The sequence below is a fragment of the Entelurus aequoreus genome, linkage group LG04 (genome assembly GCF_033978785.1).
Source record: "Entelurus aequoreus isolate RoL-2023_Sb linkage group LG04, RoL_Eaeq_v1.1, whole genome shotgun sequence".
NCBI lineage: Eukaryota > Metazoa > Chordata > Actinopteri > Syngnathiformes > Syngnathidae > Entelurus > Entelurus aequoreus.
In genome coordinates this window covers 65,839,256-65,901,918 of record NC_084734.1, presented here as the reverse complement: position 1 = coordinate 65,901,918, position 62,663 = coordinate 65,839,256, and the positions used below count along the sequence as shown (strand labels likewise).

General features: G+C 40.3%; 1 protein-coding gene across 3 annotated transcripts; it reads right to left on the bottom strand.

The window, feature by feature from the left end:
* Positions 1-7,772: 7,772 nt before the first annotated feature.
* On the bottom strand, positions 7,773-50,465 carry LOC133648942 (lysophosphatidic acid receptor 4-like). 3 transcript variants are annotated; one of them, XM_062045518.1, is made up of 6 exons: positions 50,297-50,465; positions 37,547-37,743; positions 28,552-28,664; positions 11,094-11,225; positions 10,480-10,821; positions 7,773-8,638 (listed from the first exon to the last, which is right to left on the bottom strand). In XM_062045518.1, the coding sequence occupies exons 4-6, from the start codon at positions 11,193-11,195 to the stop codon at positions 8,150-8,152; spliced, it is 933 nt and encodes a 310-aa protein (XP_061901502.1). In that variant the 5' UTR covers positions 11,196-11,225; positions 28,552-28,664; positions 37,547-37,743; positions 50,297-50,465; the 3' UTR covers positions 7,773-8,149. The 3 variants fall into 3 exon arrangements, with proteins under 3 accessions (XP_061901502.1, XP_061901501.1, XP_061901500.1); XM_062045517.1 differs by adding an exon at positions 37,200-37,468 and having other exon boundaries at positions 7,774-8,638; positions 10,480-11,225; XM_062045516.1 differs by having other exon boundaries at positions 7,774-8,638; positions 10,480-11,225.
* Between the last annotated feature and the right edge of the window lie 12,198 nt (positions 50,466-62,663).

Below are 62,663 nucleotides of genomic sequence, written 5' to 3'. Positions count from 1 at the left end.
GGAATAACATGCCTACAAAAGGGAGAGAGCGACATATGTTGGTCAAAATATGACACAGCATTACGTATAAACTATCTAATACTGTAACTGTAGCAAACATTCGACATGACAAATATAATAAAAAACACACTTTTTTGATTGGCGATGTCAGAGAGTTGATCATTTCAATTTATATTAATTATTGTGGTTGTATAGCTTGCAGGGGTGCATGTTTTAAATACATTTCATTACAGTGTAAATGTGTCTGCAAAGGTGTTTTTGCAATATGCACATTGTCCTCTAGAGGTAAGTGTTGCACAACATTCTTCATGACAATGTTCAGCCAAATTCTGACCTTGAACCCTTCAATGAAAATGCATGTTTTTTCCTGAACTCCAACTCCTCTTCTTTACTTCCTGCACATTTGTATCATCCTGGCTGCTACCTTTTGGCCCCCAAAATCTACTGTTCTACTGTGTGATACTCTCCTCAGAGAATGATAACATTGCATTGTCATTGCTTCACACCACTAAAACAAACCACCACACACTACGTTGCTATCTTTTTTCAAGCCTCTTTTTCAACACCTCTTTACAGTGAGATAAATCAAGATCATGCAAGCTCTTGGGCATGCGTGTGCGGTTTTGTTTCTTTTTAGCAAAGCTCCAGAGATGAAGGTTCGGGGGGCCGCTTCCATTCCCAAGTAAGGCCACGATTCAGTTCTATGCATGAGTGCATGTTCAAAGTACCTCAGGTCAGCTTGTTTACACATAATATACTGTAAAGCAGGGGTCCCCAAACTCTCTCTCTCTCTCTCTCTCTCTCTCTCTCTCTCTCTCTCTCTCTCTCTCTCTCTCTCTTCTCTCTCTCTCTCTCTCTCTCTCTCATCTCTCTCTCTCTCTCTCTCTCTCTCTCTATATATATATATATAATATATATATATATATATATATATATATATAGACTAGACTTAGACTTCCTTTTTATTGTCATTCAAATTTGAACTTTACAGTACAGATAAGAACGAAATTTTGTTGCATTAGCTCATGGTAGTGCAGGATAAAAAAGCAATAAGGTGCAGATATAAATAAATAGATTACTGTACAGATAAATATATTGCACTTTTGCATATGCATCCAGGTTTATGGATGTATATTATATTGTCTTTATATTCCAGCAAGTTAATCCATTTTTGGGAGGAATTGAGGGGATAATTATGATGCGTTCAAGAGTCTTGCGGCCTGAGGGAAGAAGCTATTACAGAACCTGGAGGTTCTGCTACGGAGCTGCGGATACAGCTCATATTTATTACCCATTCTGTGTTATATGTGTATTATGTTGCACGATTGTACCAAGAAAAATTCCTAGTTTGTGAACCCGTTCTCAAACAATGGCACTAAAACTATACAGATTCTGATATATATACTGTATATATACATATATATATATATATATATATATATTATATATATATATATATATATATATATATAATATATATATATATATATATATATACATAAACGGGAAACCTGCGAAACAGGCTTGTAAGGATGAAATAGCCTCTGTGTTTTTTCCTGACTTAACGTGTATATATATATATATATAATATATATATATAATATATATATATATATATATATATATAATATATATATATAATATATATATAATATATATATATGTATATATATATTATATAATATATATATTCCGAGCGCGATGATGTCAATGGGAAAATTAATTTTTAGACAACATCATTTGCCTGAGCAGCTAGGAGACATCGAGAGTAACAAGCGGTAGAAAATGGATTAGAAAGGACAGATTTTATATATATAATAATAATAATACCTGGGATTTATATAGCGCTTTTCTAAGTACCCAAAGTCGCTTTACATGTTAAAAACCCATCATTCATTCACACCTGGTGGTGGTAAGCTACTTTCGTAGCCACAGCTGCCCTGGGGTAGACTGACGGAAGCGTGGCTGCCAATTTGCGCCTACGGCCCCTCCGACCACCACCTATCATTCATTCAATTCATTCAACATTCATTCACCGGTGTGAGCGGCACCGGGGGCAAGGGTGAAGTGTCCTGCCCAAGGACACAACGGCATGGTAAGAGGCGGGGAGCGAACCTGCAACCCTCAGGTTTCTGACACGGGCGCTCTACCCACTACGCCATGCCGCCCCTATATATATATATATATATATATATATATTTTTTTTTTAACTTGGGAGTTACCGCGGGCCGGATTTTAGATGCTGGTGGACCGGATTTTGGACGCTGGCTTAGTTTGGGGGACCCCTGCTGTAAAGCATAAGCAGTACAGCAGTCTCTCATTAATCACAGCTAAATGGTGGTAATTTAATACCCGCGAAGGTGATTATTATATTAGTAAATAAAATATTTTCATATTCATATCATACTTTTTTTTTTTACGAACTTCTAAAAAGGTTTTAAAAAAAATAATTACAGCCATCTATACATGAAATAAAATCTATATAGTCACCTTCACCTTTCACTCATTATAGTAGCTTTGAGTGTGTTCCACTGTAAATTACGGTAACCACTGGTAGCCCAGAGGATGTGGAAATACTTTGTCACACACATCTTGGGTAATTCCTCTAAATTATAACTGGGCTTCTACGTGCTGAAACCACAGCCGTGTGTTGTTAGTTAGTCAACCTGACAGTCGGAGCTGCAACAATTAGCCGAGTTGTTAGCATTCCGAGTTGTTAGCTTTGCGTGTACCCGGTGGCGGGCCGTGCGTTTCCTACCTCGGCCTTCAGTGATGTATTACTTGGTCCGACTTCAATAGGTACCGCTCAAAAACCATACTTTATGTCCTCACATGACCATGGCCTGAGAAATACTACACAGAAACACACCTGCGCACGACTGAGTATTGAATCGCCTCAATTAGTCAATAGTGTACAAAACGGGCGCTTTTAAAAAATCCATAAACCACATCAGAAATTAAAACACATCTTACTTACTACTGTCAAAATAGAAATAGTTGTAAAAAAACATTAAATGTGAAAAAATATATTTGTACTCACAATTTGTAGAACCCCTTCGACACCGTAAAGCCAGTGGTACCGCTCATAGTTGGTTGATTTGAGTAGAAGTGGCGGGCAAAACATTTCACCACCTGGGACAGCTTAGCTAGTTTCAAGGGGTCGTGTCTAGATTCTCTTTAAATATCCTTCTTGAAAATGGCCTTGCAAATATATATTTGTCACCTAATCAACGTTTTGCTCTCCTTCTTTGTGGGTTTAAAAAGTGAGTACCGCTGATTTCTCCGCTGGCCGGGTATGGCACCGGTGCCACTTGCTGCTTTCGTAAATCACAAGTTGTGATTGGATGCTCACTTGGGAGTGACAAGTGAGTATCCTATCACAGTCACGTTTAATGTAAGGCGAACACTGTCAGTAACTCGTGATCTAATTGGCTATCGCAACTGTCTATCAACTGAATGTCCTCTGTTCGTTTACACTGTACAGCCGCCACTAAAGTTGGTTCAGGAGTCCTCCGGCAGAATTCATACAGCGCTGGAGACAAGCTAGCTGAATTCTGATTGGATAAAATCACCAACGTAAAAACAAGCAACACTGGAGTCTAATATGACATGAAGAGAATATGATGAATACTTGTATATATTTATGGAATAAATACAATAAAATAAACTGTTATTAATTTATGATCATGATTTTTGTTAAGCCAGCAGAGAAGGTCTTGCTAGCCCTGACGGCCACATTGTCATTGTCACACCCTGTCATGTCAGGTCAGACCTCGTTTTGTGTTTCATTATTTTCTGTATTTGTTTCTTGTCCAACGTTCTTATTTTGTTCCAGTTCCTGTCCGGCTCTACCACTCTTACAGCCTAAGTCCTGTCTTCCTCACCTGTCCCAGATTAGCAATCTGGGCATACCTGACTTCTTCATATGCCTGCCCTACAGGACTGGATCATTGTTGCTTGTATATCATTGCTTTGGTTTATTATGCTAAGTACTTTTCCCCCTATGCTTTCTCGTTCTTTGTTGTTAATTAAAGACTCTTCTTACCTGCACGTCGTCTCCTGTCTCCGCATCTTGGTGTCACATCTACCGCAGCGGTCCGTCATCATGACAGTCTTTCCACATCGCTAACGGCAAAGGCTCACCAATGTCATTTGGCTCTGATGATGTCGAAGATGAAGTGCATCAACAGAATTGATCTCCAATTTGCATTGTGCAGACAGCTGCTGATAGCAGTCGTGTAAGCATTAAGTGGCGTGGTACATCTACTGCAGGGGTATCGACCGTGCGGCCCGCGGGCCCGCGAACCGGTTTTATCCCATCTTAAAACTCATTTGTATACTCTAGCCTTTAAATAGACACCCCTTTTAGACCAGTTGATCTGCCGTTTCTTTTCTGCTCTGCCCCCCTCTCCCTCGTGGAGGGAGGGGGCACAGGTTCGGTGGCCACGGATGAAGCACTGGCTGTCCAAATTCGGGACCCGGGGTGGACCGCTTGTCTGTGCATCGGTTGGGGACGTCTCTGCGCTGCTGACCTGTCTCCGCTCGGGATGGTCTCCTGCTGGCCCCACTATGGACTGGACTCTCACTATTATGTTAGATCCACTATGGACTGGACTTTCACAATATTATGCTAGATCCACTCGACGTCCATACCATCGGTCGCCCTAGGGGGGCGGGGGGGTCCCCACATCTGCAGTCCTCTCCAAGGTTTCTCATTGTCCCATTGGGTTGAGTTTTTCCTTGCCCTGATGTGGGATTTGAACCGAGGATGTCGTTGTGGCTTGCGCAGCCCTTTGAGACACTCGTGATTTAGGGCTATATAAATAAACATTGATTGATTGAATGATTATCCAGCCCGCGTGATGAGTTTGCCAAGTATTAAAATGAGCTGCATTTTTTTTAAATGAAATAAACTGCTGTTCTAAATGTGTCCACTGGATGTCACAATAGCAATTCTGTTAGAACTAGCAAGAGGTACAAAGTAAAGCGTGGCTGTGACTCCTCTCCCTCGACCCAAATGAAACTTAAAACCTGCCGTTTTATGTCTTCTGCTTCGAACACATCGTTATTTGGCACCGTTACTCCCCCATAATGTCTCTGTCAAAAACGAGAAAACTTGACCCTTTTGAATACTTTTTACCTCCGTTTCTGGACATGATAAAGTAGGTATTTAATACAGAGAAGAGTTCACATGTTGTGTTTTTTGTTCAGTCCCAGAAAGACTGTGACTTAAAGTTTAATCCTGGCTTTGTAGATACACTGAGACGAAGTCCAAGCTCATTGCGTTTTTGAAACTGCACCAATTTCCTCAGACTTTTTAACAAACTAGAAGTGTTTTGTCCAGAGGATTATTTGTGATTTGTACGTTTTCAGAATGTGCTTGTTCTGTTTTTGGCCCAAGTAAAACAAAGAAAATTACTTGGAGCTGTTTTTATTTTTAAGTTATCATGCCATGATTTTACCTTTCAGGCCCACTTGGGAATAGATTTTCCTCCATGTGGCCCCTGAGCTAAAATGAGGTTGACACCCCTGATCAACTGGTACATCTCATGTCTTGTCTTTTGACATTGCTCACGTCAAAGGCTCACCGATGTGGAGATGTGTTATTGATGAGGCAGTGGTGCATCAAAAAATTGGTCAAACTGATCGTTGCGGTGAAGATTGCGCCAAGATTAGCCGCCATGTTGATTGATTGAAACTTTTATTAGTAGATTGCACAGTACAGTACATATTCTGTACAATTGACCACTAAATGGTAACACCCGAATACGTTTTTCAACTTGTTTAATTTGGGGTCCACGTAAATCAATTCATGTTGTTAGTATTGTCACTCATAATCCGAAAAACGGAAATTTCGCTTGATGATTATCTTTATCGATTGCCACAACATAATATAAAATAAGACAAATAATGACAAATAAAATTTTAAAATAATTAAACACTTAATTTAGGCCAACATATTGACAAGGATGTGATGACTAAAACTGGACTTGTGACCTGTGACTTTTGTACAAGACTGTGTATACGTTATTCCAATAAAACACATGCTAACTGTCCTCCAGGCATGTGAAATGTGAAATATGTGTTTTTAAACATTTGTTTTCTCGTCAAAATATCACTTTCACCTTTTTTAAAAAAAATATTAAAAAAAAAACATTCACAACATTTTTTGAACGCTCGCCTAACCCGCAGGTATTCACTGTTCTTCGGGGACGGCATGGCGCGGTTGGGAGAGTGGCCGTGCCTGCAACCTGAGGGTTCCTGGTTCAATCCCCATCTACCAACCTAGTCACATCCATTGTGTCCTTGAGCAAGACACTTCACTCTTGCTCCTGATGTGTCGTGGTTAGGGCCTTGCATAGCAGCTCCCGCCATCAGTGTGTGAATGTGTGTGTGAATGGGTGAATGTGGAAATAGTGTCAAAGCGCTTTGAGTTCCTTGAAGGTAGAAAAGTGCTATACAAGTATAACCCATTTACCATTTACATTCTTGTTGCTAAAGCGTTGCAGGACGGGGAGACGATCAGGATCACCGAAACAAGCTAGCTAGGTCGCGGATCATCTAGTTAGTTCACTTGTTGCCTCTGTTTGCTCTTGGAGCCACAACGTTGATGGCTGTCCACTTTGCTGCTAATCCTATTTGGATGATTACAATCCGAAAACAGTTAGTTCCAAACCGTTCGTAGTTCTAGAGCATTAATTAGTAGCCAGTGAGATGGAATATTTTTGACGTGACAAAATGTAAACAGAGGTCACAACACCATAAGTATATTACCCGAGGAGGCGTGGCTTCAGGATAGAGTTGCCAAATGGGAAACATTTTCTGAATTCTTTCCATGCATGTTATATAAATTTACATTGCACTTTCAGTGATATTAGTAAATTATCTAATAAAAAGAACTAAAATCTGTGGTACATTACATAGTACATGTAACTGTCAAAAAGCCAAACGTGGTTAGCAGATGAGAATAAACCTAAAGGTAAATTGCAGGAAAGGTAGTCTTGATTTTCAAAATATTCTATCGGGACTTGTGTTGCAGTACTTGGTGCTGATAGAAATGTTCCTAGTTTTTTTCTCAATTTTACACCTTTTTTTTTTCCTTGAAAGGATTCTCACATCCCGAGTTCACCGATCAATAAAAGCTTTGCTTCAACCTTCAAAACAACCACTTCTCCCTTTTGTTTGTTTTACAAACTGGAAGTGAAGGCGAGTGGAAGCAGTACATTCATCATGATAAGACTTAATACATTGCAATCCATGTCGTCTCAGCAGTAGGAAACGCAATCACGGCAAACTGCTGAATCATGCGTTCACTGTTTTTCAACCTTATTATTTGTACTTTTGGGTGATTATTTAGTCAACACTGTTCAGCCGTACTTTGGAGTGTGTACACATTGTTGTGAGACTTTGAGCAGCTCTGCGGTCTACGGCCAGATTAGGACCGAGAGACCTCATTCAGGAGCGAACAATGGACCACTGCTTCGATCGTAATAAGCATTTGGCCTATGACACGCAAACAGGCCAAGGTCCTCAATGGGATCACACCGACAAGAGCACACTGTCTGCCTGCTGAAAACAAGGAGACAACTTCTGAGTTCAAACGTACAACTGGGTAGCCCCGGTGGGTTTGACCAAACTAACAAACTGAGAGAAACAGGATACTGAAATAATACCGTAATGAAAGCAAATCAAAACAATGATTTAATGGCTCTAAACCTCAGCACAAGACATATTGTGTCTTCCCACCCCAGATTTAATGTAGTGTGTTAATAATGGGTGCCACCACAATAAACAATGACAATGTACTGTATTTCATTGCAATTTAAACAATAACATGTAGGTCAGTAAGTTATAAACATTTAATATACAGTAGTTAAACATCCAGTGCATGAGTGTTGTGCCTGAGTTATTCGAAGAAGTTCCTTATGTCTGTTTGTGTCCGGTTGCAGATTGTTAATAATAAACAGATACATTCCTTTGATTCCAAGAGGTGGATTAATTGGTAAAGCCCAGACCATACTTGAGGATTTACACCAGGATTTAGCTAATCTGCTCAGTTATGCATTTGTCATTTCCAGGACAAACAATTTTTCAAATCCAAGGTCTCTTAAACCCATTTGTCCTTGTTCAACTCTTCTTCTTCCTCTCATCAAAATTGACTTTCTGATACTTTAATGTCTTTTCCATTCCTGGCCAAAGTGTGTGTGTCTCTTGGGAGTGTGTTTGCCGGGTCCTGGGTCTCAGTGTCGCTGCGGGGAATACTCTCAGGTCGGGAACCGGACCCTTTGCTTCCCAGGGACAAACTTTTTTGGAAACTCTCCGAGGTAAAGTAGTAGACCACAGGGTCTAAGCAGCAGTTAAGGCTAGCCAGACACAAAGTGATGGGATACAGAGTTCGGGCGAAGCGCTCTACAGAGCAGTTAACCAAGGCCTGAGTTCTCACCAGGGCATAGAGGAAGAGGTTGGAGTTATACGGGACAAAACAGATGATGAAGATGCCAAGATGGACCAGAATCATCCTCAGGACACGACGCTTGCTGTCACAGCCATGGCCAACTGTCACTGGACGACGTAGCGTTCTCAGGACCAGTGAGGAACAAACCAAGTTGGCCAGAAGAGGAAGCAGGAATCCCACAATCTGGAAAGACAGTAAAACATGTAATCATGTTTAATATTCGAGGTAGCATTACTACAACTTTTAAAGACAAAAGTAGATTTTGTTAGAAAATCCACTATTTCCAAGAAATTTCAACTCAAAAATCGATTCAATTTGATTCCGATTCTTGGGGGTGACGATTCGATTCAGAAACCATTCTCGATTCGACATGATTCTTAATTCAAACTGATTCTCACTATACGTTACTTGGAATACAAATTATAATACAACCATTTCAAAACTGGTTACAGGTTACAACAGCTCCTCATGGTTGCTGATATATTATGTATACCTGCAGCTAGTCAGCGCTAAGGTGGCCTAAATAATGCCATCCATCCATTTTTTACCACCTGTCCCTCTTGGGGTGCTGGAGCCTGTCTTTTAAAACATGTAGTCCTAAAAAAAATTATTGAAAATGATTAATCTAATTAGAATCAGATTAAATAATCGTGTTTAGGGTGGGAATCGATATTTTTCAGCACCCCTACTAAGCATACAGAATAGGTGTATTTTTAGATGCTTGAATAGTCAGGATAGTCCATGGTAGGTAGCTTGGTAGGTGGTGGTTTCCATGGTTAGTTGCTCGAGGTTAGGGGTGTGCCAATACAACTTTTGCACATCCAATGAGATACCGATATTGGAAGCTTAAGTATAGATACCGATATTGAGCCGATACGATATCAGCACAAAATATATATACATTTACTATTATGTAGTGTTGAGATTTCATCAAGTGCAATTACCGAGCGAGCAATGGTAGGTATGATAAATCAATACATAATACTGTTATCTTCGGGTCGCATTGCTGCAACGGTTGTGTCCTCACATATTGAGGAAAGCGGTATAAGCAGCGTGCAGGTAAGAGTCTAATTTATTTCTTGTAGGAAGGGGCAAAAAAATACAAAAGCTCAAAAACAAGGATAGCATGGAGCCAACAAACCAAAACGTTGCCAACGGACGAACAGTGTGAAAGTCTGAGACGATGAAAAAACTTCCAAGTGTGGCGAAAACAGGAAAAAGTAATTGTTGCGTAAAGCGAACATTGACCGAGCAACTAAAAGCTGGAAAACACCAGTATATAAAGGGCAAGTGAGGACGCTAATCAACAAATCGAAGGCAGGTGCAAACAATTAGTGTCCATGGCAACCAAAAGTAAATGAAAGGAAAGAAGGTAGAGAACCTAAACAGACTTAAACATGGGAAAAAAGCTACTAAACATAAATCAAGACATGACCCGGGCGAAGGGTCATGACAAATACTTTACTCTAAGTTGAAGTGGAGTGGTAATTGGTTTTTTTTGGCGACACCTGCTAATTTAAATACTTCTCTAAGCACTGTTGAATGATGCGGACAAGTTTATTACTGGATACTTTTAACACACTTCAGTCTTGGAAACTTTGTATAATACTAAAATAATTGTATTATTATTACTTGGTTGTATTGACAAATGTCAGGTTTTAGACAGCAGTAGTGTTCAATTAAGCACACCTATTATGTCCAGCTTGTGTGCTATTTTGTGCTTAGCCGCTCAGCAGCTGCTCGCTCCTAGTAGCACATAGCCTACCATGTTTACCTTTTGTAAATGACTTCACTAAAATACATGAAAAGACCAATCTTGTGCTTATTGGAGGACATTTAGATGTTAACTGGCTGTCGAGCTTTGTACACGTCTGCTTTTACCTGTGATTTTAGATACACGCCTATATCCGATATTTATTTTGCTGATATCTGATATCAATATTGCTTCAAGACACCTCTACCAGTAAAGTACTAGTACAAATGATAAAAATTAAATGTTGCGCTAGTGCCTTTAGAGCCTTCACCTCAATGAAGATGGTGATTTTTGAAAGGTAGGTCCTCCAGGTGCTCTTAGAGAAGCCCTCAAAACAGGTTGTAGCTCTGTTTGTGCTGTTGATGGTAGAGAAGAAGGTGACGGATATCCCTCCTCCTACAATGGTCAGCCACACAGCCGCGCACACCATTGCGGCGTTCCTGCGCGTGCGGATGGAGCGGGAGCGGAAAGGGTAGACTATTGCTAAAAAGCGGTCCACGCTGATGCAGGTGAGAAAGAGCATGCTACCATAGATGTTAGTGATGAAGGCTGTTCCTGATATCTTACACAGTCCATCTCCAAAGGGCCAGTGCCGGTTCACATTGTAGAAGACCTTGAACGGCAGCGTAAAAACAAAGACTAAATCAGATAGTGCTAAATTAGTCATGAACATTGTCGTTTCGTTGCGCATCTTCATGCGGAAGCAGAAGACAAACAGTGCAGCGCAGTTGGTGATGAGACCTAAGACGAAGACCACACTGTAGACCACCGAATACAAGTTGTACTTGAAGGAGTCGTCAAAGCCACAGTCCTCCATCCCGGTCTCATTAAGCACCAAACTCGCCATGATGACGGTGAGGAGGTCTTGGAGGAACAAGCTCACACCAGAATGTCGTGGTCCGGAGGAGAGAAGCTGGATATGTCTGGATCGGAAGTGTCAGCAGGGGATCCCCCAGGCAAGCCTTCTCCAAACCATGGCGGACACATAAATGGAAGCAGTCAGGATGCTCGGCGCTCCTATGGAGGGAAGAGGAAGACGCCCACGTCATTTCCTCACAATAAATGTTCGGACCGCATAAAGCAACAAGAACTTATCTGACAGAGTACACCTTTAAAACACATCATGTGTAGCTACAGTAATTAATGTTAGTGTAAACCACATCAGTATTACATTGTAAACTTTTCACCTTGCACGTTGTGGCTCCCTTTGCAGAGTTTGGAGGTTTTCTTTTACATTTTAAGTTAAAACATTAAAACATTTCAATGTCCAATTCTTTCATCTTTAGGTCTTTCACCTATACAGTCTTGGTCAAAAGTTTACATACACTTGCAAAGAACATAAAGTCATGGCTGTCTTGAGTTTCCAATAATTTCTACAACTCTTATTTTTTTGTGATAGAGTGATTGGAGCACACACTTGTTGGTCACAAAAAACATTCATGAAGTTTGGTTCTTTTATGAATTTATTATGGGTCTACTGAAAATGTGAGCAAATCTGCTGGGTCAAAAGTATACATACAGCAATGTTAATATTTGGTTACATGTCCCTTGGCAAGTTTCACTGCAATAAGGCGCTTTTGGTTGCCATCCACAAGCTTGTGGTTGAATTTTTGACCACTCCTCTTGACTGCTTATTTAATTTACACATTGCTTCAGTGACACACCCCCATAAACTCTTGTAAATTATTCCCGGAGCAAAACATTTGTGTCATTTGCAAATAGAACCAATTTCAATATGATTAGAAGTGTGAGGGGAGAACCGCAGCTATAAGAGGATAGACGTTAAACACACCTCAGCTAAATCCACTCAGCTTAGTGTAGGTCCTCTCACAACCATAAAAGTACATACAGACATGCTTTAGTTCTGAAACAATAACCGCTTGGATGCCTTGCAGTTTGGGAAGGTTCCTTATTCTCTTCCTGCATGACACATTACCACGTTTTAAGAATAAATGGATGAGTTTGGTATGGAATAAATTGAGCAGAATTATGATCTTACGCCAATCAAACACTTTTGAATGAACTAAAACAAGGATGGTGAGCTAGTAAGCCTCCTCTCCAGTGACGTGCGGTGAGGTTCATGGCTGGTGAGGCACTGACTTCATCACAGTCAGATTTACAAACATATGAACCCTAAAGAGTATCTTATTCACCATTTGATTGGCAGCAGTTAACGGGTTATGTTTAAAAGCTCATACCAGCATTCTTCCCTGCTTGGCACTCAGCATCAAGGGTTGGAATTGGGGGTTAAATCACCAAAAATGATTCCCGGGCGCGGCGCCGCTGCTGCCCACTGCTCCTCTCACCTCCCAGGGGGTGAGCAAGGGGATGGGTCAAATGCAGAGGACCAATTTCACCACACCTAGTGTGTGTGACAATCATTGGTACTTTAACTTAACTTTAACTTTACACATAAAAACTGTAGCACACAAAAAAGCACATTTAATTAAAAAAAACGTTATGGTCTTACCTTTACTTATAAATGTAGTCCATGCGCAGCTCCTTTTCAACAAAAGCATCGATAACTTGTTTATAGAAGTCTTCCTTATCTTTCTTCAGTTTTAAAAGTCTCTCTGTCTCGATGGAGATCTTCCTATAAGTATTACCTCCTGCTGTGATTGAAAGTCCAGTTTAGAAAACTGTTTTATTTTAGATATGTAATCCTCCATGTTAATAGTCCAAGCAAGAGAAAAAAATAAACGATCGCTGCCAAATGTTGCTGCTTGTTGTCACTTCTTCTGCAGCCGAGTAGTCGCAAGAATGATCTCTGGGATCACTACCGCCCTCTACCACCAGGAGGCGTGATTACTGCGAGCCTCACCCAGTGAGTCTTTTGCAGCCGTTTTATAATTGCTCAGCACAAGAAATACGTTACACACATACAGTTGTTGACAAAATACACTGTACATTATATACCTCAGCTAACTAAACTATGGAAATGTATAATATAATTCATATAACAATACGGTCTCACTGCACAGCAGGCCAGCAGTTAGCAGAGTCATTGCACAATCCATGGTGAGGCTCAACTCAGTGACGTGCCTCAACTGGCTGGTCACTCACCGCAAGTCTCTTCTCAGTATTTGAACAGCAAATGTGAAAATTCAGCGATTTTGAATACAAATAATCTAAAACTGTAGAAGTTAAATGGAAAATAACTTTATAGTATAATCACTAGATACATATAACAATTAATTTTTTTTTCTTTCTTTTTACATTTTTTTTCTTTCCATGATGGCCCGTGAGGCCCTGTCTCACCTGCCTCCCCTGACTGCAAGTCACTGCTCCTCTCAGATCCAAAATCAGTAAATTGTGATTCACCAATGTCCTTATGAATAAATAGACACAAATTCTGATTAAAAATGGGGTCTGTACAAATGTTGTACAGATCTACTCAAGGTTTGCATGTATTAAACCACTACAAACTTGATAGCGCAGGCAAAGCTGATCTACCAAGCTTGTGCGCAGAGGATTGTGTCTCTTAAGTCGCCAAAATAAGGAGTGCAATCCATTTAGCGTGTCTGTCTTCCTGAATATGCAGAATATATGCTGATTCTCAGAATGCTCACAAATATAAGTATTTGCCACACGCAGTGTGATTTATCAAAACTAAAACTGTACTGTGTCCGCTGTTCTGTCTTTATTCAGTAGGTCAAAAAAGAATGTGCAAACTGGAAATTGCACAGAAATAGCTGTGGGAAAGGTGGCGATCGTGCTGCAACTCTGTATGCTTGTCAACATATATGGACTGTCAAAAATAAAAGTGATAGACATATCAGTATCAATTACAATTTATAATTTTAAAACTGACTTAAAGGGGAACAGTTCTTGTTTTGGAATTTTGTCTATCGTTCACAATCATAACAGATAAGAAAAAGTTTTTTTTTCACCTGTAAAACTCAGCTCATTCTGGGTAGCTAGCAATGCAGCTAATGAGAGCAATCTATTCTCTCTCTAAATCACTTAAAAAATGCATTCAAAAACCGTCACCGGTACTTAATTTACGTTCCGTAACCTGTATAATAACCAAGCTGTAGCGACATTGTTATCGTAACAACTGAGGAAATATTTTTTAATCGCAGAAACACATCAGCGTGCTTTGGTATTAGCTGTGAAAGCTAATTACGGAAAGAGATAAGCGAGCTTCTATGTCAGCATGAAACGCGTTTGAGTTTGTAATGCACAACACAAGACACCAATCTGTAATATCTGAAAAACATGAACAATCATATTACAGTATCTTTTAAGTATTAGCCCAAACTTCATGGTTTGTTTGTACACAACTAGCAAAACAGTGTATGTACTGTAGTTGTAATAACACGCTTGACGTGTTGTGTGTATCATGATCAATATAAAGTGTGACTCACTCCATGGACAGTTCTCCGTTTGGTCCAGCTGGCCAGAGATATTTGTTCTGGTTTATTTGGGGTAAGCACGCCATTTATGTTGAAAAAGCTTGTGTTCAAATTCCACATTTGCAGCTTTCAGTGGCTTTCGCCTCACTCTATCGGCTTGTGATCACTTCTAGAAGCAGCTGTTCATCCTCCGTTCATTAAGGTTGAAAAGATAAGGTTGTGAATCCTCATTTGTCCAAAAAATAGTCGTCTTGGATCAGTGACGTGCAGTCACTGGAGGCAGGTGAGGCGGGGCCTCACGTGCCATCATGGAAAGAAAAAAAATGTAAAAAGAAAAAATAATAATTAATTGTTATATGTATCCAGTGATTATACTATAAAGTTATTTTTCATTTAACTTCACCAGTTTTAGATTATTTTTATTCAAAATCGCTGAATTTTCACATTTGCCGTTCAAATACTGAGAAGAGACTTGCTGTGATCAGCAGCCAGTTGAGGCACGTCTCTCAGTTGTGCCTCAACATGGATTGCGGACTCGGCTAACTGCTGGCCTGCTGTGCAGTGAGACCGTATTGCTATATGAACTATATTATACATTTCCATAGTTTAGTTAGCTGAGGTATATAATGTACAGTGTATTTTGTCAACAACTGTATGTGTGTATGTACATTATTTCTTGTGCTGAGCGATCATAAAACTGCTGCGAAGACTCGCAGTAATCCCGCCTCCTGGTGGTAGAGAATGCCCCCCCGCCGTAGAATGCACCCCCCACACTTAAACTTTTCACGTGCAAGATTGAATCTATTTAATGTTCGTGTTGGAGGAGTTGTGAATGACTGCAGGGCCACAACATTAGGTACACCTGCAGACTGCAGCACGGATTTCATATTTCATTCATTCACAACTCCTCCAACACGAACATTATTGTTTTTGCACTTTTTGGCTTCCTATTAAATAACTTTTTTAAATAGATTCAATCTTGCATGTGGAAAGTTTAAGTGTGGGCTTTAGTTGATATAACACTCCCGTCAGGGGGTGCATTCTACGGCAGGGGTGCATTAATCCAGCACAACAGCGGCGCATGGACTTCATTTATGAGTAAAGGTAAGACCATAATAACGTTTTTTTAAATTAAATGTGCTTTTTTGTGTGCTACAGTTTGAATGTGTAAAGTTAAAGTTAAATTAAAGTACCAATGATTGTCACACACACACACTAAGTGTGGTGAAATTTGTCCTCTGCATTTGACCCATCCCTTGATCACCCTCTGGGAGGTGAGAGGAGCAGTGGGCAGCAGCGGCGCCGCGCCCGGGAATAATTTTTGGTGATTTAACCCCCAATTCCAACCCTTGATGCTGAGTGCCAAGCAGGGAAGAATGCTGGTATGAGCTTTTAAACATAACCCGTTAACTGCTGCCAATCAAATAGTGAATAAGATACTCTTTAGGGCAGTGGTCCCCAACCACCGGTCCGCGGACCGACTGGTACCGGGCCGCACAAGAATTTAAAAAAATATTTTTTTTTTTTTTTTTTTTTTTTTAAATGAAATCAACATAAAAAACACAATATATACATTTATATCAATATAGATCAATACAGTCTGCAGGGATACAGTCCGTAAGCACACATGATTGTATTTATTTATGTAAAAAAAAAAATAAATAAATAAAAAATTTTTTTTTAAATACACTCCCCCCCCCACCGGTCCGTGGGACAAATTTTCAAGCGTTGACCGGTCCGCAGCTACAAAAAGGTTCGGGACCACTGCTTTAGGGTACAAATGTTTGTAAATCTGACTGTGATGAAGTCAGTGCCTCACCAGCCATGAACCTCACCGCACGTCACTGTCTTGGATGTTTGTTACCAAGTCTGCCTTGATTAGGACACACGCTCGTGTTTGGTATCCGGAAGTAGGACACACATTGTTGCTGGAAGTCAGACGCGCTGCTATGGAAACGGATATCAACGAGCGAAATAAGTCAGTCCTGGAATTAACATGATCAAAACAAGGTAAATATTCTGCATATTACATATTGTTATGAACATGTCTGTTACTACATTATATATAGACTTGCAGTGTGTATATACAATGTTGATGGAGGGTTAAAGTTGTTTTAGACGGCTTTGAAGGCTACAACGATGACTCGCATTTCCATCTTTACGAGACCGATTCTTTATATATATATACTGTGTATATATATACATATATTAAAGTGTACCTAATATTGTGGACGGTGAGTATGGCTACAGTAAATCACTAACTGCTTTGTTGGATGTAGCTGGAACCCCTCTGAGTCGAACACTGAGCACGAGTAAAAGCTGGTGGATGGTGTGTACAATTTTAAGTGAGTCTTAATGTAATTCACAAATTCACACTACAAAAGGAAGGCTGTGAGCTTGCGCAGTTCATCAGCGGTGTTCAGTGCCAGCTGCAAAGTGACATCTTTACTGCGTTTTCACACGCCTCTCGGAAAGCTTCCACCGACGTTCACAATGCCCGCACTGTGCCCATCTGTGGCCAGCACACACTGCCATTGGCCCGCTACACACAAGCAAACAGTTACATGTGCCCGTCCACACATAAAACACACACTGAGGTTATTCAGTTTTTATGTCCTCACAACAAGAAAGCGGCTGCTGTGCATGAAAGAAGGACAGACTGACGTCTCAGCAGGCTGTGGATTATATTAGCAAAAAGATTACAGCCCCCGACATGTGTTTGGTTTCATGTACAGGTCACGGACAGCTGTGCTTTGACGGCCTCCTCCTCGAGCCCCATGGCGGTGACAGAAACAGAAACAGGCCTCTGGGACCTGCTGATCCCTGTGGATCGAATTCAGCTTGTACATCCAGCTGTTGCCTTCCCTCACTCACATGGACGGTTGAAAGTAGCACAGAGTGATGAGTTCAAGAACCTCTTCTTGTAGAGCAAAGAGTAAGATATATGCATGCTAACCCTCTTATCTCCACGCCCGTCAGAATGGCTCAGGGCTGCATGGCTTAGATGGTTGAGCGGCCGACCAAAAACTTGAGGATTCCTGGTTAGAACCCAGCTTTCGCCATCCAAGTCACTGCCGTTGAGCCCTTGGGCAAGACACTTTACCCGCCTTGTTCCCAGGGCTGCCCACACTGGTGTAAATGTAGCTTTAATGTAGATAATGGGTTTCTCAATGAGAAAAAGCAACAATGAGAAAAAGCAACATCAAAATAATTCACTTCAATTCACTTGCTGTTTGTCGACATAGTCAAAATCGAAACTGAAACATTTGCCTGCTTGTTAGAGTACGCCCAAGAGAGAAGAAGAGTACAGGCTGGTATATATACCCTCACGTCACTGCGTCCCCTCTGACTGTGTTTTGGTTAATTTATAGCACTTGCGTTTGGAACTGACTCGTGAATTGCAATTCCCTTCCAAACACTAAGGGGCAGTGTCTCCTGAATGAGCAACCATGGCTGTCATTGACTAGATATTTATCCTCTTGTGAAGAGTGATGACCACCACAAAATCAAAATCTTAGTCGGCACTAGAACGACTCTTCCAGAAACCTTAGTTTACTTTTAATGGACCTTTCGGGACATTGGACAAGAGAGAGCTATGTAATTGTGAATAAACAAAACTGTTAAATAACTATTGTAACGACATGCTAGCGTTAATCTTTTCAGAGCTCCCGTGTCCGTGAAAACACTGTGCCTGAAAGATGACTGACCGAGAATGAGGAAGCGTTGTGTGTGAGAGAAAAAGACGTTTGTGCATGAGAAATTGAACCTGTTAGCACAAGATTGGCAGTAAAAGTTAAAAAGAACATCATACTTTGCGGGACTTCGTCTTGACAAAACAACAACACAAAAAGCTGAAAAACAACACATTCAGCAATTATTTTCAGATACATAATATTAGTTTGCATGCAAATGTTCAATCACTATTTCTTTGTCACACAATAATTTGTGCACTTCAAGCCCAAAGTCTGCTCTCCTGTGCTTAAAGGCCTACTGAAACCCACTACTACCGACCACGCAGTCTGATAGTTTATATATCAATGATGAAATCTTAACATTGCAACCCATGTCAATACGGCCGGGTTAACTTATAAAGTGCAATTTTAAATTTCCTGGGAAATATCCGGCTGAAAACGTCTCGGTATGATGCCGTTTGCGCGTGACATCACGGATTGTAGCAGACATTTTGGAACAGTACGGTGGCCAGCTATTAAGTCGTCTGTTTTCATCGCAAAATTCCACAGTATTCTGGACATCTGTGTTGGTGAATCTTTTGCAATTTGTTTAATGAACAATAGAGACAGCAAAGAAGAAAGCTGTAGGTGGGATCGGTGTATTAGTGGCTGGCTACAGCAACACAACCAGGAGGACTTTGAGTTGGATAGCAGACGCGCTATCCGACGCTAGCCGCCGACCGCACCGATGATCGTGGTGAAGTCCTCCGTCGCGCCGTCGATAGCTGAAACGCAGGTGAGCACGGGTGGTGATGAGCAGATGAGGGCTGGCGTAGGTGGAGAGCTAATGTTTTTAGCATAGCTCTGTCGAGGTCCCGTAGCTAAGTTAGCTTCAATGGTGTCGTTAGCAACAGCATTGCTAGGCTTCGCCAGGCGGGACAGCATTAACCGTGTGGTTACAGGTCCAGGGTTTGGTTCAGTGTCTCCTGATAGTAGAAGTAATAGTAGTAGTGTTGATCTTCTGTCTATCCTTCCAGTCAGGGGCTGTTTCTATCTGCACTTAAGCACGAGGCTATCACATTAGCTCCATAGCTAAAGTGTTTCGCCGATGTATTGTCGTGGAGATAAAAGTCACTGTGAATGTCCATTTCGAGTTCTCTACTCTCATATTCAAGAGGATATAGTATCCGAGGTGGTTTAAAATACAAATCCGTGATCCACAATAGAAAAAGGAGAAAGTGTGGAATTCAATGAGCCAGCTTGTACCTAAGTTACGGGTCAGAGCGAAAAAAGATACATCCTGGCATCCTGCACTGCACTCTAATCCTTCACTCTCACTTTCCTCATCCACAAATGTTTCATCCTCGCTCAAATTAATGGGGCAATCGTCGCTTTCTCAGTCCGAATCGCTCTCGCTGCTGGTGGGAATGATTGTAAACAATGTGCAGATGTGAGGCGCTCCACAACCTGTGACGTCATGCTACTTCCGGTACAGGCAAGGCTTTTTTATCAGCGACCAAAAGTTGCAAACTTTATCGTCGATGTTCTCTACTAAATCCTTTCAGCAAAAATATGGCAATATCGCAAAATGATCAAGTATGACACATAGAATGGACCTGCTATCCCCGTTTAAATAAGAACATTTCATTTCAGTAGGCCTTTAAGGACCCTCCTTGGCAAAAGCTGACCAAACACAGTTCTGCGTTCCCTAGGATTTTTGGGAGGTACACGTCAGGGTCTGCAGGAGGGTACGCAGGGGGAGTAGCAAGACAGCGTTGCATACGCAGGTTATGTGATGCCAGAGTATAAACCTGGCTTATGTAGTACAGCAACAAAAGGTTGATTTGTAAATCTTGTTTCATCATCTTTCATCCGCAATGTAATATTTTATACGCTTGTTTTACAGTCCTGTGGCAAATCTTTCTTCCCTTGGCTAACAATCTTAGAAAAACTAGCAAATAGGTGTAGACTGTTATTATTGCCATGTAGTGACGGGTCTAAGGATATTGCAGCATCGATGCATTTATGAAACACAAGGAGTGATACTGTGTTCCTTGATATCTCGATATGTGTGTCACTTTAAGAAAAAAAAACATGTGACCAAAACTGCTATGCCATTTGACTGCGTTAATGTTGCTAATCAAATTGAAAGTATTATTATTTATTGGGTTAATTTTATTTCATTTTTCAGTATCAAATTGTTCAAGTTGGTCCAAAAAATGTTACGCACATTTTATTTTACATTTCAGCCAAATGAATGTAATAAAACAATGTTAATGAAGGTTTTTTTTTTTGTTGCAGGTTGATCTATAATTATTTTTTCTTTATTGGTCTTCTTTATTGTAGATAAAGATACGAATGTATGCAGAGGTGTACTTCTAACAATTGTATAAACAAATTATATTATTTATAGTCATGTGGAGGGATGTTTTCTTTTTTAAAGAAGGGACTTTACAGAAAATAATTGAAAACCACTGAACTGACATGCACCTGGGGATACCATGTACTCTGCTTTCTCCCCGGATGCAGCTGGGATAGGCTACAGCCCCCCCTGCGACCTCGAAAAGGGACAAGCGGTAGAAAATAGATGGATGGATGTTTCAATACATACCCCTTTATTGTTCATCTGTGCATGTTCTTTTCAGTTTTTTGTTTCAAAATTATGCAAATATTTAGAGATTAAACTGAGTTGAGAGTGTAATAATCATGCATTAACCGAAATCAAAATAGAAGGTTCAAACAATAATGATTTAGATTTTTGCCAAAAATGTTAATGCTGTGTGACTAGACAGTCGCTTTGTTGCGGCTTAGTGATAATGAGGAAGTTGACAATATCACAGCACATGCACAGAACCTTTTCCAACCCAATAGACCGGGACTTCATTAACATTGATGGGTTGGTGTCATTTGCTGGACCGACTCAAGAGGGTTCCACCGTACACAGCAGTAAACAAAAAGAGAGAGAAGAACATTTGTGAGATGTTGGAGCTCATCACAAAGGTGATTGATGGGGTTGAAGTCAGACCTCTTAAAGGCCTACTGAAACCCACTACTACCGACCACGCAGTCTGATAGTTTATACATCAATGATGAAATCTTAACATTGCAACACATGCCAATACGGCCGGGTTAACTTATAAAGTGCAATTTTAAATTTCCCAGGAAACTTCCGGCTGAAAACGATGACGTTTGCGCGTGACGTCAAGGGTTGAAGCAGAAGTATTGGGACACCATTGTATCCCAATACAAACAGCTCTGTTTTCATCGCAAAATTCCACAGTATTCTGGACATCTGTGTTGGTGAATCTTTTGCAATTTGTTTAATGAACAATGGAGACTGCAGAGAAGAAAGCTGTAGGTGGGATCGGTGTATTAGCGGCTGGCTACAGCAACACAACCAGGAGGACTTTGAGTTGGATAGCAGACGCGCTACTGAAAGTCTCAAACCCGGTGATAAGTAACACCTTGGTGAATCAAAGTGCAACAATAATAAGACCACGAATTTTTGTGGTATCACCTCCTGTGAGGATGGACTGAGAAAAGCTTAGCAGCATTTTTGAAGTTTTGGACTACTTTGGAACTTTTCTGGACCACAGATCTGTTTGCAAACACGACTGGGTAGAATACCGACTGGTGTGAGGAAATTACTCATCCAATAAAATGAGCTACCATTGCCGATAATCACTAGAAAAACAAGCTAAATGTCGTTTAAGTCCAAATTGATATCCAATGATCGGAATGGGCAAAAAAAAGGCTTCAGTTGTCGTGAATAAGGAGGATGTGGCAGACAGCCAGGAACCAGGTACTACTTTATGACATGAGGAAAGAGATCAGGTAAATAGCAATGAGCTCTACAACAAAATAGAGAAACAACATGACAACAAGAAATGCATAGTGAAACATGTTAAGAAATTGAAGAATGATAATGCTTCACTTCAGAAACAAAGGCCAAAAGAAATGTGGATAGCTCAAAGAAGTAAACTGATGAAAAAGAGTACACTATGGGCCTGATTTACTAAGATCCAAACATCACGCGTCTGCAATCTACAAAACAGTGTGGGCGTGTGGCGTGCGATTTACTAAGACTGCGTGTGCAATTGAAAAGCGGTGCAGACCGCATTATTTAAATGAAGATTTTATGTGTACTATATGGGGCATTACCACAGAGACACTCTTATTCACTGCACGTTCATGCTATCATGGTCCTACCTGCGGGGTTTTGCTATGTTTTCAAACATGCAGGAGACACGTGTCACTTATTATGGGCATTTTAAACACATTCCTACATTGGATCTACAGTGAAACCACTTTTTTTCCCCTTTTGCAGCTAGAGATATGCTCATTGGAGAGAGGCTGCACATTACTCCCCTTGAGGCGCAAAAAAATGCATACTTAAAGAAGGTTAATGTATGGATTTGTTTTTTTTATACATGTGTGTGTGTGTGTGTGTGTGTTTGTATGTAATTATTATTGTCATATACTGTATATGTGTATGTATGGAGGTTGGTATGTATATGTGCATGTATACATATGTGTATGTATGTATACATATATATGTGTGTGTGTGTGCATGTGTGTGTGTATATATGCGCGTGTGTGTATATACCTATATATAGTATAATGTTTTAGCTTTTTTGGGGGGGCAGCTGAAGGCACACCTGTGCAATATTCCATCCATCCATCTTCTTCCGCTTATCCGAGGTCGGGTCACGGGGGCAGCAGCCTAAGCAGGGAAACCCAGACTTCCCTCTCCCCAGCCACTTCGTCCAGCTCTTCCCGGGGGATCCCGAGGCGTTCTCAGGCCAGCCGGGAGACATAGTCTTCCCAACGTGTCCTGGGTCTTCCCCGCGGCCTCCTACCGGTCGGACGTGCCCTAAACACCTCCCTAGGGAGGCGTTCGGGTGGCATCCTGACCAGATGCCCGAACCACCTCATCTGGCTCCTCTCGATGTGGAGGAGCAGCAGCTTTACTTTGAGCTCCCCCCGGATGGCAGAGCTTCTCACCCTATCTCTAAGGGAGAGCCCCGCCACCCGGCGGAGGAAACTCATTTCGGCCGCTTGTACCCGTGATCTTGTCCTTTCGGTCATAACCCAAAGCTCATGACCGTAGGTGAGGATGGGAACGTAGATCGACCGGTAAATTGAGAGCTTTGCCTTCCGGCTCAGCTCCTTCTTCACCACAACGGATCGATACAGCGTCCGCATTACTGAAGACGCCGCACCGAACCGCCTGTCGATCTCACATTCCACTTTTCCCTCACTCGTGAACAAGACTCCGAGGTACTTGAACTCCTCCACTTGGAGCAGGGTCTCCTCCGCAACCCGGAGATGGCACTCCACCCTTTTCCGGGCGAGAACCATGGACTCGGACTTGGAGGTGCTGATTCTCATCCGGGTAGCTTCACACTCAGCTGCGAACCGATCCAGTGAGAGCTGAAGATCCTGGCCAGATGAAGCCATCAGGACCACATCATCTGCAAAAAGCAGAGACCTAATCCTGCCGCTACCAAACCAGATCCCCTCAACGCCTTGACTACACCTAGAAATTCTGTCCATAAAAGTTATGAACAGAATCGGTGACAAAGGGCAGCCTTGGCGGAGTCCAACCCTCACTGGAAACGTGTCCGACTTACTGCCGGCAATGCGGACCAAACTCTGGCACTGATCATACTTTAAGAAGGGGAACCGGAGGGTGTGTTCTAACTATCGTGGGATTACACTCCTCAGCCTTCCCGGTAAGGTCTATTCAGGTGTGCTGGAGAGGAGGCTACGCCGGATAGTCAAACCTCGGACCTGTGCAATATTCATGCTGCTTAATCAGCATCTTGGTATGCCACACCTGTGGGGTGGGATGGATTATCTTGGCAAAGAAGAAGTGCTCACTAACACAGATTTAGACAGATTTGAGAGGAATAGGTCTTTCGTGTATATAGTAAAAGTTTTAGATCTTTGAGTTCAACTCATGAAAAATGGGAGCACAAAAGTGTTGCGTTTATATTTTTGTTCTGTATACATATATACATACATACGTGCACACATAGGTACTTACGCACATACATACGCTCCCACATTCATACACAAATATATTACATACACACACACGGTACATACATCCACACGCACATTCAATGTACAAACATACATATACACATACTGTACATACACAAGCACATTTGCATACATACACTAGGTCATATAATCACATTTCATCAAACATATCAACATTGGGGAAACTGGGTAAAACACGGCACACTGATACAGCTTAACCTATTTTACTATAACAATCTACAAGTTTAATATAGTTTGCTTCTCTTTCTTTTCCTCCATTTATCTGCTTTATTTTCATTAAATATATGTATTGTTGCATTTAAAACAATTGTTTTGTTGATAATAGAGGTAACTATTATTATTCATCATGTTGGTATTTCTACTGCTCCATTTGTAGTGCAATAATGTTCATAGTCATTTCTATGTTAATATTTACTTCAATTGTTTCTTTGCTATAATTTTTCATATCAAATTTGTACATATGATATTTGCTGATGTTCTGTTGTTGTTTCTTTGCTATCAGGTTTGCACATGTTTTAGTGCACGCAAACATTTAGTAAATCAGGCCCTATATCTCATATGTGTAAAATGTATGATTTCGTACAGGACCAACGTATGTTCAATGTGATTCCGACTGGGCTACAGATTACATGCAAGCCTTATGACAAGTCAGCTGATAATAGAAGTGGAGAACGAGAGGACTTTGCTTAAACAAAGAGCAATTGGTGGCCAAATGTCTGCAATCCAAAGAGATGGATATGGATGTCAACAACTTTGAAACACGCATTCCACTGTCTGGGACCGGCAGGAACAACAACACACCTGTCATCATCATGAAGTTCACCAACAGAAAAACAAGGTAATACTGCTGAAACGGAGAAGCAAGTTGAAAGGAATAAACGTCGACATCGGTGACAATCTGACGAATCACCAAGACAGCATGTGACTCAAGGAAACAGGAGGTAATTCAAGAACAGAATCAAGTGGCGGGCTGTGCGTTTCCCACCTAGGCCTTCAGTGATGTCCGACTTCAACGATTACCTCTTTAAATACCATCATTTATGTCACCACATGACCATTGTTGGATAAATACTATACAGAAACACATTTACGCACTACTGTGCATTGGGACGGCGTGGCGTAGTGGGTAGAGCAACCGTGCCAGAAACCTGAGGGTTGCAGGTTCGCTCCCCGCCTCTTACCATTTAAAAAATCGCTGCCGTTGTGTCCTTGGGCAGGACACTTCACCCTTTGCCCCCGGTGCCACTCACACCGGTGAAATGAATGATGAATGAATGGTAGGTGGTGGTCGGAGGGGCCGTAGGCGCAAACTGGCAGCCTCGCTTCCGTCAGTCTACCCCAGGACAGCTGTGGCTACAAATGTAGCTTACCACCACCAGGTGTGAATGAATGATGGGTTCCCACTTCTCTGCGAGCGCTTTGAGTATCTAACAATAGAAAAAGCGCGATATAAATCTAATCCATTATTATTATTATTAAACACCTCAACAGTGTACAAAACGGGCTAGCAGAGAAAATCAAGATAAGCTCGTAGTCGGTTTACTTCCTGCTGTAGTAAAATGCAACTTGTGATTGGATACTCACTTTAGAATGACAAGTGAGTATCCAATCGCAGTCTTGTTAACGTCAGGCCACCTGGATAGGCTACTGTCAACAACTTGTGATCTGATTGGCTATCCCAACTGTCTATCAACTCTATGCGTTCTTAAATTCACCCGCTAACGGCCTCGGGTGTGGCTCTGCTGATCTGCATAGCACCGGCACGGCTCAAACCAGTGAATATTCAATCACAGGACACGTAAATGTCACGTTCAACATGAGGCCAACGAGAAGGCCTTACTAACAACAACTTGTGATCTGATTGGCTATGGCAATTATCTATCAACTGTGTGTACCTGTTCACTTACAGTGCACAGACGCCCGCATTGTTGATTCTGAAGGCCCTGGGCAGATTTCGTACAGCATGGCAACATAAGCTAGCTGAATTCCGATTGGCTAAAAACTCTAACCTAAAAACAACAGCACTGGAAGGAGCATAATAGGACATGAAGAGAACATGAATACTTTTAGATATTTAGGGAAAGTAAATAAAACAATACTTTTATCTTTAATTATGATCATGATTTCTGGTTATGTTAGGCCAGCAGAGAAGGCCTTGCTGGGCCTGACGGCACACCACTGGCAGAATATACATCAAATTAAACAAAGGACCAAAGGAAACCAAAATACAGGACGTAAGAAACTGGACAAAATCAATAATCATCAATAAGCAACGATAACCAATACTTATAACCAAAACTTTTATCTTTATTTTAACATATTTTTCCTTCCTTTTTTTTTAATAATACACACATTGTCATTTTCCAACAATGGCTTTCTTTACACACAAAGTGAACAAAATCCAAACGACAAAGCGTAAGCAAACGGAATTTGTACTGTCTTGTGCGACATCACACTTCCAATATGGCAGCTTCACTACATTGCAGATTGTATAATTTTTTAAGTCCCATCTTAAAACTCATTTGTATACTCTAGCCTTTAAATAGACCCCCTTTTTAGACCAGTTGATCTGCCGTTTCTTTTCTTTTCTCCTCTGCCCCCTCTCCCTTGTGGAGGGGGGTGGGGGGGGGGGCACAGGTCCGGTGGCCACGGATGAAGTGCTGGCTGTCCAGAGTCGGGACCCGGGGTGGACCGCTCGCCTGTGCATCGGTTGGGAACATCTCTGCGCTGCTGACCCGTCTCCGCTCGAGATGGTCTCCTGCTGGCCCCACTATGGACTGGACTCTCACTATTATGTTAGATCCACTATGGACTGGACTTTCACAATATTATGTCAGACCCACTCGACGTCCATTACATCCGGTCTCCCCTATAGGGGCAGGGGGTCACCCACATATGCGGTCTTCTCCAAGGTTTCTCATAGTCATTCACATCGACGTCCCATTGGGGTTGTGAGTTTTTCCTTGCCCTTATGTGGGCTCTGTACCGCGGATGTTGTTGTGGCTTGTGCAGCCCTTTGAGACACTTGAGATTTAGGGCTATATAAATAAACATTGATTGATGATTGATTGATTTTTCAAACATTTTCTACATATTTTGACCTAAATTAGATGTTAGATTAAGTCCTATTTATGTCTTACATGTATAAAATTGCAGTATTTGTCTTATTTTACATTATGTTGTGGCGATTGATACAGATGATCACCAAGTGAAACTTTATTTTCTGGGTTAAGGTTGACAATGCTAGAAACTACTACTATCTGAGAACAACTTTTTTGATCTTGAACACCTCCACATTGAGACTTTCACACTAGCGATGTCAAAAGACCACAGGGGGACATACGTCTGCTATCAACACTGGTATCAGTTTTCAGAGACTGTCCGGGCTATGCTAAGTGGAGATGAACTTTGTTAATTCACTTCATCTTCAACAACATCAACTCAACATGACATTGCTGAGCCTTTGGCGTGAGCAATGTGGAATGACGATTTGGAACACGCAATGCTAATGACATGGAATGCTAACATTACCGCTAATGTTCACAGCTGTGACTGGGAAGTTGACCGAGCTTTGACAGAACGCACGCCTGTGGTTTCAGCACCCGAAAGCCCAGTTCTAACTTTCCCTGTCGTGGCCGTGTTGCAGTGGCCGGGTGACGCTAGGAGGATCCTTTGGGCGACCGGTGATTACTGAAATCTACAGTAAAATGCAGTCAGGGCAACTATATGGGGTGAAACAAGTGTAAAGGTGATTATATGGGTGTTATTTCGTATGTTACATTTTTAAAAAAATCTTATTTAGAATATTTTTTTGCACTAACTATGCAAATATTTGATTTATGAATAACAATACTACTTGCAGAATTGTGTTTACCATGATCAGCACTGGAACCAATTAGCAGAGATAACTGAGTTGAATGAATGAATTGGCAGTAATATATGTGGCGATAGTATAGCATTAAATACATTTTGGTTTCTTCCTACTCCTTTTTAGACATGTTGACTAGTACAAATGTGATGTTTCTTAAATGAATTTCTTAAGCACATCTGAGACAGATACATCAACGCTTTATAGATATTGGCTCGGTTGATATTATGTGTTTACCATTTCCTGGTTGTGGTCTTGTAATACACCACATCAACTGTAACTTTTTTTTATTGTTTAGTTTAAAAGCCCGAATCGACCACAATGTGGCATGGAAAAACAATAAAATATTTAGTCAAAAAGTAGAAAAAGTTGAGACTCACAGTGATGAATGGATGATCTCCTCTTACTGCGGCTGATGTTTGTCAATGTCAACAAACACGTTAAAACGCCATACTTCTTCACTTCTCACTGGGGTGGCTTCCGTCTGCAAATCCTCAAGAACAGAGAAAAAGAGCTTGTTTGGTTGTCAATTTTCAAACAAGTTTTATTTTTATTTTTTTTAAGTTCTTCTTCCTCCTGGACGGCTGGGCGACCTCTTTGCTGTTTGTGGTCAACAGCACAGCTCAGCTTTGTGTGCGCGTGCACGTGTGCGTGCCAGAGAGCGGAGGACTCCACAGGAAAGCACACAATAGCACCTCAACCAGGCTTGCAGGGGGGGGAGGAGAAATAACGGGATGGTGGCCAAGCTCACTGTGTTGTTTAAGTGCACAATAACACTTTTATTGCATACGTGAACCCCAAGCATGTACTTGCAAGCCATTATTACATAAATAAGGGAATGCTGGGAGTCACACCAATCTTCTGAACATGTACACTAATGCTTTTATGTCTCTTAAATACAATGTAGCCTTTGATTTACACTCAACAAAAGAACAGGCAGTGTGTGATTACATATTGTACATAAGTAAAGTGATCTAGCGTGTTATTTTGAATAAATAAACAAAGCCTTTTCTTCTTGGATCCCGTAAGCCAGGGGTGTCCAAACTTTTTCCACTGAGGGCCGCACACTGAAAAATCAAAGCAAGCGGGGGCCATTTTGATATTTTTTTATTCTAAAAACCAATACAATATATGTATAAAAAATATACATTAAGGCCTCCACTCAGGCTTGATCCCGGGGACCCCAAAGGGTTTTGGTCCAAAAAATATTTAAAATGTGTCATTATTCAGTATTATTATCTCTAGATCAACATTAGGTCTATCTGTCAATATAACGTTTTTAAAGATTTAAGTCGTATGCTCTTTTTGTCAAAGAAAACCCTGTTTTTTTCCTGGAAAAAACACAAAATATGCAATATTTTCACCCAATAACATTTTTAAGAGGAATATTTCAGATTATATAATAATTGGAGCCTTAAAAAGGTCAATAACTCATAACACCATTGATTTTAATTCATTATTATTTTTTGAGCAATGACACTTAAAAACAAATCACAAAAAGATTATTGGGGAACCAAAAGGGTCCTACTCATTAAAGTGTTAAAAAATAAATTATACATTTTTTTACTGTTTACTTTTAACACAATAATCTCGGGATCAACTTCAGATCTATCCGTCAATTATACATTGAATTGTTGTTTGTTCGTTTTAGGCGCTTCTTTAAAAAAAAAAAAAAAAAAGCTACATTTTTTATATGGCAAACAAAATATGCAACATTTTCCCCAAAAAATATCTCAAAGTGCAGTATTTAATGTGACGTAATTGGAGCCTTGGATGGGTCAATAATTCATAACATTGATTTTGATTCATTATTATTTTTTAAAGAAAGAACCAGCCCGCATGGCAGCTTTGTGTTATTAGAGTAAACATTGCAACATTTTCTTGTTACATTTCACCTGTTTGGTCTTTCATACCACTTTTTATGTTTTTAATTTTTTTAATCGTATTTTAAAATGGGCCATTAAAAAATGACCTGTACTTTGGACATCCCTGCCGTAAGCAAACAGATTTTTAAAGTTAAGTTAAAGTAAGTTAAAGTACCAAAGATTGTCACAAACACTAGGTGTGGTGAAATGTGTCTTCTGCATTTGACCCATCCCCTTGTTCACCCCCTGGGAGGTGAGGGGAGCAGTGAGCAGCAGCTGTGGCCACACCCAGGAATACTTTTTTGGTGATTTAACCCCCAATTTCAACCCTTGATGCTGAGTGCCAAGCAGGGAGGTAATGGTCCCATTTTTATAGTCTTTGGTATGACTCGGCCGGGGTTTGCACTCACGACTCAGGGCAGACACTCTAACCACAAGGCCACTGAGCAGATACAAATATTTATAAAAAGTAATCCTCTGGATTTAAAGTGGATTTATTATACAAAACCAACTTTTATAAGATATTGGCACCTGTTTTAGAGTATTTTGGATCTGCATAAGTCACACAAATTTGAAATCACACCATGGAGTTATTGCAAAGATATTTAGAAAACAATATTGCATTTCTTTATACTTCTTTCAAACGGTCCGTTTGGAATTTGCCAGGTGTATGACATTATTCCAATTTGTGACGTCAGCGGATATATTCATACATGGTAGAGAGTAGACAGCTACAAAAGTCAGCCATTTTTATTTTACGTAGCAGCATTTGTAGTGCGCACAACAACAAGATGAGCAAAAATGCTCTGTTATTGGTTATATTAACCAACACAGGTCACGACACACACCTCCAGTCTCATCTGAAGAATTAACAAAGGGCCTGACTAACTTTTAAGTTTTGCAGCAATGTGCTTTCAAGTGGAAAGAAGAATCTCTCCGTGTGTGTCAACCATTTTGAAGATCACTGCTTATATATTTTTAATGGTGAAGTTGGTGCCTACTATTTTTGGAAATGGAAAAGACAACGAAACAGTAAACTATAACAGGAGATTGGCAATGTGTCAATGATACAATAAATATATTTACTTGATTTGTGGTTTAGCTTGTAGCTTAGCCTTCTAACGTTGGACAACAGCATCACCAACCTCCAGCAATATAGAGAATGATTTTCCTAAAAATGGCAATGGAGGATTAGGTTATACTGTATAATACCTAAAAAAAAAAAAAAAACTGTATAATACGTTATTACGTTAGCGATGTTTCTCGTATCGTAGCTTGTAACCTTAGCCAATTGTTGACAAGCTACAAACTACAGTTATGGCTATGAAGGTTCATTTAGCATGAAGGAAAACAGGGGAATTATTTGCATCTAACGACTTTGACTCTCAGAATACGGTAGCTTGATTTCAGAGGCAGCCAAAAAGTGGCTTGAAGATAGGTCTTTACAGACACATCTATGCAAAATGTTGACCAAAGAACCATCATTACATGTTATGTAGACTATAAGGAGGTGTTTTAAATGTAGAACAAAATAATCATAATATAACCCCTTTAAGGCCTGTTTGATGTGCTGTTAATGTGTTAAATAAATATTAATATTTGTGATTAACAAATTGTTTTATATCATTCATTATTAGTATTCATTTGTATTTTTCTTAAAATATATAATATTTATTTGTATTATTATTATGTGTATTATCTATTTTTTCATATAATTTATACACAATATTATTATTATTTGAGAATGTTTGGACCTGTTAAACTGTAAGTACTCTAGATAATATATAATTATCGACTATGATTAAAATCAGGATTAAGATTCCTGTGTTAAGATTTGAGTGGGCCCGGGCCCCACTGTGGTAGAAAAGTTTGACTCCAAGGTCCAGAAGGTTAAGAACCACTGCTGTAACACATCCCACTTTTTGTATGATTTGGTTTTCACCAAAATCTTGCCCCAGTCTTTGTATACCGTCTTGGTTAACGTACAGCCAAACATTGCAAGAAACAAACTAGTCCGTTTGCCCACGTTTCATTCCGCATGATACAGTTCTCAAACAAAGAATAAAGATGATGAGAAACATCAAATTCAAGGAGGAACAAAGTACAAAGGGCCCTCTCACCTACCCTGTGCTCTCTACGCTCATTGCCAACAACAATCTGAAAGACGCAACTTCCCCAGGACCATGTGACTTGTGGATGATTCCAATTTTATCAAAGGGAGCATTGTGTTAAGGGTAACAAGCCTGAGTGAAAAATTTTGATTTTAAGTAGAGGTGTCCCAATCTGATATTAATATTGATTATCGATCTGATAGCAACAACAAGAAGTATCAGACTATATCAGCTTGCATCTAAATTTGCCAATAGAAGCTCTGATACAAGAAGTCCTGCAGCACATTTACTTGCGCAGATCTCGACAGTCAATTCACGTCTAAATGTCCTTCAATAAGCACGCATGGTTGGTCTTTTTCTTGTATTTTAGTAATGCCATTTACAAAAGGTAAATATGGTGGGTTAATATAGGCTACTGGTAGCTCACAGCTACACAACAGCCAAGCACACACTAGCACACAAGCTAGACTTACGTAGTAAGTGTCCTTAGTTGAACAATATTGCAAACTAAAACGAAACATTTGTCAATATAAACAAGTATAAAATAATTACAGTTGCAAATTACTTACAGATATAAGGTCTCATAGACAGAAGCAAAATAGAAAGTGTCCAGTAACAAACGTGTCTGCATCGTTCAACTTCCTGCATCACGAGCTTAACGCAATGAGCTATTGTGGCCGCTAGGTGTCACAAAGACAACTACCACTGCACTTTATTTTAACCTTATAGTTTGAATAACAGTGATTTATACGGTTATATTTCATGGGAAGGCAAAAGTGTATTTGCTATTTTTGTGCTGTACTCAGTTTATTTTGAACTTTGCACTTTTTTAGAGTGCATCTTTTGTTTTTAAACTATGCTTTGGGGTCCTATTTAAATGATTACATATGCAATCACATCAATGTGATGAACACTTTGCCTCTTTAAAAAAGTATTTTTTAGTTTTAAATTGTATTTCCTGGGGCTGAAATGTCACCTATTGGGTGGAATGGACTGTATACTCATGTACCACCCTTACATTGTTGTTAATAATAGTACTATTTTGACTGATCAAAGTCCTGCTGGTTCATTGTTCCTAAACAATTTTCATGTCATTACTGACAAAAAAAGTTATTTTTATCCAGCTGAAAGGGTGGTGTTGGACTGGTTCCCATTGTGTTCAGGCTGGCATTGGGCTGTTTGTGTGAGTTTGAGTGTGTGTGCATGAGCGTTGTGTGTGTGCGACAAAGAAAAAGAGACACTTGACAGAGGGGAAATGGTTTCAGGGGTAGCGTCTGGACACACCACAATAGCAGCGGGGAGGACAGGATATCCTGCTTACTGCATAAGCTCAAGTCACGCACACATGCACGTACTAATAAAGTGCATTGCGCACCATCAGAAGCTCAACACCTCCATTGTTGGACTTGACTCGATTGTGCCTTATGAGTCACGCGGTCTATAAAAGTGTCTTTGGAGATGTTTCATAACCGCCACCATGGAACTTGATTAGAATTGTGTCAGCGAGTTTTTGTTCCATAAACACCTATTCTAGAAAAATGTGTGGTCAACGTGTAAAAACATATGCAGAAACAAAGTATTATAATTTTTTTAATGTTCCATTTGTCGGTGTTGTCTTTGCATTTAATTTGCTGCCAGATTAGACGGTGCAAACTGACGTTCACGTTGACACTGATTATGTTTAAATGCACTGGGCGGTGGTTCTAGCTAATGTCATGTGTTGAAATGTCAAGATTGAATGAATGCTTTGACATGAAGGCTTTAATTCGATTGGGCTACACCATCGACCCCCCACCCCTCCCCTTCACACAAGCACTCTCCCCATCTATCTCTGTGTTTGGTAACGGTAACCAAGCTCTGCTGCCCCGACCACGGCTTTGTGAGTCACACTAACAAGAACAAAGGCCCTATTACATTACCCTCCTCAGTACCCTCCCTCAGTCTCCCCTCTTCTCCGACCCCCGTGTCCTGCCCTCCTTTAATGCAATGATGAGTGTACTTCCTTTACTTTTTCTCTCATTCATGTGCTCCAGGAGGCTTTGGGAGCAGCTCCATCGTGCCATACATACCTCTGCCCTGACAACAGGAGCAGACAAAGGCAGCGAGGCAGTACAACACAGGAGACTTGTGCTTTACAGGCTTTATGGACTGATGTTAACATGACTGCAAAATAGGGTTTCTTGAGTTTTGTGTTAGGTAAGCATCCACAGTCCAAATCTGATCCTCGTTCTCTGCCTGCAGACTCGGATCAATGCTGACTGAGGAAATGCAGACAAGCGTTTTTCAAGACCGAACGGGAGGTGCTTGTTTACCCCACAGCGCTGATAGCTGAAGCATGAACACCCATGGGTGAGCGCTTATCTTCCAGACTGAGACGCTGACCTGACTGACCCCAGGTTGTGCAGACAGTGACATAACAGGCCAATGCATAGGAACGTAACAGCAATATAAAAACCTCAGCTCAGTCCATCGCCTCCCATTGAGGAAAAAACCAACACAACTTGTGTAGATCATTTACTTCATTTTGAAGAATTGTATTAAAAAGAAAATGTATTTTGCTCTTTTGTGTCCCAACACAACTACTTTAAAAAGGTTAAATGTGTCTTCTTTATATCTATGGCAGGGTAGTTTTTAGCAATTTTACATACTTTATGCATTACATACTAACCCTAACCCATTAATTTCACCTTAAAAACGGGTTTCCTTTATTCAGTACAACCTCCATCTCAACTTAAATTATGACATAGTATATTTGATAGTAGGGTTATATGTTAGGTTCTGTTAAACACGTGAAGCCCAAATGCAGAGGCCTACCGTAAATACCATCGTCTTTAACTATCACCAATTAACAAAAAGGGTACAAAACGTATTTCCCAAGTAAACTAATAGAGATGGCACAGAAGAATAAGTACCATGAAAGTAAGCAATGTCAAAAGACAAAAACAACCTAAATAGAGAAGTCAGGCTGGAAGTGAGCTGAAACAGTACCAATGCAGGGTAGATGCCGGAGTAAAGAGATGTCAGCACAGGAAAACCGTGAAGCTGATGCCCAAAAGCAGCGGAAGGTTGTGTCGTCTGCAAGGGAGAAAAAACTGGTATCTCCAAGCTGCAAGCCCTCAACTTAAGAGGCTGATGTGGCAATTAGCCTTGGGTGTGTCCCCCTGAGAACATCTAGGCCAGGGAGAGAGAAAGGAGAACACAGGGCTGTACAAGGCAGGGGTTGATATCACGTTCCAAAGCATGTGGTCCAATACACCGGGGTTGTAGATTCTTAAAGACAGTATGGACGAGAGCCAAACTTCTGACCACCTTGTATTCCGGTGCCACAGAACAGTGACAATTTACAAGACGTTGGTTGTGCTCCAAGGTGGGTACCAGGGCTGCACTATTGTTGCTCCAGGCAAGACAGGCACGGCGGTGATGGGCAGAGACTGATGGAAACGCTGATTCTGACTCCAGTGATGGGAAGGCGGGAGGCTGGTACCCAAATGCTGTTTTAAATGGAGAAGTGCCAGTGGCAGAGCTGACAGTGCTGAGTGTTATGTGCATACTCAATCCATGACAAGACAGTAGACCAGGAGGCAGGATGCTGATAGCACACACAGTGGATGGATGACTTTGGATTCTAATTGGCCCGCTCTGTCTGACCGTTGGATTGGGGATGGTAAAAGAAAGGCTGGCTGTTGCCCACAGAGCTTTGCAGAATGCCTTCCACACTGCCAAGGGAAATTGTGGGCCCCTATCTGAGAATGTCCATGGGAATACCAGGAGGTCTACTGTCTGGAGAGCAGAAGGCAGCTTCGGAAGTGCCACAAAGTGAGCCATCTTGGAAAAACGGTCTACCAAGGTGAGGATAACCGCGTTGCCGTTGGACGGAGGAAGTCCCGTTACAAAGTCCAAAGCAACATGGGACCCAGGCCTAGAGGGGATGGGGAGCGGGCGCAGAAGCCCTGTCTTGATGGAATAACTGGCTCCGAGCACAGACTGAGCAGGTTGATACGAACTCCCTCACATCCTTCCGCAACAAAAGCCACCAGAACCGCTGAGCAAGTCAGAATAATCTAAGGGTTCCTGGTTCGAATCCTCCGGGATGGGGAGCAGACGCAGAGGCCCTGTCTTGATGGAATAACTGGCTCCGAGCACACTGAGCAGGTTGATACGAACTCCCTGATATCATTCCGCAACAAAAGCCACCAGAACCGCTGAGCAAGTCAGAATGACCTGAGGGTTCCTGGTTCGAATCCTCCGTCTTCCGCCATTTTAGTCATGTCCATTGGGACGGCGTGGCGAAGTTGGTAGAGTGGCCGTGCCAGCAATCGGAGGGTTGCTGGTTACTGGGGTTCAATCCCCACCTTCTACCATCCTAGTCAAGTCCGTTGTGTCCTTGGGCAAGACACTTCACCCTTGCTCCTGATGGGTGCTGGTTAGTGCCTTGCATGGCAGCTCCCGCTATCAGTGTGTGAATGTGTGTGTGAATGGGTGATTGTGGAAATACTGTCAAAGCGCTTTGAGTACCCTGAAGGTAGAAAAGCGCTATACAAGTATAACCCATTTATCATTTATTTATCATTGTGTCCTTAAGCAAAACACTTCACCCTTGCTCCTGATGGGTCGTGGTTAGGGCCTTGCATGGCCGCTCCCACCATCTGTGTGTGAATGGGTGAATGTGGAAATGGTGTCAAAGCGCTTTGAGTACCATAAAGGTAGAAAAGTGTTATACAAGTATAATCCATGTACCATTTAATATGGTACGGGTAACAACCGGGGGGAAGGCAATCCTTGAACAATGAGCCCAGGACATGTCAGAACGAAGCCTCAGGATGACAAAAAGTTGGCCAGCGGGACAGTTTGCAGGTGCTCTTGAGTGTTCTTGAGTGCCTCGACCACCTGTCTCTCCACGTCTCACTGGTGGGCGCCAATGTTTCAAGATTGGGGAATAATAGTATCTTGTGGGGTGTCCTCAAAGGGGGAAGAGTAAAACTTGGACAGGGCATCGAGCTTGCCATTTTGGGAGCCTGCTTGGAAAGTTAGAGAAATTAAACCTGAACCCACCTTGCCTGTCTAGGGTTAAGTCTCTTGAAAGCATGCAGATACGCCAGGTTCTTCTAGACTGTGTGTACCACAAAAGGATGCTTCTAAAACAATGTGCAGAACGAGAGGGAATTATGAAAACATTTGTGGATTTGTGGTGGTTACCAGACAAGCAGAGCGAAAGGAGGTGTGTCTGCAACGTAATGCCAGCCAGATGTTTTCCATCAAGGAAGTGAACTACCTCATAGTTACCTCCGATACAGGTATTGCTTGACTCTGAACGAAAGATTCTTCCACAAAACAATCAGCAGCACCCGAGTCAACCAGAGCAGAACTGACAGTGTTCATATTAGACCAGGAAAGCGTACCTGGGAGCTGCATGAAGCTGGCCGACAAGTCAGTCGCAGATGCCACCGGAAGAGTGCCGTGTCACTCGGGAGCGGTGGTTGTCAGGGCGCGGGGGACAACGAGAGATGGAATGTCCCGCATTTTCCACAGTAGAGGCAGATGCGCAATCGCCGCCGACGACTCCTCTCAGACGGCTGCCCAGACGTGGCGGTCACGTCTAGGAAGGGCGAGAGAAAAAGACAAGAGCAACCAGGCTATGTGAAAAAACACAACATGTGACAGTTATATGTTAATATAGGATTTCTTTGATACCGATACCCATATTTATCGGTACTCGTATATACTTATATTACTTGTATACCTCTTAAAATATTGTACATATATACAATAAGTAATTTGGGACAAATATTGCTTTTAGTCAAATTTTCAGTCTATTTGCTAAAGTGAACCTTCCCCTACTTCAGCAGTGTCAAACTCATTTTAGCTTAGGGAGAAATGGAAGAAAATCTATTTCCAAGTGGGCCGGAATGGTAAAATAATGGCATGATAACTTCAAAATAAAGACAACTCCAGGTTGTTTTCTTTGTTTTACATTGCCGAAAAATAGAACAAGCACATTCTGAAAACGTACAAATCACAAATAATCCTATGGACAAAACACTTCAAGTTTGTTAAAAAGTCTGAGGAAGTTGGTGCAGTTTCAAAAACAATGAGCTTAGACTTTGTCTCAGTGTATTTACAAAGCCAGGATTAAACTTTAAGTCACAGTCTTTCTGGGATTGAACAAAAAACAATATGTGAACTCTTCTCGGTATCAAATACCTACTTTGTCATGTTCAGAAACGGAGGTAAAAAGTATTCAAAAGGGTTAGGTTTTCTCGTTTTTGACAGAGACATTATGGGGGAGTAAGGGTGCCAAATAACTATATGTTCGAAGCAGAAGACATAAAACGGCAGGTTTTAAGTTTCATTTGGGTCGAGGGAGAGGAGCCGCAGTTAGTCCTACCAGATTGCCATTGTGACATCCAGTGGACACATTTAGAACAGCAGTTTCTTTTATAAAAAAAATAAAAAAAATGCAGCTCATCTGACACCCTTGCTCTCCATACACCCTTAAACATTTAGCTCTCAACTAGAGGCAAGTAGGTATTACCGGTTGTCTTAACTACAATAGTTACTTAAATGAAAAATAACGAATCATTTGTCCAGAATCTTATCGGTCCTCCAGTAGTGACCCGGCACCAAAATATATGACTTCTCGATACACATCTTTATTTAACAATGGAGGGTCGTCAGGGCCAGCAAGGCCTAAACAATATCAGAAGCACTGACCTACATGTGCAACTTAAAATGATTCAATTAAATTTGATTAAATTAAATGATTTGTTCCATGAAATTGGATGAATGTATTCCCAACAGTCTACTACAGGGTTGTCAAACTCGTTTTCATGGAAAAGCACGTCGCAGTTATGATTGCCATTAGAGGACTGCTTGTAACAGCGAATAATATATGAATTTGCCTATGCATTTGATTATTATTTATATATTTTTATGTACACTGTCAAAAGAAAATCTTAAAACTCGATCACCAGAATTTTACTGTAAAATTGTGTTTTTTTTATATTACATATTACGGCAAATGGAAAAAAACATTACCACTATTTATAAAAAAAAACAACAACTGGCAGCTAAGTCACAAGAACGTTACTGTAAATGTACTGTGGTTTTTACAACATATATACCGCTGTTTGTTATTTTTTTATTCTGGCAACTGAGCTGCTCATTTTTACTGCCAAAAAAATATTTTCTACTGTTTTTCCATTTACAATACACCATAAAAACAACAACCGTAGATTTTTCTGTGAAAAAACAGTAAAAAAGCAAGACTGTAAATACCACCATAAATTTTGCCATAAAATATTTTGTCATTTTTTACAGTGAATAATTTGCTTTGGAATAATAAATCAAACAGATTTTTGAGGAATTATTTTTATTTTAACTTTTTTTTTTTAATTGTTTGGAAATATTGATAATATTTGCTGCAATATTGGATAATATTAAAGTTTCATGGACTACATGTATTTTGTTCCCCGTCAAAATGGAAAGAACAAATACATTTAGTAATAAAAGACTAAGTACTTTATTGACATATTTTTCCAGGAGTCCGCCTGGCCCCCTGTGGTCTACTGTCTTTGTTTCTTTTCACCAAACAACTTCCAGTAAGTTAGACTTTGTTGTCCTGTCCAGTGTTTCTTTGAGTCAGTTGGCCAGTTGAGGGCAACGGTTGCTCAATCAATCTATCATGCTTTGACTACTTTTTTCCCCACCAATGGGAAGGTTGTGTCCTGTTTCTTTGCCTGTTTAATTTAATCTTCAAAGCACATTCAAATGAGAAACAACATAACAGGATGACAAAATAATTGAATTGTTGCTACATCCTTATGCTGCACCTCAGGGATTTTGGGCCCCATGAAAATAATCTTTACAGGGCCCCCTGTATTATAATTTCATCATCATTAGGGGCCTCTCTGGGCCCCCCTCCATCCTGGGCCCCTAGAATCCGTCTCCTTTACCCCCCCCTTTTCGGCGCCCCTGCTGCACCTACATAGACCATATAGACCAGGGGTGGGCAATTAATTTTTACCGGGGGCCGCATGAGCTACCCGAGCACTGCTGGAGGGCCACATCGACAATATTTCAATTAAATTTTGCTCAATATTATTTTTGATATATACCGTAAGATAAATAATAATAATAATAATAATAATAGTAATACTTCAACATAGTGTGTGTAACAGCATTCCATGACTAATATATATAAATTAACATTAATAATAAATGACAGTAAAATAAGCACACGTATGACTGAGGAGTCATAGTGTAACTTTGTGTGGTGTTTGAGTTGTCCGACTTTTTGTGTGGCCATAAACGCACCAGTGGTTTAGTGCTATGCGTGTTGGTGACAGATGACAAGTTGGTTTTGGCCTGGTTTGTACAGCAGAAAATGACTAGTTTTTCGAGATAGAATTGTTTTACTCATGTTTTTGGTGTGGTTATGTCCGAATATAAACAGTTTTGTTCAATAAAGTGATCGATATAATTCCTGTCCTCGAAGCATCTCGATAGACGTTACAATAATTGAACGGTGTTCAATTGAACGGTGTTGACGAACACCATTAGGGCCGCTTGTTGTCACTGTCACTCAAAGTTGCATTGCAAAATTCCATAGAATAAATATGTTTATTTTGTTTATAATTCAGATGGGATTTGATTTGGTGCGCGGCATATACTTGCTGCGCGCAGCGGACGCTTGAGCAGTGCGCAATTGCGCAGGCACGCACCTTAGGTGAGGGGACGTTGCTTTGCAGTTCATGTGTTGTTGAAAACACGGCATTCCTCATCAACTTTTCTCTTTTTGGCGTCTCGGGTGTAAACCGTGCATCACTTGTCGCTGCATGTACACCTTCACTCGCAGGTTACACACGGACACACGCCCATAAATAATACTTTTCAAAATAAAAGCAGCACAGTTGTATTGCGCGCAGGACATAGATGTTTTTTCAACTTTATTTTGTAATTGCAGTTGTTCACATTCACTCACAATCACGCACACGTCCACACGGAAGTAATACAAATAACGATTTTCAAAACAAAAGCAGCACCGTTGTATTGCACACTCGACATAGATACTTTTTAAAATGTATTTTGTAATTTATAATTGGCCTCACGCGGGCCGGACAGGGACGCACAAAGGGCCGGATGCGGCCCGCGGGCCGCAGAATGCCCAGGTCTGAACTAAACCAACCACTGGCTTCAAATCAAGTTTTGTGGTTGCGTTAGGTTTTGTAGATTCTTTTTAGACAAATTCCAAAGAATTTGGGGTATTCAGTCGCTGCAATAACAACTACAAAGACACAAATAAATAAATACAAAAGGTAATGTGTCATCATAGGTCTCAGGCAATCATAAAAATAAAGTATTATGTAACTAAATAAATTGACAAACATGATAATGCAGCTGAGATAGGCTCCAGCACCCCCCGCGACCCCAAAAAAGGGACAAGCGGTAGAAAATGGATGGATGGATGGATAAAAAATAAGGAAAAAGTAAATCTATTTAAGTAAAATGGGTTATACTTGTATAGCGCTTTTCTACCTTCAAGGTACTCAAAGCGCTTTGACACTATTTCCACATTCACCCATTCACACACACATTCACACACTGATGGCAGGAGCTGCCATGCAAGGTGCTAACCACGACCCATCAGGAGCAAGGGTGAAGTGTCTTGTTCAAGGATACAACAGACGTGACGAGGTTGGTAGAAGGTGGGGATTGAACCAGGAACCCTCAGGTTGCTGGCACGACCACTCTCCCAACAGTGACACGCCGTCCCCAAAGTATGTCAAATACATTCCAAAAGACAAACAAATACATATTGACATATATCACAGCAAGAAAAACATGTATTATGTACATGATAGGTCTCAGGCAAGAGTAGAATTCAACTATAATGAAACAAAAGAAGTCAATTACACAATAACAAAATAAATCATTAAAAAGTACATTTAGTTCATTGAATCCACATTTCCACCGTGAAACATGAATACAAATATTGCAGCAAGAAAGAATGTATTATGAAAAATCGGTCTCAGTCAATAGTAAAAAAAAACAAAAAACATACTGGATATGTAACAAAATAAAATGAAAATATGATAATGGTAGATAAATGAAAATTGTGTCGCACTACATTGATTGATTGATTGAGACTTTTATTAGTAGGTTGCACAGTGAAGTACATATTCCGTACAATTGACCACTAAATGGTAACACCCGAATAAGTTTTTCAACTTGTTTAAGTCTGTGTCCTTTTCTTTTTTATAATATGTGTCTTATATTAGATACAGCGCAGTGACTAAATATTTCACATGAAAGTGATTTTGCTGTGTATTATTGTTTTGTATTCTAAACATGATATGCATATATTTTTTGATTAATCAGTCCTCTTATTTGCATTGCACAGTCCTTGACAAATCGGTATAGTAAGTGACCACAGAGTCCAAAGTGCAGGGGCACTGCAGCTAAACACAACGCCTCATGGGTCGGAAACTAGCTGCATTGTTTCTTACTCTTCTTTATCCACTTTTTTTTTTTTTTTTTTTTATTTTTGAGCCATAATTGATTTGTTCCAGGCAGTTTTGAAGTGGTTACAATGCTTCACTTCACTTGCTGTCTCTCTGGTATCATCTGTTGGATGTATCTGGTATTGCAACTACAAAAGTGGAAGTCAATAAGGGTACTGTGGATGGGAGCATATTCATTGACAGTAAGAGTCATATGTGGAAACATGCAGCTGCCAGTATTAATAACATGATGACTCTTGTGGGCAAACAAGTACATTTTTGTTTCATCTGACCACAGAACTTTCCTCAAGAAGGTATTATCTTTTTCCCCATGTAATGTCAGATGAAACAAACATGTAGCTGTTTGGCCACAATACCCAGCAATATGTTTGGAGGAGAAAAGGTGAGTCCTTTAATCCCAGGATCACCAAACCTACCGTCAAGCATGGTGGTGGTAGTATTATGCTCTGGGCCTGTTTTGCTGCCAATGGAACTGGTGCTTTAAATGGGACAATGAAAAAAGAAGGATTATCTTCAAATTCTTCAGGACAACCTAAAATCATCAGCCCGGAGATTGGGTCTTGGGCACAGTTGGGTGTTCCAAAAGGACAATGACCCCAAACACACGTCAAAAGTGGTAAAGGAATGGCTAAACCAGGCTAGAATTAAGGTTTTAGAATGGCCTTCCAATGTCCTAACTTAAACGTGTGGACAATGCTGAAGAAACAAGTCAATGTCAGAAAACTAACAAATTGAGTTGAACTGCACCAATTTTGTCAAAAGGAGTGGTCAAAAATTCAACCAGAAGCTTGCCAGAAGCTTGTGGATGGCTACCAAGAGCGCCTTATTGCAGTGAAACTTCCCAAGAGACATGTAACCAAATATTAACATTGCTGTATGTATACTTTTGACCCAGCAGGTTTGCTCACATTTTCAGTAGACCCATAATAAATTCATAAAAGAACCTTACTTCATGAATGGTTTTTTTCACCAACAAGTATGTGTTCCAATCACTCTATCACAAAAAAATAAGTGTTGTAAAAATTATTGGAAACTCAAGACATGACATTATGTTCTTTACAAGTGTATGTAAACTTTTAATCGTGACTGTGTGTGTGTATGTATATATATATATATATATATATATATATATATATATATATATATATATATATATATATATATATATATATATATATATATATATATATATACACACTACCGTTCAAAAGTTTGGGGTCACATTAAAATGTCCTTATTTTTCAATGAAGATAACTTTAAACTAGTCTTAACTTTAAAGAAGTACACTCTATACATTGCTAATGTGGTAAATGACTATTCTAGCTGCAAATGTCTGGTTTTTGATGCAATATCTACATAGGTGTATTTCCATTTCCAGCAACAATCACTCCAGTGTTCTAATGGTACAATGTGTTTGCTCATTGGCTCAGAAGGCTAATTGATGATTAGAAAACCCTTGTGCAATCATGTTCACACATCTGAAAACAGTTTAGCTCGTTACAGAAGCTACACAACTGACCTTCCTTTCAGCAGATTGAGTTTCTGGAGCATCACATTTGTGGGGTCAATTAAACGCTCAAAATGGCCAGAAAAAGAGAACTTTCATCTGAAACGCGACAGTCTATTCTTGTTCTTAGAAATGAAGGCTATTCCACAAAATTGTTTGGGTGACCCCAAACTTTTGAACGGTAGTGTATATATATATATATATATATATATATATATATATATATATATACACATACATACATACATATACATATATACATATACACATAAATATACACATAAATATATATATATACACATAAATATATATACATATATATATATATATATATATACACATAAATATATATATATATATATATATATATATATATATACATATATATATATATATATATATATATATATATATATATATATATATATATATACACACATATATATGTATCCATATATAATTTAGTAACAGACACATTTATAACAATATTTAATATGTACAATATTTTGGTAATTTTAGGCATGCTAACAATTACTGGAACTTATTTCCTGGGCACATTTTTTTCGGTACCCATAGAAACACAATTCGTATTTCCAGCAACAAATCTGTGAGGGTTCTAATCATAGCAGACTTGGTAACAGACAAAGATGATTACTTTTGGACAAACGAGGATTCACAAACTGGAGGATAAACTGCTGGTTAGAGGTGCTAAGCGAGCACAAAGAGAGGGTAAAATATTCAAGCAGACGGAAGCTGGCGTTTCTGGCAAAGAGAAAACAACGAAAGACGAACTGTTCGCTCCAACAAACCCTGCAGTGCTACAACATGTTTCAATCCACCCGAAATCAACTGGAAACACGGCCATTGAGTAAGTCACTATAATATTTACTATTTTACATGCAGCGCATCATGTTTGTTAGTACAACTACATACACCAGGGGTCCCCAAACTTTTTGACTCGGGGGCCACATTGGGTTAAAAAAATTTGGCCGGGGGCCAGGCTGTGTGTGTGTGTATATATATATATATATATATATATATATATATATATATATATATAAATAAAGATACATACATTGTCTTTATATACATTGTCTTTATAATCCGTTTTGTCATTGTACATCAATTAACATTAATGTTCATCAACATTTATCATTGTCATGTTATCGATGGGAAAATTCATTTTTAGACAATATGCTTTGCCTGAGCGGCTAGGAGACACCGAGAGTAACAAGCGGTAGAAAATGGATTAGAAAGGAAAGATTAAAAAAGTAAAAAATAAATAAATATTTTTTTTTTTTTTTTTTAAAAAACAACTTTTTTTTTAACTTGGGACTTCACTGGGGCCGGATTTTGGATGTTGGGGGCCGTAGTTTGGGGACCCCTGACATACACTCTCAAGCTGGCTCTGTACAAACAAAACATAAAATGTGGGCTAATATTTTACAGATACTGTAATATAATTGTTCATGATTTTCAGTGAGAACAAATTGGTGTCCTATGGCATTGTGTTGTGTATTAGAAAATAAAAAGTCTGTGAGCATGGCAATGTGTTACTTTGCTACAAAAACAGTTCCTCAGTGTTCACTCTTACAATAACAATGTCGCTATTGCTTGGTTATTATACATGTCACGGAAGGTAAATGATGTTCTTGGATACATTTTTGGAGTGATTTAGAGGCATAATAAATTGCTCTCGTTAGCAGCATTGCGAGCCAATTATCACAAATTTATTACAAAACACACAGAAAAATATATATACATATGTGTTGTTGTCTCTCATAAGGGTTGTGAAAATGCAGTTCCCCTTTAAAGCCCATTAATGGTTGAACACGGGGAAGACAACAGAATGTGACGGACACAAACCGTGAATAGCATGACTACATACCAGAGCCCTTTGCCGTATATCATGTTTATTAGTGCATCAATTTCTTGAGGATCGTTTTATTATTTGTGCATGGAATCATGGGCTTTCTGCCATATTAAACAAACGTTAGACAAAATACTGAGCCGATCGTATTCTCCCACTGCTAAAGTTGAAAGGTTCAAGGAGCTCACATGAAAGATGTGGAAACATTTGATTACACAAAGAATATCCACATGTCATCTGGCATTACACTGTGTATATGTCACACAAATAATGTAATAGTGTTATTTTAACTTACAAGAAGTACTAACACATTATTTTTCAAACTACATTTAAGTATCTCACTGAGATTAATATTTACAACCACATGGTCAATGAAATAAATTATTTTGTGGTTTGCGTTGGAGCAGAACATAATGCAGCCATAATTTACCCAACCATAATGTCTCCCACAGATGGAAGAAGAAAGTGTGCTTGGAGATAGGAGCCACCAACTCATGCAAGTCTTGCGGAGCCTGGAGACCAACATTTTCTGAGGTCAGCAAAACCAACAATTCCAAGAGAACAAGTATCCAAACAAACGTGCAGCTGAGCTGAGCCCATTGAGAAGTTGGGAATCTCTTGAGTCTGCTGAGGCCAGCGTAACACCAGAATGGCCTCCAGTCCCAGCAGCCCTAGCAGGAGCAGAGAGGCCGAGTATCAAGAAGCTGGTGGACGCAGCTCACTTAGAACCTTGACATTCACCGACATCCAGGCAAGCATACTTCCTTCCACTTGAAGAAGCCAGTTTAGAGCCACAAGACTGTCAACCAAAGCTAGCTGGACCAGAAACACATTGGAAGGTTTGTTGGGGATGTGAGCCAAAGGGCCCAAAGGCTGAGTATGAAACAAAAACCAAAAAGCAGAGAAAAATTAAGGTAAACCACTAGTACACAGGTGTCAAACTCAAGGCCCGGGGGCCAGATCTGGCCCGCAAACACCTGGAAACGACATGTGTCAATAAAGTACTTATTTTCTCACTAAATGTAATGGATTTTTTAAAATTTTGACAGAAAAAAAATATGTACTGCTTGAAATTGCATTCATTTTCAACTTTAATAGTATCTATTATTGCAACAAATATTACAGTATATTATCATACTTTCCAAACATTTCTTGTCTAAATAAAAATAAATACTTAAATATCTGCTTGACTTATGATTTTACAGCAAACTAACCATCAAATTAATAAAAATTACAATAAATGTTGCGGTGTTCTTTACAGCATATTACTCTAAATTGAAAAAACTACCAGTTTTTTGCAATAAAATTCTGATGATTGAACTGCCAGTTTTTGACTGTAAAATCTACAGATGTTTTTAACAGTGGATTACTGTGAATGGAAAGACGGTACATTTGTTTTTTACGGTAGAGAAACTGGCAGCTAAATTGCCAGAATATAAATAATATATATAAATATTTTACAGTAACATTTAGTAAATGTTTACTATAAAATCGACAGTCTACTTAATAAAAAATATATAATTAATAATGAAATCCAGAGGCACATTATACAATTCATACAACATGCTGTTTATAAGCGGCCCTCTGATGGCAGCCATAACTGCGATGTGGCCCTCAATGAAAACGAGTTTGACCTCCCAGAACTAGTATATTATTTTGCGTCCTTTTCTAGTGAAGTTTTCTTGCTGGAATTGTACTTTGGGTTAAGTTTAATTGTGCTTGAGAAAATGCTAAAAGAACATGAATCCATCCTTAATCTGTGGGAACACACAGGGGCCTGCCAGGTTTAAATCCCAGGATTTAAACTCATGGCCCGGGGGTCAAATCTGGCCCGCCAAATCGTTTTATGTGGGCCGCAAAAGCCTGGAAATAATATTTGTCAACAAAGTACTTTATCTTTCTAACTATACACATTAATTCTTTCAATTTTGACAGAAATATTGCATGTACTGCACAATTACATTCCGTTTAATCTTGAGAATTATTTGTCAATGCAAAGACCTTTGTCAGCACAGGGCGTCCGAAGTGCGGGCAGCTACTCAAGTTTTGTTATCTCGCAGCATATTTTAAACATACTGTCTAACGTTTGTTTACTACGGCAAACAGCCATACAACGATCCTCTAAAAACATTAGGAATGATAAAAAAAAAAAAATGTGAATCAATGAGAAAAAAGCTGACAAGTTGTTACTAATAACACAGGGGTGTCTCAACTTTTTCCACCAAGGGAACAAGTCAAAGTATTTGAGGGCCATTTTGAAAAGTTTTTTTTAATTTTACTTTATAGTATGTGGCCCTTGGTGGAAAAAAATTGTGAAAAAGCCGTGATCACGCTGGAGTATTTATTTGAGGTTCACATGAAACTGTCATCTGACTCATGTGAGCAGGTTACTGTATAAACACATGTTATAAGTTACACAAATTATTTTATATTTGGGGTCATCAGTCACCCACCTCTTCTAAAGTTTTACGTATCATTGTAGCGACTATATTTTCAAACAGGGTGCAGCCTCTGTTCCATTCTCGGAGACACAACATTGTGAGGCTCACAATCATTCTGCGGTTTGCTCGAAACACATGGAAAAAAAGCATCCCCTATTGACTTGGGATTGGTCAGACCATGGCAGTGATGGGCAAGCTACTTGGTAAATGTAATAAGCTGAGGTACAGGTTGCTCTCGATTAAATGTATCTAAGCTACAGAGGAAGCTATCCCCTCACAATTGTAGTAAGCTACACTGCAAACGTAGCTTGCTAGATCAAAGCTGATTGATTGACTGAAACTTTTATTAGTAGATTGCACAGTGCAGTACATATTTCGTACAATTGACCACTAAATGGTAACCCGAATACGTTTTTCAACTTGTTTAAGTCGGGGTCCACGTTAATCAATTTAAGCTACATTTATATATTTTATATCTAAGGGCCCACATGTATAATACAAATGTTAAAATACCAGAGTGTACAAGTGGACCCAATAAAAGTTAATTACTGTTAACGATCTGTCATTTAGCTGGGGACATCCTACAACTACCTCTAGGGGTCCCCACACCCCACTGTATGTATTTATTTATGTGGCCTAAACAAAGTACACCATGTCCTAGAAGACAACGCCACCCTCAATTGAAAGGATGAGGAAATCCTATAGCAAATTACTTATATCTAGGCCAGGGCAATATCCCCACATTAGCTGTCCCGAATGACCAGGACGACAGAGGCTGATGTACAAATCTAAGGAACAATTTTATTCATTCAATACAGTAGTAAAAGTTACCACAGGAGGAGTCTGGTGTAGAGGATTTACCACATAAAGTTTGATGGGCTGCAGTGTAGGACAATGGTCAATGGCTAGTTGGGATAGGGTTACCCAGGGGGCTAGGCCGGAAAGAGTTACTGATGATAGGGCCTAGTCAGAAGACTCAAGGCCAATAGGAGGCATGCAATCCACTGCAAGTCCACAGCACACAAACTAATAGTGTAAAACCAAATAAACGATAAGGGTATAATGACTTCAAATAAAACAAACCATAAATCAAATATGCAATCAATCTGACTTAGGATAAGCCTGTACGTCTATAACCCTCACACCATTGCACGTGGCCCGAATGAATAAATTAAACATATTTTTACATTGGCGGTGGGAAAAACAGTGATAAATAGTGCGCTCTTCCTTGCACTCCTCCCTGTGGGCAGGTATCATGACATCAGTAAAAAGCAATACAATTCAACAAATACATCAATAATATACACTAAAATATCTGAAAATACACATTATCAAAATAAAGTTCAATACCTTTTAAAACCAGGCCTGTCAGCTAATACTGGAGACTGGAGAGACTGACCGGGTAACTAAAAGCTATAGGCATAGTAAAAGTTGCAATGAGCCAGATGGACTTGAATGTATGATATTCAAATGACATGTTCCCCATACCTGAAACCGCTACTACTGGTAACCAATCACACAGTACACTTCAGGGCTACAACCAGAGCTTTAAAGCTCAAACACACGAGCACACGAAAGGGGTGCACATATTGGTAAAATGGGATAATCAAAATGGAGTAGCCCAACGAAGGTAATTCTAAAAGCTACACCCACCACACTATCGGGCAGGCAGTGTATGTGCACAAAACTCCCCCCTTCTACCAGTGTATTGGGTTTCTGGTTCACACTATAAAAGGGGTTTGTGCATTATTATTAAAATGTAATGGTTGCAAACATCAAACAAAACTCATAAAACCAAAATCAACACCTACCCAGTAGCTAGCAGGTCCGCTCACCAAACACTCAAAGTCAGGCTTTGGGGTGAAGGGAAGGCCGCAGGGCTTCCTCTCTTATTTATAGCCTCCCCAGGGCCCTAAAGGGCTACCCGTTCTAGCACCCTCTACCTGTCACATTTAGTTTGCCTTTTCTTTGGCCCACCCCTATATAATAATAGGGATTGCTCTGTCTCTGACTCCTTTGTCGTCATGTGACATGCATGAGTGTGTGTATGTTTATGATTTTGCTTACTCATTTTGAGATCCCTTATCTTGCCTCTGATTGGCCAGTCCGTAATGTTTCCGCCCTAACCTTAGCCAATCGTGACTCATCATACGAACACCAACCAATCATCATGGATTTTCTCCGTATGTATGGATGTTCTCATTTATCCAGGTCATTGTGTTTTCTCCATATTTTTTTTTGCATGGATTTGCAATCCCTTTTTTCTCTTTGTAGCTTGTAGCTTTGATGTAAGCTACCTAGCTACAAGGGTCTAAAAGTAGCTCAGCTACAGGAAAAGCTACTCGTTAAAAAGGTAGCTAAGCTACCGCCAAGCGACTAGAAAATGTAGCTAAGCTACATTGTAGCTTGTTACTGCCCATCACTAGACCGTGGCGAGCTCAAGCACATTGCTACTTTGAATATAATTTTCGTACTTATAAGGGGGTGTGGTCTGGGCGTGGTCTGGATGTGCCAAGCCACGCCCAAATCACGCTACATAACAATAAATAAATAAATAAATAAATATACCTCTCTCTTTCGTATATCATCAGATGGCCAACTCCATGTCGTGTAGCCACGCCCTCGTCTCCGGTCCTAAATCGAAGATTGGTCTGTTTCCAGGATGCAGCGAGCCTCAAGCTGGCAGACCAAGGTACAAGCCAAGATCAAGACCAAGGCAGAGAACATCCTCTTCAGGACGGCCGGAAGTGGCGCAGGCGATTCAGCGAGGTCCATAGATGGTGTGGTAGGTTTTCTCCTGTTACACAGCCTCCTGGGTCCTGGATGTATCGGTAGATGCGGTAGGGCCCAGCGGTCTCCCAGGTCTATTTCCAGGATGCAGCCAGCCTCGAGCTGGCAGACCAAGGTACAAGCCAAGATCAAGACCAAGGTAGAGAACATCCTCTTCAGGACGGCCGGACACCCCCACCGTCGAAAACCAAGGTCTGTCAGTGCTCCAACTTAACGTTGAGGGCCTTACCATCGCCAAGCTCGAAGTCATCAGGCATCTTGCCGATTCCAATAAATATACCATAAGTATGTAAACAAATATTACATTTATTATTAATGATTGTTTCTGTTTTTTTTAATTGTTAAAGATATTTATGATAATTGTTTGCAAGTGATTAGCATTGGTAATTTTACAAGGCAATTTAGAACACTGTGCAGTTGGTTAGTGCTTGTGCCTCATAGCGAGAAGGTCCTGGATTCGATTCCCGAGTTTGGGGTCTTTCTGTGTGGCGTTTGCATGTTCTCCAAGTGACTGCGTGGGTTCTCGCCGGGTACTCCAGCTTCATCCCACCTCCAAAGACATGCACCTGGGGATAGGCTGATTGTCAACACTAAATTAGCCCTAGTGTGTGAATGTGAGTGTGATTGTTAACATCGGACTGTCTGCCCCGCAGGATGAATTTTGAGGGTCAGTCATAGACAATTTAGAGTGAAAAGCAAATTTAATTTTCATTCGCTTCAAGACTCTCCCGAAGGACAGTGCGGCAAAGACACAACAAACTCCCTTCTTGTCTCTCATGGACACAACCTTTTGTTGTTGACTTTGGACTAGCGACTGCACAACATCAAGGCCGCGGAATAGACACACGCGGCAAGCTTTCACACACACATGCATCCACAAAAATATACGCCACACACACATACCCCACCCCCCACCCAACACCTTTGACGCAAATCCCTTAGGAGTGATGGACGGATGGGCAGCGCCTGAAGAGCTGCAGCCTGCCACCGTTGCCCCCACTCCCTCCCCTCTGTTGCAAGTCTCGAGATGTTGTAATATGTGTATGTGCTTCGCTATGGAGGTTTTTTCCCACTCCAGACTGAGCCCTCTTAGGAGCCCGGTCTAGATTGTATTGTTTTACTCATCTTTCCCCAACGTTTACCTTTTTTCCATCTTTTATGGGGTGCCTTGTGGCGACCCATCAGCGTTCCTGTTCTGTAACCCTGTACACTGTTTGTTTGTCTAATCTTGATCGGGTTCGTGCTGAAAACAAAGTGTTGTTGTACTTGTGCAATGACAATAAAGACCTACTTACCTATGTTGTCTATCTGTGATGGCCCTGCGATGAGGTGGCGACTTGTTCATGGGGTACCCTTTCGCCCAGGTGCAGCTGGGATAGGCTCCAGCCCCCCACCTGCGACACTGAAAGGGACAAAAAGATAGAAAATGGATGGATGGAACACCTACAAATATGCCATTTATATAGACAGCTAAAAAATACATTTCACTTAAACATCTGATATAAAATACGCATAACATACGTTCTCAGGCTCAACAAAAGTAAAGACGGGCACTTTCAACCCCTTAATGCAAAGGTGTCAAACTAATTTTAGCTCAGGGGATTCATGGAGGAAAATCTATTCCGAAGTGGGCCGGAATGGTAAAATCATGGCATGATAACTTAAAAATCAAGACAACTTCAGGTTGTTTTTTTGTTTTACCTTGGCCAAAAATAGAACAAGCACATTCTGAAAACGTACAAATCACAAATAATCCTCTAGACAAAACACTTCAAATTTGTTGAAAATTCAGAGGAAATTGGTGCAGTTTCAAAAACACAATGAGCTTAGACTTCAGGTCAGTGTATCTACAAAGCCAGGATTTTTCATGTCCACATATCAATCCATAGCTAACTCAACATACCATAAGAAACAGAGGTAAAAAACTATTCAAAAGGGTTAAGTTCACTTTTCTCGTGTTTGACAGAGACATTTTGGGGCAACGAGGGTGCCAAATGACGATGTGTTCGAAGCAGAAGACATAAAACAGTAGGTTTTAAGTTTCATGTGGGTCAAGGAGGAGGAGCCACAGTCCCCTTTTACGGAGTACCTCTTGCTTGGCCCCGGTATAAACCGTTTGCTTGCCTAACAGAATTGTTATAGTTTTTTTTTCGTTAAAAAAAAAAGCAGCTCATGTTTATACTTGGCAAAATCATCACGCGGGCCGGATAAAACCTGTTGAGGCCGCGGGCTGTACGTTTGACACCCCTGCCTTAATGGCAACAAACTGCTAAAAAATGTTCCACTAGAGAGCTTTGTCACCATCTTAAGGAATTTTATTAGACTGCATATAAACATTCACTTGGAACAGATAACAAGTTATAATACTTAGCTTGCCATTGTGTGTAATGTACTTTTCATTTATCTGACATTTTCAGGAAAGAAGTTGGACTTCAGCCGAGACGTGCTGGCCTTGATGCTGTACTCCTCCCCGAAGACTGATGAGGAAATAGTCCTTAGTTGTGCAGACTGGGTGGAGTGGGATAGTGGAGGGCCGCCTACTGCCCGGGCTGGTGTAGATATCGCTGATGGATGGATGGCAAGACTACACCCTTTCATTTTAACAACCAACTCAGTGCTTTCCTGTCTGCTGCCATACCACAAATTATAATATTAGACCGTGTGAGCATTTTTTAAAGTTGTGGATGGTCTGCGAGACCAGGTAAAGTGATCCATAGTCATTTCACCACAACTTTTTAGGGTTGGATGATAAAAGGTATTAATGATAAACCATTGTAAAAAAAAAACAAAAAAAAACGAACAGTTAGTAATACCATTTTAAATGATCGTAAAACTGTGATTGACACCAGCACTTTGATAAACTGACAGACCAGCGATACTTCTGTTTTACTGGAGAAGCAAGCATGCTAGCGTGCTAATTGCTGGCGAGCTAGCTTAAATGCAAACATTTACATGAATACACATGAACGTATTTCCCTAATCTAAATTTGTATAAACACATGGTTGTCTGAACATATTCAAGCATCCACATTGAACCTACAAGTTCAGAATAGATTCATACTGGAATTGCATATGACACGGAGGCAAGTGAAACCCATTGTTTTGTCTTTATTATTAAAATACACTCAAAACCTATACAAATTAAATAGTAGGAAGATGGTGTGTCTGTTTATTTTATTAATTTGTTAAATAAACCTAATAATAGTTAAAAGTTTTCAGTACTTTGAGCACATTCAATTTAACATTGTTTCCCAATACAGCGATGAGCTGAGAGGGAGGGGGCAAGCAAAGCAGAGGTCACCTTTGTATTTTGCTATCAATTCTTTCTTAAATTCAATAGTGTTTCTCGCCACCTTGATCAAAGTGATGGCCCTTGCAACTTTTTGGGCACCATGGTGGCTTATTTTTGCAATGTAAAAAAAGCACATAGACTCAGTTACTAAAGGGTGGTATTCTTTGGTCGGGTATTCAATTCTGACTACTTTGTTACGCATAGTGTTTGGCCACATTGTAACCAAGATAACAAACAAATATTTGCATTGATTATTATTGATTAGTATTTCTCTTTATTCTTACAGTTGTTTAAACTAAATAAAATACATGGTGCAAATGTAAGTAATCAAACAAACTACAATTAGCTGCATTTAAAACCCTTGCCTTCATTTATTAAACAGCGTTAAAGCTGAGTGTCCATTGATTTCAATGAGGGAGCATAGAGTGTGTTGTTCAACTGCGGCCAAACTGGATGAGTAACCCCTGGCTGCAGCCCGCAGATCGAGGAGGGGCTTATTTTCCCTAAATGTGGGCTGGTCTAAACGTTTAACCCATGGGTTCACCCCCGCGGGCTCCATCTGGTGGCGGAGATCCGGCACAGCACAATGACTTCATATGGAAAAAGGTTCATGTATTTGATAGACTTAGACATTCCTACTTTTAACTTGTCAAATGTATTTTTTTTTTACCATAACTGGACAGTCATTAGATAAATGGCTTTGTCCCACATATTGCACACTGAGCGCAGCAGCGATCTTGAAATATAAACCACTGCCTGAGCATTTTTCAAGTTGTGTTCCGTTGTTCTGAGTTGATGTAAGGAAATTTACAATGCTATAAGAGATGGTTTTTGTTCCGTAAAATAAATCATCTTTACATCTTTTATCTGTTATTGGAGACTGTACCCATATTCAGAGAGTAGCTGAAAATGAGCTTCCCCTACTTGAAAGACCAGCAGCCACCACTGCCGCAGGGGGCTCGGAATTCTCTGGTATGTTGATTAAGAGGTCCACGCTTCTTCTTACAGTAAGCAATTCTTCATCTTATTAAGGAATTTGGTGTTTGGTAGATCTTGTAAGAATGTGAGAGACCTGACCTCAACCCTATCAAACACATGAATTAAAAAAAGTAGGTCCATGCATCAAAAAACACTCCAAAATGTTGTGAAAAATCTTCTTGGAGGAGTTAAAACTTTTGTAGCTGTGTATGTTCTTCTATTTTCACTTTGCACACCACCTGTTCAGTTATGTTTATAATGTGATAGTGACTCACTGACAGTTACTGTACTAATCTAATAACTATTCATATTGCAATGGCAGTGAGATACATGAGCCGAAGATTTTAGTCTTCATTGATAAATAAAGATTTTAGTCTTCATTGATGATAAAGTTATAAAATTGGAAATTCAGTTGAACTGATCTGATCTGTTCGTATCACAAATCTATTGATCATATAGTAATTACTTGTTCGTTCGTGAAAAAAAGAAATAGCTTTCATGTAGTTTAGCTACTTCCGTGGTTTTATTGTAGCTTAGCTTCATTTCTTTGGTGGGTAGCTTCAGGGCAGTGAAGTTACATTTAATGTAGGATAACTTGGAACTTAGCTTGCTACTTTTTCCAAGTAGCTTACCCAAGTAGCTGCATTTTCACTTTCTGTAGTGGTAACATACAGTAGAGGCCAAAAGTTTGGACACACCTTCTCCTCATTCAATGTGTTTTCTTTATTTTCATGACTATTTACATTGTAGATTGTCACTGAAGGCATCAAAACTATGAATGAACACATGGGGAGTTATGTACTTAACAAAAAAAAAGGTGAAACAACTGAAAACATGTTTTATATTCTAGTTTCTTCAAAATACCCACTCTTTGCTCTGATTACTGCTTTGCACACTCTTGGCATTCGAGAGAATGCCAAGAGTGTGCAATAAAAGTAATCAGAGCAAAAGGTGGCTATTTTGAAGAAACTAGAATATAAAATGTATTTCACCTTTTTTTGTTAAGTACATAACTCTCCATGTGTTCATTTATAGTTTTGATGCCTTCAGTGACAATCTACAATGTAAATAGTCATGAAAATAAAGAAAACGCATTGAATGAGAAGATGTGTCCAAACTTTTGACCTGTACTGTACAGTAGGTGTCCTCATACTTTTTTGCTTAGGTGTCAAACTCGTTTTGATTGAGTGCTACATCGCAGTTATTGCTGCCTGAGATGACCACTTGGAACAGTAGATATGTATGAATATGTATGTATTATCGCCTTGTAATATTATTTCACAATACGTCCAATTTGATGGATAACTAGCTTTGAAATCACAAGTCAAGCAGATATTTAAGTATTTATTTTTATCTTAAAAACATTTTTTAAATAAACAATAATAATATGTGTTGCATTTTTAGATGATACTAAACAAAATGTAAAGTTTTAAAGATATGCCGTACAAAGACGCAGGACTAAATTTGGCCAAATGGTGGGGTCTATCAGAGACGTACAGTCATGGAACAGGCTGCTAGCCCATGTCAGAAACTGTGACACCTATTTAACATTTAAAACTGCACTGAAACAGTGGTTGAAAACTAATCAGACATGCACGCACAATTAGATTATTCACTTGTTGTTTGTTTTTTGTTTTTGGTCCAAGGTCTGTGCTTATCGTATGCTTGTAATGTGTAATGTCCTGTGTTTTATGTATTCTTTTGTATCATGACCTGTTGAATGTTTACTGTATTAACCTGCCTTAGGACAACGGATGAAAAGTAGCTATTGTGCTAACTCCGGCATATTTACATTGTTGCTCTATGTTGATGAATAGGCATTGTCCTAATTCAAACAAATAAATAAATAAATGCAATTGCGTGTAATACATGTCAAAACGGAAAGAACAAATACATTTAGTCAGAAACGATAAGGTGCTTTATTGATGCACATTTTTTTCAGGCTTTCGAGGGCCACATTAAATGTTGTGGCGGGCCACATCTGGCCCCCGGCCCTTAAGTTTGACACCCGTGGTTTATAGCATATTCTGAACACACAAAGACTTAGAGCAGTGGTTCTTAACCTTGTTGGAGGTACCGACCCCCACCAGTTTCATATGCGGTTTCACCGAACCCTTCTTTAGTGAAAAATAAATGTTTTTTTTTTTTTCAAATTCAAGACAAAGTTATACGTATGGTTTTTTTACTGGACCGTGCATGAACATCACCTTGTTCAAAGAACAAAACCAACACAGTGCATGAACTCACAACAAATTACACACCTGCAAATCAGATGGAAAATTAGAGGGAACATTGTTTGGGGGTATCCATAATACGGCGATAGGGAGAAGTTTTTATTTACACAATGAGTTGGGTGTGTCTTGACCTCCGCGGTGGAGGCTCCGCCGAACCCCTGAGGCCGACTCGCTGAACCCATAGGGTTCGAGCAAACCCAGGTTAAGAACCACTGACTTAGAGGTTCATGGGCTCATTTCCCACACGTTATTCATTGTTGTTTATGGCTACGTCCATGCAGGCATGGACATGGACAATATATTCACTGGTATACAAGTATTACTTCCAAAATAAAGGGCAGAAGTTGTTAAACACAACACATTGGAGACAAACAAAAACACCACAGTCAAACTATGTTTGTGCGGCCTCTTCCAGGCCTTTCAACCTTGACATCTGTTTTATTAAAACAAAGATTTGACGTATGATTGGAAACCACATCCCACAACTCAGTTTCCTGTTTTTTTATGAACATGTGCCCTGCATTTCACAAGAAACCAGCAGTTGATTCTCTTTCAGTACTCACCTTTGAAGCATCAGAAAGTCGTTCTGGCAAAGAAATCCTCTTGTTTCAGCAAATGCCAGCCCCCCCGTGTTTGTCCGAGATGCTGAAGCCAAAGTGGAACTGTGCTTTCTCCATCACTGCTGCTTATTTCAGCAGATGCCATCATGTCGGGTCTGGAAAAGCACTCCATCTGAGTCATGTTGGAGGGAAATTAGCAGCCTGAGGTGTTTCCCTTTTAAAGACATCAGTTTATACCTCTGTCTATTTGTATTATTTTCAGAGCCAAAAAAGGAACTGTCTGTGAATGGAGTGTGTCCAGCAAACACGCAAACCAGGATTTATCCAATAGGGAGTAATCTGACTCTAATAACTTTAGCTTCTTTAAATCATATCATGTTTCATGTACTTCTTTCAGCATTAGCATAGGAGGCTGTAAATGTTGACAGTTGTGTTGCTTTCGCATCCCGTGGTGTGCACGGACTGTAACACACTGGTGTCGATAACCCGATGTGTATCAGTATGACTGTGTGCTTTGCTGACTCATCGGTCATCTGGCGCTCCTCGTTTCAGTTGTTCCTGCTGATGGTCGACAGAAAACAGGTGGCTTTGGTTTTAGTGTGACGTCTACAATTGCGTGCGTATCGTTCGCAGAGCATGCGTGTGCGGGCTCTTAAACAAACACACAGCCAGAAATTTTCCAAATGCAAGCATCTAGAATAGCAGTATCTTAAAACACTTCAAAGTAACCAAGACAAATGCTCCTTTTGCTGCCTCTTGGCACTTGTCAAATATATTAGAACCACATTTGAGTATATTATATATTTCTGCACTATTATACAGGCAATAATTTCGTACATGAATATGATTTATATCATACATACAACTTACTATTTGGAAAGCACTTTGACAACAACCACAGTTGGAAAAGTGCTGTCCATCAGAGAAGTATGAAAACATTTTACAAAGTTATGTAAAGTAAAGTTATCATTACGGTGTTCATTTATTTCGAACATGCATACAATTACAATGCAGTACATCACATATTTACAGTTTGTCATTTCAACATGACCGAAAATGAGTAGGACGAAGCAACAGTTATTTAGTCCTACACCTGTTCTCTGCAATTGCTATCACATTTGTTTACTCTCTGTAATCAATCTGTAACACAGACAACTATCCATCCATCCATCCATTTTCTACCGCTTGTCCCTTTCTGGGTCGCAGGGGGTGCTGGAGCCTATCTCAGCTGCATTCAGGCGGTAGGCGGGGTAAACCCTGGACAAGTCGCCACCTCATCGCAGGGCCAACACAGATAGACAGACAACATTCACACTCATATTCACACACTAGGGACAATTTAGTGTTGCCAATCAACCTATCCCCAGGTGCATGTCTTTGGAGGTGGGAGGAAGCCGGAGTACCCAGAGGGAACCCACACAGTCACAGGGAGAACATGCAAACTGCACACAGAAAGACCCCTAGCCTGGGGATCGAACTCAAGACCTTCGTATTGTGAGGCACATGCACTAACCCCTGTTTCATCGTGCTGCCCGACAACTATCCAATAAGTAAACCTCAGTTTCTGGATCATAGATTCCGGTAATGACTTCCGTGCCAGGAAAGCTAAAGCCTGGAAAGCATGTAATACAATTGATAGAATATGTCACTCCAACCTGCCCAATTCACTCAAGCTAGACCTCTTCAAGTCTACCATCGAACCCCTCCTAATGTACGACCCTCAATTCGTGCCTTCACAAACGCCTTGACAGTTGCTATACCAACCTGCTTCGAAGGGTACAAGGTTTGTCGTGGCAGTCCCATCCCACGTTGGAATATGGCAACCTACCTCAAGCAAGCACCCGTCTGAGCCAACGTCGCGCACAGTTTGCTGGTCACTGCTTCTGTGTCAAGACGGAGCTGATATCACAGCTCCTCCTTTGGAAACAATCTACCAAGGGTCGCCTCACCTACCCCAAAGTAATCGCACGGAACACTGGGATCCTTGTATCAGAGCTGGGCTCTGCCATGGGTGACCCTGACTGCTGATGGAGGGTTGTGCAAGGTCTCTCTGCTACGGCCGCACATTAAGGATGATGATGTAAATATATAATCAATAAAGTTCACATGAATAGATAATAAGTTGCAATTCAAATAATTTGTTGAATGTGTGATAGATTGTAGATTAGGTGTCATTTTTCAATAAGGTACAGGATGTTTATCAATATTCTTTGTCCTTATACTTTGTAAACACTTTGAGTTTGAACAGGGGCGGTTCGACCCCCGCGTCCGCCATCCTAGTCACTGTCATTGGTGTGTCCTTGAGCAAGATACTTTACCCACCTGTTCCCAGTGCCACTCACTTACATAATGGGTTTCACTATGTAAAGCGCTTTGAATCACTCGAGAAAAGCGCTATATAATTCACTTCATTAGCCGTTTCTGAAACTGGATCATTAAAGTACATTGTTTGACTTCTTTGCTTGATCCAGTGCTTCTCAATTATTTTCTGCTACGCCCCCCCAGGAAGAAGAAAACATTTCACGATCCTCGCCCCCACTCTCCGCCGCGACTATAAAACAAAGGTACCATTTGTCTAAAAAATTGTTATAAGTACAGCGCTGCATATTATTGTATTCATCTTAACATTAAAGGGAAACTTCGGTTTTTTTCAACCTGGGCCCTGTTTTCATAATTTTTTCTGTATATGTGAGTGCTGGATAAAACATGTTTTGAGGTCGCGCCAGTATTGAGCAGGGCAGGCAGCCTCCAGCCCAGCTAACGCTCGTACACAGGGCAACTGGCTCTCGTCAAAATTCGGCCTATAAACATGCATTTTTTTCACACTGACAGGCTCAGATAGTTACAATGAGTGTCCGACAACATACTAGAAAGGAGAAATTAACGTATGTCTCTACCTTTAGCTGGAGATCGCTGTGTGTTGTGAGCTGTGTCCAAATCTCACCACGCTACAAATCTCGTTCCGAAATCTCGCGATAACTCGCGACAAAACACCGGTGGAAAAACAGTTACCTGACTGAGGTGAAGAGAGATGACTGAAGTGATTTTCTGCCTCCACTATAAAACTAAAATAACAGTCTTCGGTAATCCAACAGAAAATCACTTCAGTCATCTCTCTTCACCTCAGTCAGGTAACTGTTTTTCCACCGGTGTTTTGTCGCGAGTTATCGCGAGATTTCGGAACGAGATTTGTAGCGTGGTGAGATTTGGACACAGCTCACAACACACAGCGATCTCCAGCTAAAGGTAGAGACATACGTTAATTTCTCCTTTCTAGTATGTTGTCGGACACTCATTGTAACTATCTGAGCCTGTCAGTGTGAAAAAAATGCATGTTTATAGGCCGAATTTTGACGAGAGCCAGTTGCCCTGTGTACGAGCATTAGCTGGGCTGGAGGCTGCCTGCCCTGCTCAATACTGGCGCGACCTCAAAACATGTTTTATCCAGCACTCACATATACAGAAAAAATTATGAAAACAGGGCCCAGGTTGAAAAAAACCGAAGTTTCCCTTTAAATAGAACAAGTTGAGTCATAAAAGATTTAAAGTACAAATATACAATACATACTGTTACTACATCAGGGCTTGACTACTACTATTCGCTTTATATCGCCGTTGACCAGTCCTCCCTGTACTTCCTCCAGGGGGGGGGGAGAATGCAACAGCCTGCCTGTTGTCAGGAACCAAACGCTGGTAGTGCATAATCCCGACTCTCCTGTGGCTCACAGTAAATTTAAGGATCAATTTTAAAAGGCTGCTGGGTTTTATTTAAACGTTTACAAGGATTGACCGTACCTTGCCTGTCAGACCTCCTGCAGTCTGATGAGTGAGTACTCTGCCTGCAGGAAATTGACGTCTGCAAACAAACTTCTCCTGTCTGTCCCATGCTCCAGACTCACCACTAGAGGTGACACAGCTTTTTCTGTGGCTGCTCCCAAATTATGGATCAATCTGTCTCTTTACATCAGGGCTGCACAAACACGAGAGCCTTTTAAAACCTTGATAAAAACACATCTATTTATACAAGCATTCTGCAAATAGCCCCTTGGTTTGAGCGTGTTATGCCTCAACAGTTTTAACAAAAAAAAGCTGTTATTTTATTACTGTTTATTGTGTTATTCATTGTTTTGTTGCTTTTATTGTCTCATTTGGTAAAATTAGGTTGTTTTAATGTGCTATATAAATAAAGTTTGACTTGTCTTGATTTGGTTCGGACAACGCAGAACAAAATTGACTTCAAGTTAAAGAAAACAAACAAAGAATTCACAGAATAAGGTTCATTTGCAGTTGTAATTATACTTAGGATTTGTTAAACTCACTTTAA

What these genes read in the sequence shown, in the direction of transcription:
- LOC133648942 (XM_062045517.1), bottom strand. Translation starts at nt 11,055, where the DNA reads ATGGCGAGTTTGGTGCTTAATGAGACCGGGATGGAGGACTGTGGCTTT. An exon ending in AAATCACCATCTTCATTGAG is followed by an intron (nt 8,639 to 10,479) that starts GTGAAGGCTCTA and finishes CTGTCTTTCCAG; the next exon opens with ATTGTGGGATTCCTGCTTCC.